Below are 66,063 nucleotides of genomic sequence, written 5' to 3' on the forward strand. Positions count from 1 at the left end.
AGGTGTACGCAGAGCCAAAGGTCCTCACGGCTGTGAATCAAAGGAGGACAAAGAGACCAGAGCTCCACCCACAGTCCCTTTCAAAGAGTCATCCTAAATCACCTCCAAGCCTCCTAGCAGGCTTCACCTCATAGAAGTCCACCCCCTCTCAATAGTAACACAGACTGGTCACAAAACCTGTAATTCATAGGTCCTTCGTCGGCAGGGGTGGGGTGGGGGATGGGGGGATGGGAGGGATGGGGGTGGCAGGGGTGGGGATGGGGGATGGGAAGGATGGGGGTGGGGAGGGACGGAGGGGATTCCAGATCCAAAGATAGCACTGACCAAGGAGTCTTGCATGGTGAATTGGAGGGATTACTCCATAGAATGATCAAATTGGGATATGGAGGGTGGGGAACCTAAAAAATAGAGTGGGCCACACAGGAGTTAACTGCAGCAACAGTCAACAGTGCTCTGTACATGCTCGCTGGAGCGATGAAGAGCAAAGGAAAGAAAAACTGATTCACTGTGATGACTCAGGTGTCCAAGCCAGGCATGACTCAGCCGGATACTATGTCCTACGCTGATTTTTCTCACTCCGATTTGACAGCTTTCTCCCTAATTCCCCTGACACTTGGTTATAGGCTCAATTTTCTTAAATATATTTTATTATAAACTTATTAACCGAGAGTACTTCGCTTATAACCTGACTAACCTAAACAATAGGAAAAGGAGATTAAAGAATACAGTAACAAGGGCTAGAGAAATGGCTCAGAGGCTAAGAGCACTGACTGTTCTGCTGCTCTTCCAAAGGTCCTGAGTTCAATTCCCAGCAACCACATGGTGGCTCACAACCATCTATAATGTGATATGGTGCCCTCTTCTGACATGCAGGCAAAGCACAGTATATATAATAAATAAATACATCTTTAAAAAAAAAAATACAGTAACAAAACGGTCAGGATATCAGTTCCGAGGAAAGATTCTCCTAGCATAATCAGCAGGATTTCTTCTGCTGGAATCTGGAGTAACCAGAACCTGGAACCTCAGCCAGAGCCCGGAGGGGGAGCTTTCCCTCGAGTGGTTCTCTCTAGGAGCATATCAAAGTGGAACAATGAACAGCCAAAACTATCCCAAGTCTCCAAAGGCCTTGTCTCTTGTTTTTGGCTCATTTTTATACCTCCTCTCAGAATTTGTTCAAGCATGTTTTTCAGCTGCTTAATAACCAATCTCCCCCACATGGTGGCTCGACTTCTAAGGGGATAAACATCACCTTCTCTCTCACAGGTCTTTTTTTTTTTTTTTTCTCACAGGTCTTTTTCTCATCCTCCACTTGTGATCTAAACAAAAAACATGCTTATCTCTCCTTCACTTGGTTGGCAGCAAGTACCATGGGTGCCCCCTCCTTTGCTAGCTGAAACATTTGCCCTTCAAATTAGCTGCTGTTCTCATTTGGAAGAAAATGCAGGACTAGAAATTCCTCTGTATTTGTGCGTAGTTGGTGCCTGGTTTGAGGCCTCACCTGTTAAGTTGGCTTTTTAGTTTAATCTCAATTGAGTATCTCAAAGATGCCTCCTTTGGAATCTCACATTTCTTATTCTGATCTGTGAGACAGAAGAAAGGAATGAAAGGATAAGTACTCCTCAACAATCTCCCCAACCCTCGCTTCCTTTCCCTGCCTTCCCTTGTTCCCTTGTAGCCTTCCTATACATTATTCTTCCTTCCTCCTCTTCCTCCCTCCTTCTTCTTTTTTTTTTTTTTTTTTTTTTTTTTGAGACAGGGTCTCTATGTAGCTGCCCTGACTGTCCTGGACTGACTTTGCAGACCAGGCTGGTCTCGAACCCACAGCGATCCGCCTGCCTTTGCCTCCGAGTGCTGGGATTAAAGGCGTGCGCCACCATGCCCAGCCTCCTTATGCCTTCTTTATTTCTGCCATTTCTTCTTCCATCCCTCCCTTCCCTTTTTCTTTTCTTTCTCCCTCTCCTTCCTTCCTTTCTATTAAAGTTTTTTGAGCACCTGTGTGTTTTCTGTCACTATGACAAACTATCTGAGAACATCGGCTTATCAGAGGGCAGACCACCATCATTTGGCTCCTAGAACTGGCACCCAAGAACTGAGATTGTAAGTAGATATCACTACAGATGCCTTCTACTTCTTAAATTTTTATAGTCAAGGAAACAATATACATAACAGTCATAGTTAGCCAGGTGTGGTGGCACATGTCTTTAATCCCAGCACTGGGGAAGCAGAGGCAGGCGGATCTCTGTGAGTTTCAGGCCAGTCTGGTCTACAAAGTAAGTCTAAAAAAAAAAGAAAGAAAGAAAAAAAAGAAAAGAAAAAGAAATTCATAGTCTAGTACTTGGGCTAAAACACAGGTATAACCAATAAGTTAATTATAACACAATTACCTCTGCTACATTCTCAGGCCCAGGGTAGATGGGTAATTTCTCCTTGGCAGACCAGCTCTAAGATGATTCTTTCTGGTACCCATATCCTGGTGTTCATGCCCTCAGGCAGGAGTTGTGACTTGCTTCTAAGCAATAGAACACAGCAAAAGAGAAATCACTTCTGTGATATGTAGACTCAGTTTTCTTAACCAAAATATTTTATTAACTTATTGACTGAGCCTACGTCAATTATAACCTGATTAAACAAAACAGTAGGAAATGAAGATTAATTGAAACAACAACAAAACCTTAAGGATATCAGTCCCGAGGAACAATTCTCTGATTGGGAGCTGCAGGATTTCTTCTACTGGAACCGGGGTAATAAGACCTCAGAGCCTCAGCAGGAGCCGGAGCTCTGAAGCCTTCCCTCAAGCGGATTTTTCTAGGAGCATCTTGAAGGGCAGCGATGAACAGCCAAATCTATCCCAAGTCTTCAATCCACCCAGCCGCCAGTTCTGGGCTCATTTCTATAGCTCCTCCCAGAGTCTGTTCACAGGATCTTTTTCATCTGGTAGCAATTAAGCTCCTGCACGAGGTGGTTGCCCTGCTAGTGAATTAACATCACCTGTTCTCTTACTAGACCGCTCGATCCCACACTTGGGCTCCTAAAGAACAGGTTTCTCTCCTTCAGTGATATGGTGAGATTACCTCTGTCCTCACAGAAGCTCCCTACTGTCTTCCCGTTTACCTTCTTTGAATCAAGCTACTAAGAGAACTTTAGATGAATGGGGGGCCCTTAGGCTAATTCCCTACAAGAAATGGAATTTGGCATATAGACATGTGAACTTGGAATTTGGAGTGAGTGTGTGTGTGTGTGTGTGTGTGTGTGTGTGTGTGTGTGTGTGTGTGTTGTGTGGGAAGAACCCAGCGCCTTACATGTGTTAAACAGGCTTCATCACTGAACTGTAACAGGCCTCCAGACCTTAGCACAACTGACTCCATGATAGAAGTGCCATTCAGTACATAAAACTCAGCATGTAGACAGCACCACCTGCCAACACAAAAACAAAGACCTTATCCATCAAACTTTATGGTTCTGGGAGCGTCTCTAAAATGCACTAGCTTTGCCTTTTGGCTTCTATCGTTTTGCCTCTGGCTAACTGTTCTTGTTAACTGAAGTATGCCAACCCAGGACATTGCTCTTTGTGCTTAAAAGCTAACCTGAGAAAGACTCAGTGCTACACTGGGATCCAAACATCCAGTGGAGTCGCTGACCAGCTAATGGAAGTGTTCTTTTTGTTGTTGTTGTTTTGGTTTTGGTTTTTCAAGTCAGGGTTTCTCTGTGTAGCCCTGGCTGTCCTGGGCTCACTTGGTAGAACAGGCTGGCCTTGAACTCACAGCAATCCACCTGCCTCTGCCTCCCAAGTGCTGGGATTAAAGGTGTGCACCACCACACCGGCTTTTTTGTTTGTTTGTTTGTTTTGTTTTTCAAGACATGGTTTTTCTGTATAGCCTTGGCTGTCCTGGACTTGCTTTGTAGACCAGGCTGGCCTCGAACTCATATTGATCCACCTGCGTCTGCCTCTCCATTTCTGGTTTAGAGCCCATTTCATGTCTCCAGTCACGTAACATTTATCATTTTACTTCACAGCTAGGAATTTTCTTGTTTGCTCTACAGTGTGAGCTCTTCCATTGCACAGCTCTGGCTGGCTTGGAATTCTCCATTGTTCCTCTGCCTCCCAAGGGCAGGTATCACAGGCTGCACCAGCAGCAGCAGCAGCAGCAGCAGCAGCAGCAGATGACTGTTATTGACTAGTTTTCTGTGATGATTTTTCTCCAGCCTTGGGAGCCAGTAGCTCTGCATCATCTGAGACATTTCCATGGAAAACTTGCATCCTGCTCTTAAACTATCCTCGGCCTTTCTGATTTAATACGTGTTGCTTGAGGTGGACGTTTTTTATTCCCAGCACCTGGGAGGCTGAGGCAGGACAATCACCAGTTCCAAGCTGCACTGAGTTACATAGTGAATTTGTGTCAGCCTCCCTACAGTGTACTTGTCTAAATAATTTTGTATTGCATACATATAGTAAAGTGTTCACTTCTGCTTTGTTTGTTTTTGTTTTTTTTTTTTTTTTTGAGACAGGGTTTCTTTTGTGGTCCTAGCTGTCCTGGCCTCGCTTTGGAGACCAGGCTGGCCTCTACCTCCAGAGTGCTCGGATTAGAGGCGTGCACCACCATGCCTGGCAAAGTGGACACATGTTGGGTGTACAATTTGCTAAGTCCTCCTAAGTAAATCCATCTGTGTTTGTAGCTACCACCAAGATGAATGCCTTCATTTTTATTTGTGGAAATTTCCTCTCCACCAACCCGATAACTAACCATCATAAAAATCAATTACCACTCATTTTATTGTTTTAGAACGTAACCCCCATCTGATATGAGCTCATCGCTTCTTCCGCTCTCTCAATGTCATGCTTGTGATTTTTTTTGGGGGGTCGGGGGTTTTGAGACAGGGTCTCTCTGTGTTAGCCATGGCTGTCCTGGACTCACTTTGTAGACCAGTAGGCCAGCTTACTCTACAAAGTGAGCCCAGGACAGCCAGGGCTGTTAACACAGAGAAACCCTTTCTCGAAAAAACAAAAACAAAAAAACCCAAAAAATTCTCTGGATTAAATTTGTAAAACGATAACTGAGGAAGTGGAAGCCTTGACTTTTGAGAGCTTCCCAACCTGGATTGTCTTGACTCTAGGGTGGACACCAAGAGGAAAGTGGGCGTGACCACACGTTCCCTTGGGGGGGGCGGGGCAATCTCTTGGAGGCAGGGGCCCGGCCAAGGCCTTTCCTCTGCGGGGTGGGTCGGGGTGGGGGGGGGGAGGAGCCGGGGCCGGGCAAGGCGGGGCTTCCTCTCTGCGCCCGCGGAATCGCCGTTTGACCCCGGAAGTGCTGTCTCTGTGGAAGCTGTCACAGTGTCCAGCGGCTCAACTTCGCGGGTGTGGAGCTGGGAAGGTGAGTACGTGCCGGGCCTCCACCGGTGGAGCTCCGGAGTAGCCAGGGCCGTGCTTCGGGCGCCCTCGGCATCCCTATCCCACGGGCTTCACGGCGGAGCTGAGCGTACACCGCCCAAAGGGCCATGAGTTGCCCTGAGAAGCCAGGAGAACCAGAACCTAGAGTTCCGGTTCTTCTTTTAAGGCTTGACCCCAGAGTGACCTGGGACGAACCCAGGTTCCCCCCCGACCCAAGCATCCGTTTCCTTGGCGTTCATTCATTAGTTCAGCGCACGTTTGTTGACCGACTCCCACGTGCCCGGTACAGACCTAGGCGCCGAGGGTACAAACAGCAAGACAGACAAGGCTCTTGCCTTGGTAGAGCTTACCGTCTCGAGGAAGGACACAGTAAATGCATAAAGCAAGTAAAAATGCATAAAGCAATTAAACATATGACAGTGAGTAACAAGGAGAGAGATTACTTCCGGGAGAGGCTCTGGGAAGGTTTCTAAGTAGAGTGATGTTGACCCAGGACCAGCAAAGTGATGGGTGACAGTCAGAGAAACTGAGGCCACAGTAGCCCTGGGTATGCTCTCTGGCCGTATTAAGGTTGTTGATTGCATCAAAGCCCCTCGGCTCCTCCCCTCGAAAACACTTAGTTGTTGGCCTCTGCTACCCAGCCCAGCAGAGGCGATCCAGTGGTGCACACCTGCCCCGGTCCTTTCTCAACTCAAAGCCTAGTTCAGTGAAAACCCAGATCCTCTTTGACGCCTCCCTCCTGTAAGTCTTTGTTAAATGCTTCACGAGAGCCTTGCGTATTTGGCAGACATCATGGCATTGATTATTATTTGCGTGGCGATTGGATTTGTACCCTCTCATTCTCTGGCGATTGAGCTTTGTGAATGGCACCATCAGGTCAGTCGGTTCCTTGGCCATGTTGATGTGTTTTGAGTATCCTTGCCATTTGGAGCCAGGTGTGGTGGCGCGTACCTGTAATCCCAGTCCCCGTTTTTATGTTTTATGCCATAATGGCCTGCTACTGGTGAGCCTTTCTTAACTGACCTCCATTCCACGACTCATTTAATACATGTGGATGGGAGCGCCGAAGTTTGGCTTTGTATCCTGTGTTCACATATACGTGGGTACCAATGCATATGCGTGGAGGTCAAAGGTGAAACTCAGGTATTGGAGCTGTTCCTCAGAAGTCTCCAGGTTTTGTTTTTGTTTTTTTTGTTTTTGGTTTGTTTTTGGTTTTTCAAGACAGCGTCTCTCTGTTTAGCCTTGGCTTTCCTGGATTCACAGCAATTCACCCTATTGAGTGCTGGGATTAAAGGTGTGCGCCACCACCTCTGGCTTTTTCCTTTTCTTTTGAGATAGGGTCTCTCAGTGGCCTGGGGCTATGATGACTGGCCAAGGAAGCTTTTTCTTTTTCTTTTCGTTTTTTTTTAAGACTTATTTATTATGTATACAGTGTATACCTCCAGGTCAGAAGAGGGCACCAAATCATATTACAGATGGTTATGAGCCACCATGTGGTTGCTGGGAATTGAACTCAGGACCTCTGGAAGAGCAGTCAGCTCTCTTAACCTCTGAGCCATCTCTCCAGCCTGCCAAGGAAGCTTGTGCCTTCCTCTTTTCCAGTGCTGAGATGACAAGCCTATACCACCACACCCGACTTCTTATGTGGTTTTGGGAGTTGAACTCAGATTTTCATGCTTGTGCAGCCTGGGCCATGCTGACTGAGTTGTCTCCCAGGCCACTCTGTGACTATGTCATTTTTCTTTGAGCTTGAATGTGGTAGGCATAAATTCTATCACGGAGCTATACCCAGCCACTATATACCAACTCCTAGCTTTGAAACCAGTTTGGCCCCTCTGTGGAAGGGATCTTGTGTTGGCAGGTTTATAAGGATTCTCTCTTCCTTTTGTTAGCTTGTCATGCCCTCCTTTGAAGCCTGAGGAGTTTGTAAAGTCCTAACACACTCTACATACGAGGAAAAGTCCATTGTTCCAACCCTGAAAAGACCTCAGTCTCTTGTTCTGAGGAACATAGCTCAGAGGAGGGGCTAGCCTAGCATTTGTGATGAATTTAGTCTTCCTCATCATTATTCATCAAACATACAGCACGGCTGCATTGCTAGGCCCATGCTGGTTATAGGAGAGTCAGCAAGGAAAAGAAGTGAGCCCGCGTGGTGGCGCACGCCTTTAATCCCAGCACTCGGGAGGCAGAGGCAGGTGGATCGCTGTGAGTTCGAGGCCAGCCTGGTCTACAAAGCGAGCCCAGGACAACCAGGGTTACACAGAGAAACCCTGTCTTGAGAAACCAAAACCAACCAAACAAAAAAAAAAAAAAGAAAGAAAGAAAAGAAAAAACTATGGGCAGTTGTCTTCACAGTGCCCACAGGCAGCTTGGGTGTAGCTTGATATCCTAGAACTCTCTCCATAGACTGTGATAGGCTTGAACTCTGTAGAGATAGATCTATCTGCCTCTGCCCGCTCCTTGTGCCTGGATTAAAGGAGTGTGCGACCATGCCTAGCAGGAATCCTTTTCTATAGTGGGTAGGAGTTATCTGGAAGGCATTTTCTTTCAGAGCTGAGAACTGTTCTAGGCAAAAGTCATCACTTTAGGTCAGCAAATGCATACCGGGACTTGAAAGCCCACATTAGCCTGCTGCAGCCAGGGGTGCTGGTGCCCGGCTCAGTCCCAGCGGAGGCCCTGGCCCAGGAGTCTGTGTGTCTACTCTCTTCCCATCCATCTTCCTTTCAGGAGGGTCACGCAGCACAATGCCAGCTCTGCCCCTGGACCAGCTCCAGATCACCCACAAAGACCCGAAGACAGGAAAGCTGAGGACTTCAGCAGCGCTGGTGAGCCGATCGATGCCGTGACGCTGCTCGGCCTGACAGGGCCAGCCCTAGCAGTTTCAGAAACAGAAGGGAAATCCTTCCCTTTTCTCTTCCAAAAATGACCCAAGCTGTGGCTACTGCTCAGTGGTTGAGACACTGCTGGGCCTTTGCTAGCCTAGTGTACAACTTTGTTTCTGAGCAGCAGTTACATTTGAGTAGGGTTTTTCCATGTCAGGTCACCTCCCGACAGCACTTCATTTTCAATCAGTCTGAGGGCAGTTCTGACTTAGCCTGAACTGGGCTGGTTTGGTGATTTACCTTTGTGGGGAACTTAAGGTTTCATGTAGGAATATGTATATATATATATATATTTAAATCTAAGCTGCTCCTCAGACTTGTTTAGGATCACCAGTTTCAGAGGCTGGGCTAGTCTTCTCTCATATCTGGGACAAGAAGTGAGACATGCAGAGACTCTTGACAGGGCCCGTGAGACCGAAAACTAAGGAGGCTGTGAACCTGTCCGTTCCCAGCATCAGAGAGATTAGAGCTATGGAGCTATGGAGAAGTGCCAGGCTGCTAAAGAAAGCGGCAGAAGTGGGGATTTGAGACCTTGTAACCACTCATAGATTTCCCAAGAGTATGAGCTTACTTGCACAAGGTGGGAAGAAGTATTTTCTAGAGGCTTGAGCATTTTATTTCCTGCATTTGAGTTGGCTTTTATTATTTCCTCTTCAGTTTCTAACAATAGAACTTAACATATACAGGGTCTCCCATGTGGGCCAACCCGTTCTCAGCAAGTCCCCCAGATTAACTCTTCTTCTTCCTCTCCTTTCCCTCATCTTTAGTTCTTTGGGAATTTTGTGCAGATCCACCCCCTTTCCTCACTCACCTACTTTGTGTCCTTTTTAAAAGCCCATCAAGTCCAGTTGGTGCTGCCCACATGCTCTTGGAGGTCTGGCCTTACTTGGAAGGTGGTCTTCTCCCAGCACTGTACCCTTAGAGAAAACTCACCCTTCCCTGTCCATCAGCTATCAATCATCAATTAGCTCAGGGTGGGACTTCCTGCCTGCCTCCCCAGGCTACTTTATTTAAGTTGCATCATAGCTCTTGAGTGGATTTTTTTGTTTTTTTCCGAGACAGGGTTTCTCTGTGTTATCTAGGCTGCCCTGAACTCAATTTGTAGACCAGGCTGGCCTTGAATTTACAGAGATCTGCCTGTCTCTGCCTCAGAAGTGCTGGGGTTAAAGGCGTGCGTCACTATGCCCAGCAGTAGATGTTTTGATTGTTACTATTTTATAGAGTTCAAGATCACAAAACCAAAAATTAGGAGAGTTAAGATTGTAGCCAGTCCAGTCCCAGGATGTTCCATACTTTTAGACTTTCTGCTATAAAGCTGTTTGCTTTCTTGTGATAATTTGACATGTGGGGGATATTTGTCAGAAAAGCTAGAACTGGCTGGGCAGTGGTAGCACACGCCTTTAATCCCAGCACTTGGGAGGCAGAGGCAGGTAGGTCTCTGTAAGTGAGTTCGAGGCCAGCCTGGTCTACAGAGTGAGTTCCAGGACAGCCAAGACTACACAGAGAAACCCTGTTTCAAAAAGAAGAAGAAGGAGGAGGAGGAGGAGGAGGAGGAAGAGGAGGAAAGCTAGCACTGTACTGCTCAGTTCAGTAGCTATCTATTAGGTAGCATGTACCATGTGTAATAACTGTAGTGTGTCTAGTGCTTGAAATGTGGACTGTGGAACAGGAGTTGGGTTTTTGTTTGTTTGTTTGTTTGTTTCCAAGACAGGGTTTCTCTGTGTAGCCTTGGCTGGAACAGGATTTTTGTTTTTTGTTTTGTTTGTTTGTTTTCTTTTGAGACAGGGTTTCTTTGTGTAGCCTTGGCTGTCCCCTAACTCACAGTGTGTTCCCAGAGTACTGGGATTACAAGCATGTCCCACTGTGCCTGTTTTTGTTTTTCTTTTGGTTTCTCAATACAGGGTTCTCTATGTCGCCTGGGCTGTCCTGGAACTTGAACTCACAGAGATCCACCTGCCTCTGCCTCCCAAGTGTTGGGATTAAAGGCGTGCTGAAAGAGGATTTTTTTTTTTTTTTTGGTTTTTTGAGACAGGGTCTCTCTGTGTAGCCTTGGCTGTCCTGGACACGCTTTGTAGACCAGTCTGGCCTTGAACTCACAGTGATCCACCTGCCTCTGCCTCCCAAGTGCTGGGATTAAAGGCGTGCACCACCACCAGCCTTGGAACAGGATTTTTAATCAGTGTAAATGAAATCTCTCCAAGTGTTGAGTGTCTACTCTGTTGTCAGGCAGATGATGTAGTTCCGCTGTCACAGAATGTTCTGTTGGAAAGTGATGGTGAAGATTTGACTGGCTGAGTCTGGTTTTTAACCTCAGTCCTTCCCGGTGCTGAATGGACACCTGGGTTGGTAGTGTAGGGACCAGGAGGGCAGAGGTCTGGTCCCTTTCCTTCATGGCTGGCTTCTTAGTGGCAAGCATAGCAAGCCCTCTGGAAACAGTCTTTACGTCAGAAAGCACAGTCAGACTTAATGCCTGAGGCTGGAGCTACAAAGAGAACATATGTAGCCCTGTCCTAGTGTGGTCGGCAGGCGGAGACCAGTGCCTTTTAGTATGATGGCAGTATGATAGGAGGCAGGCTGGGTTCTGACACAAAGGCAGATTCTCACTCACATCAGAGCTTGGAGTACAGATAAGGAAGGTCTTGGGCTGGTAGGAGGGCCATGCAGCCGGGGATGGCTTCCTGGAGGACAGAGATGCTGAGCTGGGTGTTGAAAGGTGAATGAGCCGGAGGAGAAGCAAGGCCCTGGATGGAGAACTCAGGGATGCTTGAGGGAGCTTGACTTTTAGGTCAAGCACAGATCCCTGGGGGTGGCACTACAGCAGAACTAACATAAGCTTTGTACATATTTGACAAGTTATTTAACCTCACTAGGCCTCAGGATCCAAAAAAGATAATAATGGACCAGGCATGTTGGGGTGGCTGTGCAGGTAAATGAAGCCTCTGTGGATTGGCGCCTGCAGCAGAGCGGCTCTCAGTCATTGCAGGCACAACAGCGAGAGCGAACAACAACGTGCCATTGAGTAGTGGTTAGGTTGGGAAGAGGGAGCAGCCGGAAGACAATCACCTGGCTGGGGACAGGTCTTTTTGGTCATACTGAAGAGCATTAGCCTATAGGTTGCAGGAAGCTCCTGAGCATTGTCCTGAGCGACGTGTAGTGTTTTATCCTTTGAGTCTCGGCTTGGGGAAAGATCTCTGCCCAAGGAGCGGTCATTGCAGTCCCTCCGCAGAGTGATGGATAGCTGGGGCCTGTTGATGTTTGTTGAGCAGTTGCTGTTCAAGGCGCATGCTCTGTTAGGACCTGTAAGAGACAGCGGTGGACCCTTAGGCCGTTCCCGGAAGGACACTTAGAAAATGAGCTCCTGTCAAGATACATGAAGGCTTGATGGGCAGTAAGTATTTTCCTAGTTTGCCAGAGCAGATAAGCCCTAAGCCAGACTTTCTGAAAGGTGGGATTAAACTTGGGTAGGAGAGACATAATTGGAGTTGCTACTGTCTTGGTCTGAAATAATCTATGGCTACTCAGAGTCCCTCAGAGGACTTTGACCATTCATTCTTTTGTCCAGCTAATGAGTATGTGGCATGTCGCTCAATGCCAAGCACTGTTGCAGTATCATTGAAAAACATGCTGGGCTGGAGAGATGGCTCAGAGGTTAAGTGCACTGACTGCTCTTCCTGGGGTCCTGAGTTCAATTCCCAGCAACCACATGGTGGCTCACAACCATCTATAATGTGATCTGATGCCCTCTTCTGGCCTGCAGGTGTACATGCAGACAGAGCACTGTATACATAATAAACAAACAAACCAACAAACAAACAACTATTTTAAAAAGAAAGAAAGAAAGACATAATAACATATGTCCAATATAAACCGTAACCTATGGTCAAGACAGTGAACAATTTCACCTTCCCTCAAAGTCCCCAGTATCCTTCTGTAATCCATTTCCTCCTTCTCTCCCTGTACCCAATAGCAACTGATCAAAAAGTGACTTTAGCGAGTGCCGTAGTTAGAGGAGGGCAACGCAGGTGTTGGGCAGAGCCGTGGGACACCCCTAGTCCAGCCCAAGGGGGTATTGGGGGATTCTAGGAGTCAGTATGGTCAGAAGGACAAGCGGCAAGATCGTGGCAGTGCATGTGTGCCGCAGGCCATAGCTGCTCTGCACCGGAAGCTCTGCTTCACGTTCTGCCTCAGGGTAACCTCGAGGCCTTTAAAAATGTTCCTGAGCCAGGAGGTGGTGGCGCACGCCTGTAATCCCAGCATGTTGGGAGGCAGAGGCAGGTGGATTGCTATGAGTTCGAGGCCAGCCTGGTCTACAAAGTGAGTCTAGGATAGCCAGGGCTACACAGAGAGACTCTGTCTCGGAAAAAAACAAAAAAATGTTCCTGGACCTTACTGAGTCTTTGTTTTCTCCTCTGCCAGGCAGGCTGTCTCCCTTTTAGGTAATTGTGAATGAGAAAAAGAAATAGGGAGTCTGACATGCTTGCTCCACAGCTGGTCCTCAGTAAGTGGAGAGCTGCTGTCTTCATTCTGCCACTCTTAAACCCATTTACCAGTGCCCAGCTCTGCCTGTGCACTTTGTATGACTCTTTCTATGTCTCTATAAGAATACTTTCTTTACTGTGTGTTGGAGGTGAATGCCTCTAATCCAGCACTGGGGAGACCTAGCCAGATGGATCTCTGTAAGTTCGAGGCTAGCCTAGTCTACAGAGGGAGTTCCAGGACAGCCAGGGCTACACAGAGAAATCCTCTCTTGGGGGTTGGGGAATGATTTCTTCCATCAGTTGTGCCACCACCTTCAATCCCAGAGGCAGACAGTTTCTATTAAGGCTGAGCTAGCCTAGTCTAAAGGAGAGAGAAACCTGTTTTGTAGGATTCCAAGTGCGGGATTGGAACGGTCTTGTGAGAGAACAGGTGAGGTTAATCCACTAGAAGACCGACCACCTTGTGTGGGAGCTTGATTGTTGCCAACTGAAAAGATCCCGTGAACAGACTCTGGGAGGAGATATATAAATGAGCCCAGAACTGGAGGCGGGGCTTTTTGGAGACTTGGGGTAGTTTTGGCTGTTCATCGCTGCACTTGGAGACGCTCCTAGAGAGAACTGCTCGAGGGAAGGCTTCAGGGCTCCGGCTGCTGCTGAGGTTCTGGGTTCTGGTTACTCTAGGTTCCAGCAGAAGAAATCCTGCTGATTATGCCAGGAGAATCGTTCCTCAGAACTGATAGCCTTATGGTTTTGTTATTGTGTCTATTAATCCTCATTTCCTATTGTTTTTGTTAGTCGGGTTATAAGTGACATATGCTTGGTCACTAAGTTGTTAATAAAATATATTTGTTAGCTGGGCGTGGTGGTGCACACCTATAATCCTAGCACTTGGGAGGCAGAGGCAGGTGGATCGCTGTGAGTTCGAGGCCAGCCTGGTCTACAAAGTGAGTCCAGGACATCCAAGGCTACACAGAGAAACCCTGTCTCGAAAAACCATAAATAAATAAATAAATAAATAAATAAATAAAATATATTGGTTAAGAAAATTGAGCATACACTAGTCTATATAGCAAGTCCCAGGCCAGCCAGGACTATGCAGTAAGAACATGTGAGAAAGAAAGATAGATGGAAGCCGGGCGGGCCGGGCGTGGTGGGGCACGCCTTTAATCCCAGCACTTGGGACGTAGAGGCAGGTGGATTGTTGTGAGTTCGAGGTCAGTCTGGTCTACACAGTGAGTCCAGGACAGCCAAGGCTACACAGAGAGACCCTGTCTTGGGGGGGGGAGAACATAGGAGGAGGGAAGGCGGGCCTTTTCCTCTTCCTAGGCTCAGTTTAGTACTGCCTCGCCTGAGAACATCCTTTCGCTAAGGACTGCTAATTCCCACCTTCAGGCCTGAGGTGTCGCTTCATCTGCTTAGGGCTCCCTAGTGCCTTAGATGTGCACCTTCCCCATGGAACGTGAACCCAGAGAGAGCTTGAGACTCTAAGCTGAGTCTTGCAGCACTAGAAGCTTTTATTCCCGTGCCCCCACACCTGGCATACTAGGGGCCCTGTAAAGAGTGTCAGCAGGTCGGGGGAAGGGAGCTTGGAAGGCAAGGGGATGAGCTCTCCTTTTCAACAGATTAGTGCCCAGAATGCTGCCACCCTATACATGGGATTTAAATGGGAAAGGGCCCCGCAGACCCACATGCTAAGTGACTGCAGTGGATTCTTAGGGAACCTGCATACAGGAGTGTGCAGGCCTACACGGTTCTTAAGGAGGCTGATCCGTCGGCCTTGGTTGCTCTAGAGCCGGCTCTGGAAGTGGAAGGCTGTGGTTGATAACAGCTGAGGCCGTGCCTGGCCCTTCTCCTGTTACAGCTTCCCCCTGAGAAAGCCACTCATGTAGACTGGGGCGAAAACTGAGCCCATCATCTCCTCATTCTGGTGAACAAAGTGGGGTTTGTTCATGGCACGGTTAGGGCTGGGAAAGAGACCTTGTGACTCTAAGCTGAGAGCTGCAACTACTTGATTAGAATCTTAAAAAAAATAGTTGAAGGTTTTTTCCCTGGTTATAAAAAGGAAAATAATGATATATAGAATATGATGTTGTTTGTATCAAAAAGGAAAAACAGACTTAAACAAACATTTGCTGTGCTTATGACTATATTCTAATGGAATACCTAGAAAGGTCACTGGGATGCATTGATAGTGCTTCCCCTGGGAGGTCATGGAGACTGGGAATGCGCTTCCCCTCCCAGCCCTCTCTCCTTTCCCTTCCTTCTCGTTTTTCTTTTTCTCCTCTCCTTCTCCCCCCCCCCCTCACAGCCACCCCCCCTACCCCTGCCTACTTTGCCATGCTGAGGTTTGAACTCAGGGCCTCACATACACTGAGTGCACATTCTGCCACTGAGCTATACCCCATCCACATAGTATTTGAAAAGATGCTTATGTGTTACTTGGATAATTAAATATTAATTTAAAAAGTAAATATTCATTGTTTAAAGATGAGAAAATAAGGTGGTTGCGCCTTGAATCTCAGTACTTGGGAGGTAGAGGCAGAGAGAGTTCTGAGTTGGATGTCAGTGAATGAGCCCTTGTCTCAAGAAAAAAATACTGACAACTATAATGAAGCTATAATTCCCTAGCCCCGAGATAACCAGCATAAGTTTTGGAAATTGTTCTTCTTTTCAAAAATCAGTACTAATATGTGACTACATAGTTTTTTGTTTTGTTTTTTTGCTTTAATTACAAATCTGGCTGGGTGCGGTGGCACACACCTTTAATCCCAGCCCTGAGGAGGCAGAGACAGGTGGATAGCTGTGAGTTGAAGGCCAGCCTGGTCTACAAAGAGAGTCCAGGACAGCCAGGACTGTTACACAGAGTAACCCTGTTTCAAAAAAAGAAAAAACAAAACAAGACAACAACAAAAACCAACAAAACAAAACAAAAACTTTGGGGAAAAAAAAAGAAAAATTTAAAAAGTACAAATCTGGCTTTATTAGAGTTTTATATCCTTTCTCTTCCCTTAACCTGTCCCCTCTCCACTAAAAATGCTCTGAAAACATGGTTTTTAACAACCATCTTGTATTCCCTGGTGCAACCATGGTTCCTTTGTTAGACACACTGGGTTCTTTATATTTACAAGCTCCTTGGAGGGGCTCTGGTTGGAACAGCCAAGTACTGTCATTGCTGTGGGTTGGCAAATGGGCCCTCGCTGACTAACCTCTGCCACGTTAACACGTGGTTTTTGGATCCGTAGCACCCTGAGCAGAAGGCAGACCGGTATTTTGTGTTATACAAAGCGCCCCCTAAAGACAACATTCCCGCCCTAGTGGAGGAGTACCTGGAACGCGCCACCTTCGTAGCCAATGACCTCGACTGGCTCCTGGCCTTGCCTCACGATAAATTCTGGTGCCAGGTAACATTCTATAAAAATTAACACTAAGACAACGCACATGACATGTCCTTGGTTGGTTGCTGTTGCTTTTCTCTTCCCTAGGAATTGCTTTGTTATCTACTTTCCTTGGATCCTTAACAGCACACTGTGGTTTGGGTTGCTATCTCATGTTGCAGCCTTCCTGATCTTTACACACTGTCTGCGTGTCATTTTAAGAACCTAGTATTTAGCCCTGGGCTCATTCCTAGCTCCTTGGTCGTTTGGGGTTGGAGTGTTTGCAGTCAGGGCTGATGGGCCGTGAGCACATGTGCAGTCTACGCACAAACACTTGAGCCTTGGGGATAAGCCCTGCTCTCCTCTCTCGCCTGGCTTAGGTTATTTTTGATGAGACCCTGCAGAAGTGCCTGGACTCCTACCTGCGCTATGTACCCCGAAAGTTTGATGAGTGGGTGGCCCCGACCCCTGAGGTTGCTGACATGCAGAAGCACCTACACAGAAGTGTTTTCCTCACCTTCCTTCGAATGGCCACTCACAAGGAATCCAAAGTAAGTCTCTGACCCTGTGACAAGTCTCCGCTTGACACCCAGCACCTCTGTGCCAGACTCTACCCCTGGGAAAGAAGGCTCTGAAAATGTTACGTTTCCTCTTTCTCTCCCTTCTTCACTCCTGTCTTTTGGGGAGAAACCCTGTGCCACTGATTTGCCTTGTCCTCTAATCCACCAGCCTGTCCACAGTGTACCCAGTGTTCTCATCAGCAGGAACCCCAGGGTCCTTGTCACAGTGGACATGTGACTGTGGCTTTACTCATGTGACAGAGGGTAATGACATTGATTCTGACTTTTTTGAAGAACTCATATGTGTACTTTTAAAAATATTTATTTTAAGGGGCTAGGCGTGGTGGCTTACGCCTTTAATCTCAGCACTCAATGAGGCAGAGGCAGGCAGATCGCTGTGAACGCCAGCCTGGTCTACAGAGCGAGTCCAGGACAGCCAAGGCTAACACAGATAGACCCTGTCTCAAAAAACCAGCAACAACAAAAATTAATTAATTCATACATGTGTATATGTCTCCATGTATGTATGTGTACATATGTGTGGGTGCCAAAGAAGCCAGAAGAGGGTGTCAGATCTCAGGAGCTATAGTTTAGGTAGCTGTGAACCACCCATGTAGGAACAAGGAACTCAGTCTTAGCCACTGAGCCACCTTGTCAGCACTGCTGTTATCACTACTTGATGTCACTAATATCCATGTTCCTTCAAGGACTTTTTGTTCTTTGAGTGTGTGTATAATGTGTGCCACTGCACATGTGGAGGTCAGAGGACAACTTGGTCAGTGGCTTCTGCTCTGTAGGTCCTGGGATTGAACTCAGGCTATCAGACTTATTGGCAAGCTCCTTTACATACCGAGCCATCTCACCAGCCTTCAAAGTCACTACCGTTAACATGCATGGTCCTTGTTGGAATCTAAAAAACGTTTTAAAAGACTTGCTTTGTGAGGCATAGTGACACACACCTTTAGTCCTAATAATTCAGGAAGCAAAAGCAGATGAATTTCTGGGAGTTCAAGTCCTGTCTGGTCTATTCAGTGAGACCCAGTCTCAAAAGACATTATTTGAGCTGGCTGTGGTGGCGCACACCTTTAATCCCAGGACTCTGGAGGCCGAGGCAGGTGGATTGCTGTGAGTTCGAGGCCAGCCTGGTCTACAGAGGAAGTCCAGCACAGTCAAGACTACACAGAGAAACCCTGTCTCAAACAAACACACTTTTGTATTATTTTTAATTGGATGTGTGTGTCTGTGTTGGTGTGTCCGGTGCCTGTGGAGCCTAGAGATAGCAGATTCCTCTGGAGCTGGAGTTGTAGGTGTGTGTAAGACGCCCTTTGTGGTGCTGGGAACTGAACTCAGGGCTCTCTGGAAAAGCAGTGTGTGCTCTTAACCACTGGGCCATCTCTCCAGTCTGAGGATTTTCTTTCTTTAAAGATTTGATTAATTTTTACTGATATATGTGTATATGCTCATGTGTGCCAATACTCAGAGGCCGGAAGAGGATATTGATCCCTTGGAGCTGCCCAGTGTGGGTGCTGGGAACCAGATTCCAGTCCTCTGCAAGAACAGCAAGTACTCCTAACCACTCTGCCATTTCACTGGCCCTTCCTTTAGGGAAGTTTTGTACATCAGGGAACAGAGAACTTTAAAGACTGGATCTTGGATGCAGGCCGTGGTGGCGCACGCCTTTAATCCTTGCACTTGGGAGGCAGAGGCAGGTGGGTCTTTGTGAGTTCGAGGCCAGCCTGGTGTACAAAGCGAGTCCGGGACAGCCAAGGCTACACAGAGAAACCCTGTCTCGGAAAACCAAAAAAAAAAAAAAAAATTGGATCTTGGGTTGAGGTGTACTTTGGTCATACAGTGCTTGCCTACTCTGCACAAGGTCCTGCTTGGGTTTGGTCCCTGACACTACAGTGAAAAAGGATCTTGTTTTATTTGCTTCTTTGTTTGGAGACAGGATCTCCACGTGTAGGCCAGACTGACCAATTCACCAGCATCCTGTCTCAGCATCCGAGTATTTTCATATATGTATGTGTGTATGTGTGTGTGTGCGTGCACAGGGTGCGGACATGTGTTTATTGGGGTTTTTCTTTCTTTCTTTCTTTCTTTCTTTTTTTTTTAAGGCGTGCGCCACCCCCGCCCAGCTGTGCACATGTTTTTTAACGTATATGTATGCCATACATATCTGTATAAGCCCTTGGATGTCAAAAGAGGGCATCAGATCTCTTGGAACTGGAGTTACAGGAAGTTGTGAGCTACCATCTCAGTACTGAAAACCGAACCAAGGCCTCTGTAAGAGCAACAAGTGCTTCTGCTGTGCCACCCCTCATTACTCATTTTTACAGGCATTCACCAACTCAGTGGGTCTTTTTTTTTTTTTTAAGATTTATTTATCTAATACGTAAACAGTGTTCTGCCTGCATATGTGTCTGCCCACCAGAAGAGGGCATCAGATCTCATTATAGATGATTATGAGCCACCATATGGTTGCTGGGAATTGAACTCAGGACCTCTGGAAAAGCAGACAGTACTCTTAATCTCTGAGCCATCTCTCCAGCCTGGGTCTTATTTTTTTTTTTCTGTGTATGTGTTTTTGTTTTTGTTGTTGTTGTTTTGGTGTTTTTCAAGATAGGATTTCTCTGTGTAGCTTTTGCTGTCCTAGACTCCCTCTTTAGACCAGGCTGGCCTCGAACTCAGATCCACCTGCCTCTCCTTCCCTGAGTGCTGGGATTACAGGCGTGCTTATTTTTTGTTTTGTTTTGTTTTTTGAGACAAAGTTTCTCTGTGTAGCCTTGGTTGTCCTGGACTCACTTTGTAGACCAGGCTTGGCCTCAAACTCACAGAGATCTGCCTGCCTCTGCCTCCCGAGTGCTGAGATTAAAGGCGTGCACCACCACCGCCTGGCTGCGTGCTTAATTTTTAAGCTACATTTTCCTTATAATTAAGTTTCAAATATATGCATGTACTTGAGTGAAAGTTTCATGTACACAGAACACTGACTCCACGTCCCCCTCACAGCACTTGTCTACTTACCAGTGTTGTGTCAATCTAGTTTAACCTGAGTTTCCTTATCTTCCTGAAGTGATTTTATGTAATCCCAGACACTGTGCTGATTTACCCCTAACTGCTTAAAAACAGCCCCTCAGCCGACTCTTTCAAGGTGTGTTTCTGTTTACATGAAAATGCAGAGTCACCATAATTCTAGGTCCTCTCATGAAAGCTCAGGCGTGTATACAGCAGGGGCATGCTGCCATTAGCTGTCCCTGGCGGATGAGCAGCAGGGTGGCCTCTCAGGAGTTTGCTGTTGCAGTGTCTGCGTGCTCAGCCTCCGTCCTCTCTCTGTGCTTTCCCTTTAGGATCACTTCATTTCCCCATCTGCGTTTGGAGAAATCCTCTACAATAATTTCCTCTTTGACATCCCAAAGATCCTGGACCTCTGTGTGCTCTTCGGCAAAGGCAACGCACCATTGCTCCAGAAAATGATAGGTAAGTAGGGTGTGGGACCCTGGGTGCGAGGGATGGCCCCATGCCAAGCCAGAGGCCACAAATGTCTGTGCTTAGGCAGCACAGGAGGGTTAGGGGCAAGTGGTCCTGGGAAATAACTTCACAGATGTAGTACACACACACACACACACACACACACACACACACAGATGTAAATACATAGTATACACATAGATGCCTCAACTCTGAAATAAACAATTGAGGACTCAAGGCAAAAGCAAAATAGTATCCAGGCGTGGTGGCCCACGCCTTTAATCCCAGCACTCGGGAGGCAGAGGCAGGCGGATCTCTGTGAGTTTGAGGCCAAGCCTGGTCTACAAAGCAGGTCCAGGACAGCCAAGGCTACACAGAGAAACCTTGTCTTGAAAAACCAAAAAAAGGAAAAAAGAAAAACAGTGTGCCAGATAGTGTCTCAAGAATCTGCAAGTCTTGCTGGGTGGTGCATAGCTACAACCCCAGCACTCAGGAGGTTGAGGTAAGAGGGTTGTGCCTTTGAGGCCAGCTTGGTAGCACACACCTTTAATCCTAGCACTCGGGAGGCAGAGGCAGGTGTATCGCTGTGAGTTCGAGGCCAGCCTGGTCTACAGAGTGAGTCCAGGACAGCCAAGGCTACACAGAGAAACCCTGTCTTGAAAAACAAAAACAAAAACAAAACAAAACAAAAAAACCAAAACAAACCCAAAACCGAAACAGGCAACTATCCTTTGGGATAGTCCTCTCTCTCCCTCCCTTCTTTTCTCTCCTAACAGAATTTATATACATATGTGTATATACTAAACTTTGTAAGTACTTTGTAAGTACATAAAATAAATATCAATAGTGTGTGTGTGTGTGTGTGTGTGTGTGTGTGTGTGTGTGTGTGTGTGTGTGTGTATGAAGCTGCATATGAAATTCTAAATTTTACATATAACTATATAAATATGTAACTGGGTTTTGGGAGTTTGTGTTTGTTTTTGAAACAGTTTCTCTTAGTAGCTCTGTCTTTCCTGGAACTTACTCTGTAGGCCAGGCTGGCCTCAGCTAGGCAAGTAAACAACTTTTTTTTTTTTTTTAGACAGGGTTTCTCTGTGTAGCCTTGCCTGTCCTGGAACTCACTCTGTAGATGAGGCTGGCCTTGAACTAGCAGCAATACACATGCTTCTGCCTCCCTGAATACAGGTGTGTGCTATCCTGCCTGGCATACAGGCAAGTACTATTAACAGAGCTGCACATGCGGCCTACAGATAGAGTGAAGAGACAGGAAAACTATTAGTAGATACTTACAAGTGTCTATATTTATTGTTTACTTCAGGTCATTTCTCTCTATATTTTTAATACATTAAATCATAATATGTATGATTTTTTTTTTGAGATAGGGTTTCTCTGTGTAGCCTTGGCTGTCCTGGACTCGCTTTGTAGACCAGACTGACCTTGAATTCACAGAGATCAGCCTGTCTCTGCTTCCCAAGTGCTGGGATTACAGGCACACCCAACTCTCTGGCTTCTTGTTTGAGTCTAATTATTGCCTGAGTATGGGTTAATCTTGTTTATTTTACAATTCACTATAGAGGGTGGGGTGAGTGAGCCACAGAACATATAGTAAGTTAGGGAAACAGTTACCAGGCCAGTCTGGTTACAGCGGAAAGTTTCAAGAGCAGCAGCAGGAGCCAGGGAAAGACTCCATTCTGCTTTCTAAGGAGGGGTACTGCCCAGTGGTGAAAATGACAGGCTGTCCATTCAACTCCCATCTTCTATCCAACTCCCTTTTTGGGTCTATCAGCTTCACCAAGTCTCTCTAAGCCTCAATTTTAGAGAAAGGAAAGGCTGGGGTCTGCCTCCTCTGCACGAGTGTGGGCTTCAGTAGGAAAAAGGGAACAGCACACGTCACTGCGGGCCTGGCAGGACACAGGCACTTGGTGAGTCTGAGCTCTTACTGTGATGAGGCTGGGGAGCCTCTAGGAGGTTGGAGCAGGGTGGTGAGCCATCTGGTGACAAGGTTAATCTATTAAGGCAGCATGCATGTAGGGAAGGTGGAAGCGGAGGCACTTGGAAAGCAGGCACATCTCTTATCTGTTCTGGAGAAAACAGGGACAGAGAATAGTGCAGAAAAAATGGGCTTCAGGACTTTGTGGTGTGCACTGTGAGTTAGATGCACGGGCACCCTTGAGTGTGTTGGTACAGATTGCTGCAAGGAGCTGCAGGGAGATGAAGTATCAAAGACAGACCAAGAATGTTCTGTCTTTAAAAAAAAAAAAAAAACTATATAAAAAAAGAAAAAGAATGTTCTGTCTGCTGCCCACTGGCTCCTATAAGAATCAGATGAAGGGTGGATTTCATAGATTTTGAGAGTTGTTTCCTTTTTGTTTGAATTTTTAAAGTACATTTCAAAATTTTATTTTGTGTGAGAGTAGGATCTATCCTTCCACTAAGTGGATCCTGGAGATTAAAGTTTTGGTTGTGAGCCTAGCCTTTAACAGCTGAGCCATCTCTCCAGCCCTGGAGATTAAATTTAAATTAAGGTCAGTAAGCATGGTGAAAGGTCCATTTACCTGCTGAGCCATTTTGCTGACTGTCTTAGTTAGATTTCCATTGTTTGATACACACCCTGACCAAAAGTAACTTGGGGAGGCAAGAATTTACTCAGCTTACAGTTCCATACCACAAACTGGAGCCGTCAAGGCAGAGACTGACACAGAAGCCACAGAGGAGTGCTGCTCACTGGCTTGCTCTCCATTTTGCATTCAGCTGCCTCCTTACACCATCCAGGACCGCCTGCCAGGGCATGTCCCATGGGGTTGCCTACATACAGGCCAGTGTGCTGGTGGCATTTTCTCAGTTTTGTGTCTAGTTGACGTAAAACTAGCCCGTACACTATGCTTTTTTGATGTGTGTTTGGTCTTTCGAGACAGGGATTCTCTGTAGCCTTGGCTGTCCTGGAACTCTCTTTGTAGACCTGGCTGGCCTCAAACTCACAGAGATTAAAGGTTTATGTACCACCACACCCAGCCAGCCTTTTTTTTTTTAAAAAAAACTAATGATATGAAGCCCAAGCTGAAACTTCTAACCTGCTCTGTCTTACACGTGTGCATAGACTATAGATGTGAGCCACCATGCCTGGCTTTTCTTTTGTTTTTTTTTTTTTTTTTTTTTTGGGGGGGGGGTGTTGTTTTGTTCTGGAACAGGGTCTTATTATGTAGCTCAGAGTAGCCTCAAAGTTGCTACCATAGCCCAAGCTGGCCTTGGAGACTGACTCCTCTTGCCTCCGCCTCCCAAATGCTTGGCTATTAGGTGTACACAACAGGTTCCACGTACTTTTTTTTTTTTTTAAGATTTATTTATTTATTACATACACAGTGTTCTGCCTGCATGCACACCAGAAGAGGGCACCAGATCTCATGATAGATGGTTGTGAGCCACCATGCGGTTGATGGGAATTGAACTCAGGACCTCTGGAAGAGCAGACGGTGCTCCTAACCGCTAAGCCATCTCTCCAGCCCCAGCTCCACCTACTTTTAAACTATTCTCAGACCACCAGGTTGAGGGTTCTAAACTCACTTATTAGGGAGAAAAGAATCTTAGTTTTGTCTCCTAGAAGGTGGTTGATACAAAAAAGGTACAGACCTGGAACGTGGGGGGCGGGGGCCAAATGGAGAGGATCCTACAGAGACTCCTTGTTTCTAACAGAGACTTTCTTTCTCTCAGAGCAGCTATCTTTTCAGACCTTAAGTAGAAGGCACAATGCAGCCTCCCACTTTGAATACCAGAAAGCCTCCTGGGCAAAGTGATTGCTTATAAGTAGACTGCCCTGTGGACACAAGCACAATCCTTACTCTCTCCTTTTTAATAAACTGGAGGGGTACCATTGGGTATCAGCAATCAGCTTCTGAAAGCAGAGCTCATCAGTCAGTCTCTCTCAAGCTTTTTGCACATCAGGAGAAAATGAGGTCAAGAGTCCTTCATAGGTTGGTGATTTGTGTGTGGGTGTCTCATGCTCACCCTGGCTTGTGAGGAAGAGGGCGCTCAGAAGACGCCACTGCTTGTTCCTTACCTCTGTACTATTTCTTAAGATAAATTGATTTACCATAAGATAACAATCATTTTTCAACTTTTTTTTGTTTTTCCGAGACAGGGTCTCTCTGTGTTAGCCTTGGCTATCCTGGACTTGCTTTGTAGACCAGGCTGGCCTTGAACTCACAGCAATCTGCCTGCCTCTGCTTTCCGAGTGCTGGGATTAAAGGTGTGCACCACCATGCCTGGCTTATTTTTCAACTTTTATTTATATTTTACATGTGTTTGGGTGTGTGCCTTGTCTGCATGTATGTGTGCACATGTGCATGCAGTGCCTGCAGAGGCCAGAAGAGGCCATCAGGTCCCTCGCACTAGAGTTACATACAAGTGGTAGTTAGACACCACAAGGGTCCTAAGACTCCAACCTAGAGCCTCCAGAAGAGCAGTCAGTGCTCTTAACCACTGAGCCATCTCTCCAGCCCCAAGATGTATTTTGCCACACATATAACTATTCACCACGTGTGCATGATGCCCATGGAGGCCAGAGAGGGTAGCAGGTCCCCTGGAACTGAAGTTACAGATGAGTATGAGCCACCATGTAAGTCCTGGAACTGAGCCTCACCTCCAAGAACAGCAAGTGCTCTTAACTGCTGAGCCATCTCTCTGGCCGTGTGTGTGTGTGTGTGTGTGTGTGTGTGTGTGTGTGTGTGTGTGTGTGTGTGTGTGTGTGTGTGTGTGTGATGTGTGTGTGTGGTGTGTGTGTGTGTGGGGTGTGTGTGTGTGTGTGTGTGTGTGTGGTGTGTGTGTGTGTGTTTTGGGTTTATGTTGTAACTGTTTTGGTTTTTTTTTTTTTTTTTTTTTTTTTAAATCAAAAGCCAGAGTGATCTTCATTGTTATTGGAATCAGATAAAGTAGAAGAAAAGAGACTCTGAAGACCCCAAGCATAGATTGTGAAATTTGAGTTTTCTTGCTGGGTGTGGTGGCAACACCTTTAATCCCAGCATTCCGTAGGCAGAGGTAGGCAGATCTCTGTGAGTTCCAGGCCAGCCTGGTCTACAAAGTGAGTACAAGACAGCCAGGGCTGCTACACAGAGAAACCTTGTCTTGGAAAAAAAAAGAGAGAGAAAGAAGTTGGAGTTATTTTGATGCTTGAAAAAAAAAAATCTTGGGGGCTAGAGAGATGGCTTATAGGTTCAGAGCTCTGGCTACTCTTCCAAAGGCCCCGAGTTCAATTCCCAGAGACTACCTGGTGGCTCACAACCACCTATAATGAGATCTGGTTTCCTTTTCTGGCATGCAGGTGTACATGCAGATAGATCACTCATATGTCTTAAACAAATAAATAAATACATCTCTTTTTGGTTTTTCAAGACAGGGCTTCTCTGTGGAGCCTTGGCTGCCCTAGACTCGCTTTGTAGACCAGGCTGGCCTCGAACTCACAGCTATCCGCCTGCCTCTGCCACCATGGCCCGGGGAGTGCCTATGTCAGAAGTACTGCCTAGAGAAAGTGACACATGTCTTATGGTGGGGTGAGCTCTGGGAGATCGTTTCAGGCAGAAGAAAGGGACAGGCTTGTTGTCTGAGGTTAAGGATGACTCTAATTAGACCTCTAAGGGAGGACTCTAGTGCAGGGAGTGGAAGCAGGCTGCTCTAGGGTGCCAGCAGCGGCTAGATTTCTCAGGGCTTTTTGTATCACAGTCAGGAGTTGAGTCTTGCCCTGGAAGATCAGGACGAGAGGAGCCGCGGAAGAGACAAACTGAGGCGTTGCAGACTCTAAAGGCGTTGGCGCCTTTCGTTATCATGTTCCCTGTTCTTCCTCCCTCACCATTTAGACAGAGAAACCCTGGTTCCATCCAACTACCATACGCTCTAAGCAGGCACATGCAGCAGCAGTAGAGAGTGGTAAACATCAGACAGAGATGGACCTCATCGGAACTCAGCAAGCACAGCCGTGAGCCAAGTCCATCTTGGGGCATCGCTCCTGCCTCCTGTTTGCAGGACCATGCACAGAGATGGTAGCCTGTTCAAAAGCAAAGATTTCCTCCTTGTGTCTCCTCACACTTTTTTGAGGTGTGGCCTGGCAAGAGTCATGAGTTATTGTAGGGCTATTGAATAAAGGAGTCATAGTTCCTAATTTTCCGGCACAGTGCAACTCCCATTTCCACAGTTAGTGCTGTCGTAGGAGTCCGGGGCCCAAGTTTGCTCACTCTCTGAGAACATCAGGACTAGCTGGTTTGACCGGCTGCTCTGTTTTACATAGTTCAGAGGAACTTAAAAAGTTAAATTGTACTGAGTGACTTCCTTTCCCAGCCCGGGGAAGTTTCTCTATGAGGACAAACCTCAGTAGCAGCTGGGTCTGAGACAAGACTCATTTGATCCACCCACGGGCAGGTTAGGAAAGGCAGAAAGGTCACAGAGCTGACAACCTGTTTGAATATGTCCTCTCCACCCCTGCTGACCTCTCCCCACTTCTTCCCTTTCTCTTCTCTTTTTAGGAAACATATTTACCCAGCAGCCAAGTTACTATAATGATCTGGACGAAACCATCCCCACCATACTTCAGGTACCATCTCTTACCCCTGCCTGGGGCAGCGCAGGCTGGGTAGTGGGAGACAAGGCTTTGGCCTTTTCTTGAGGAACCTGGGAGAAGTGTTTGTTTTCCATGCCGCTTCCAGACTCATTTTGAAGTGTGGCACAGTGGTGGAGCATTTAACTAACACCTGCAAAGCCCTGGATCCCATCCTCAGCAGGAGGCGCGGGGTGGGGTGGGGGGGTGCGGAGAGGGAACAGGAGGAGGAGGGAGGAGAAAGAGGACTCACCTCCCAGACTGTGTCTTTGTCCTATCCTTGGCTATATGCCTTTTAATTTACCTTTTGCCCTTTTTGAACAAGACTGAAGTCTAAAGACTATCTGATGCTCACATGAAGGGGTTTGGTTTTCATTTTGTGTCATTTTCCAACGGCTGTATGCCTCCAAAATTACTCCTATCAGAGACCTACACTTCTCAGACAGGAACTGTGAAGGCTTATAAAACCATTTCATGAAAGAATAATGTGTATTGTAGAAAATATGAGGAAGTTAAAAAACTGAAAGGAGCTGGACCTGGTGGCTCATTCTTGTAATCCCAGCTCTTGGGGTCTAAGGCAGGTGATTGTCTTGAGTTCCAGGCCAGCCAAGGCTACATAGTGAAACCTTGTCTCAAAAATTATTTATTTATTTTTGGTTTCGTTTGAGTTTTTTGTTTTGTTTGTTTTGCGGGGTGTGTGTGTGTGTGTGTGTGTGTGTGTTGTTTTTGAATTTTTTGGTTTTGGTTTTTTGGGTTTTTTGGACATAGGGTTTCTCAGTGTAGCTCTAGCTATCCTGGAACCTGGAACTCACTCTGTAGACCAGACTGGCCTTGAACTCAGAGAGATCCACCTGCCTCTGCCTCTTGAATGCTGAGATTAAAGGTGTATGCCAACATGCCTGGCTTCAAAAATAAAATTTTAATTACAAAAATCAAGGTAATATATGCCTTGGGTAGATGGCTTAGTAGGTAAAGGTGCCTGCCACCTAGCCTGAGGACCTGATTTTGACCCCTAGGGCCCACTTAGTAGAAGGAGATAATGGGCTCCCACAAGTTGTCCCCTGACTTTTGCACACATGCCTCTACACACACACACACACACACACACACACACACACACACACACACACACACACACACACCCCACTACCAATTCTGTCTTGCTGGGTTTTATGGCAGGTTCTGTATTCAACTCTGTTCATTTGTCTTTGCTTTAACAAAGCTCAACAATGACTGAAAGAGATGGTGCACGTCTGTACTTTCTGCCCTTGGGAAGTAGAGACATGAGGATAATGATTCAAGGTTGTCATCCTGTCTACACAGTGAGAGCAAAGGCATCCTGACCAACATGCGACCCTGTTCAAAACAAAACAATAAACAAACTACATATGTTTATATACACACATATGTAAAAATGATCCTATACATGGTCATCTACAAAGGGATCTGAACATCTTTTAAATATTGCTGAAGGTGTTTCTCAGATATTTGCTGAATCTATCCAGTCAAATTATAGATGCAGGATTCTTGGGGGTTTTATTTTATATGCATGCTGTATGTGTGGTTACTAAAGATGGAACTCAGGGTCTTGTTGAGACAGAGTTTCACTATGGCCTAGAACAGGCTATCTAGACCAGGCTGCTTTTGAACTCATAGAGATTCACCCACCTCTGCCTTCTGAGTGCTGGGATTAAAGTACTACACTCGGCCTGGAATTTACATGTACTTACATGTACTTGGCCTGAGCTGCACCGTCAGCCCTATACAGTTTACATTTAATTCTGTCCACCAACTCATTGGATGCTCTGTCCCTAGGTTCCAAGGCAGTTCCTGGGTCACCTGTCCTAGTTGTGGGGTGGGAGTCTCAGGTGCTTCCTCAACAGGATGTGGAAGAGAGCCCTTTTTGCTTTTCTTAGGTCTTCAACAATATCCTCCAGCACTGTGGCTTGCAAGGGGATGGGACCAGCACCACACCCCAGAAACTCGGGGAAAAGAGTCGATTGACCCCCAGTGACATGCCTCTCCTGGTAAGTTTGCCCCTCAGCCCAGCTTCTTTTGGCTGGGAACCTTCAGTCAAACCCTGCTTGCTGTGGGGCTGAGAAGATAGCCAGTACTACGGGGCACAGCAGTCTCTTCCCCTCCTCTGACTTTGTCCTTTGATTTAACCTGTGTTTCCACCTGTCCTGTGGGTTAAGAGGCTTTTCAGCACATTTTGTTCCTCCCTGGGCAACCTTTATAGAGCACAGGAAGAGAAATGGGGTCTGGTCTTTAGTTAGTTCTGCTCAGCAGGCTCACTCCTTTAGCCAGCCATTAATTCCATGAGTGTATTCTGAGGGATCCCTAGCATATGCGGGGTCCAGTGCTGAGCCTGGGGGTAAAGCAGCAAGCAGGAGCAGACATGGCGCATCTCCTAGCACTTAGAACTTTAGTGAAGATGACATACAGAAAGCAAACATTTTTGTTTGTTTGTTTTTTCAAGACAGGGTTTCTCTGTGTCACCCTGGCTGTCCTGAACTCTCTTTGTAGACCAGGCTGGCCTGGAACTCACAGAGATCTGCCTGCCTCTGCCTCCCTAGTGCTGGCATTAAAGGCAACAAGCAAACATTTTTGTTTGTTTGTTTTTTTCAAGACAGGGTTTCTCTGTGTCACCCTAGCTGTCCTGAACTCTCTTTGTAGACTAGGCTGGCCTGGAACTCACAGAGATCTGCCTGCCTCTGCCTCCCTAATGCTGGCATTAAAGGCATGTGCCACCACACCCAGCCCTCAGAAAGTGAACATTTAAGAAGCTTGGGTCCTGTGCTGATCACTACAAACAGCTGGGATGAGGCAATTGTGAGCCACCATCTTTGCATTTGCCATCTGCTGAGAACATATCCATTAAGCAAGTGTTCCAGAGGCATATAGGCCAGGAGCTATGGGAGCAAGTCCTCTTAGCTCTCTGAGCCCGTTTCCTTATCTGTAGCATGGAGACCCCAGGAGCCACCCATCCTGCTCCTTCAAGTTGTCGTGAAAGCAAAGGGTAGACTTGCTGCTCCTATCTGCACCAGGCTGGGTGATCTCTCTCTGCGCCCAGTGTTCAGATTCAGAGTTCATTTTCCTACCGAGTAGAAGAGAGACTATCTGAGTTACAGGTGACCTCACCCATCACTGACATGGGCCTCTAAGCTGCAATGGCAAGCTCTAAGACTTAGGATGATTAGGTGGTGGCAGGTTACCCTCTCAGAGATGGACCGCCCTGTAGCTCTCAATCATCTTCCAGCCTGCTGGGGACTCTGACTTTGCCAGTTATGATCCAGGCTCTCTGCGGGGCTAGAGAGAATAACACTGTCTTTTCTTGACAACAGGAATTAAAGGACATTGTTCTCTACCTGTGTGATACCTCTACCACACTCTGGGCCTTTCTGGACATCTTCCCTTTGGCTTGCCAAACCTTGCAGAAACATGACTTTTGTTACAGGTACAGTGGCATTTCTGGTTAAAGTAAGGGCTCTGATCCATGTATCACTCCAATACATATTGATTTGGTCCTTAGAATATACCAGACTGGGGCTGGAGAAATGGCCCAGTGGTTAAGAGTACTGGCCAGTCTTTCAGAGGACCTGGGTTCAATTCACATGACAGACAGCTCATGGTTGTCTGTAACCTCAGCTCCAGGGGACCTGACACTCTCACTCAGACATACATGCAGGCAAAACACCAGTGCATGTACAATTAAAATAAGTAAATCATTTAAAAAAATAATATACCAGTCCATCTTCCAGCCTGGGGAAACACAATGAAGAACGTAGATCAAATGTCTGCTGAGAGGAGCCCTCCCACTTTTCGCTAAGAATAGGATTAGGGATGAGGGAAAAAACAAAAAACAAACAAATAATGCTGGGCTGTGGTAGCACATGCCTTTAATCCCAGCACTTGGGAGGCAGAGGCAGGTGGATTGCTGTGAGTTAGAGGTCAGCGTGATCTACAGAGTGAGTCCAGGACAGCCAAGGCTTCACAGAGAGACACTGTCTGGAAAAACCAATCAATCAGACAAACAAACAAAAACCAACCCCACAGCTTCAAATCTACCTTGTTTGTTTTGTGTACCTTATAGTGGGACTGTAAGAGCTTATTGTAAGATCAGTGAGAGCTGGTGTAATGAGGAGACAGCAGAGATGTTCCTTCTTTGTGGCAGGGGTGTGTAGAAAGAGAGTGACTCCTAAAAACAGCTTAGAGTGATGAGCAGGAAGCCTGACACGCTGGCTGCTCCTGCCATCCCAGCTCCACAGAAGGCTTAGGCAAGAGGGTCACCCGAGTCTAGTCAACATCACTAGACCTGCCCTCAGAATGTAAGACCAAGAAGGATCAGAATGTTCAAGACAGAAAGGTAGGGAGGGTGTTAAAGCAGATGAGATGTCCAAAAAGGCCAGACTAACTGCCAGGTGTGGTGGCGTGCTCCGTTAGTCCCAGCGCGGGGGAGGCAAAGGAGGGCAGAGCTGTTGAGTTTGAACCATGGTCTACGTAGAGAGTTGCAGGGCTACATAAAGAGACCCTGTCTCAAAGCACAAACCAGACTGTTCCACAGAGAACCAGGGATACAGTGGTTGAGGACCCCAGGACAACAGGAAAAGGAGTTGATAATGAAAACGTGGGCTCCACTGTTTGATGCCAGATGGAGGCTTTAATCCAGAAAATCCTAACGAAGATTGTGCTAAGATGGAGAAGAGCTCAGAGGACCCGATAGCAAGAAGGGAGCCTTTGCCCGGTTAGCATCATGAGATCTTCCTGTACAGTGAGAAGGTGGGGAACATGGGCTTGGGCATTCCCAGGCTGGTGTGAAAGGACCGTCAGCCTGCTAATTGCCTGGCAACAAAAAGTACTGGCCCGTTCCCAGTGGCCCATAACTGTTACTCTGCCTAGGCATCTCTCCCAACATTTGCAGCAGCTTCTGGGCACCGCTCAACTCCATTTCCCCACCCATCTACCCATCCATTCTGTCATTTCCCCACCCATTCAACAAAACATTTATCTAGCTCTGACATGTGCCCGAGATGGCAGCTGGTCCTCTGCCTCCTCTGAGGTCTCCTGTGCCTGTGAGAGTCCGGCGTTAGGGTTGACCAGCTTCCCAGGTAGCATCAGAATAAAGTGCTGACCAGCATTGTCTGTGGAGGAGCGGGCTTGGAGTAGCACTGTAGCTGACCACTCTGGGGAGAAAAGGTATTTTTGTATATTAAAAGCCCATGTGGAAATATAGAAAAGATACAAAGCCAGAAACTGGAATCACCTTAGGAATTACACTGCTCTCGGCATTTTATCCTCTGCCTGTTCTCATTTACTTTAAGCATTTTTCTCGTTTTTGTCCAAGCATCTCCCCAAACAAGCACAGATGGTGTCTGAGGGAGGAGGCTTTAGAAGAGCAGACTTTTCCTGCACGAGTCCCCAGCCATCTTGGAGTATGGGGAAGAAAGGGATGCACTTTAGAAGTGCCTGCCTTTGACTCACATATAGCCTGCAGCTGGCCCAACCTGTTCCAGCCTGTGCTGCAGGCTATAAAACCCTTTGCTAGCTACACCCACACATATGCACAACCCCAGTTCCCACAGCTCTGGGTTAGGGCTCACACTTAGCCAAAGAGCTCTTTCACTTGGCCCTCTCAGAACAGCTTGCTTCCCTTTCCTCTCCCATCCCCTCATGCCAGTGTGCAGTCTCTGCTCTTGAGTCATAAGTCAATAGTACTTTCACTTTGACAGAACTCAAAAGGTGTAAAATAGGGGGTGGAGAGATGGCTCAGCAGTTAAGAGCAGGTTCTGTCTTCCAAAGGACAAAGTTCACCTCCAAGCACCCAAGTCTGAGGCTCACACCAGCTCCAGGTCTTGTGGCCTTTGTGGGCACCCTTACACACACACACACACACAGACACACACACACACAGACACACACACACACAGACACACACACACACACACACACACACACACACGCTTTTAAAAAAAACTTTAAAAATGTAAAATATATGGTGAAGTGTCTCCCTCCCCCTTTCTAGTTCTTTCCTCACATGTCAATCTGTCATTGGTTTGGGTGGGGTTTTCAGAGAAGTGCAGACTAGGAAAATGTACTCCCCTCCCTTTGATTTTGCTGTGACGGGAATGAAACCCAGCGCTTTACAAATTCTCAGTAGGACCTCTATTACGGAGCCACACTCTCCACCCCCTTTTTATTGTTGTTGTTTTTTGTTTTGTTTTTTGTTTTTTGTTTTGGTTTTTTGAGACAAGGTCTCTCTGTGTTAGCCTTGGCTGTCCTGGACTCACTTTATAGACCAGGCTGGCCTCGAACTGACAGTGATCCGCCTGCCTCTGCCTCCCAAGTGCTGGGATTACAGGCGTGCGCCACCACGCCCGGCTCCCACCCCCTTTTTAAAATTGAAAGCTGGAACTGGGGAAGATGGCTCAGTGTCTTCAGAGTGACTCACAGCACTGTGCACCTGGCATACCAGACACCAGGGACAGATTTTTTATTTTTTGGTGTGGCTTTTTTCAGTTGTTTGCTATTTTAAAATAAATAACGTACACTTATCACTTGATACCTTTGCAAGCATATTTGAGGATTAATTCCTAGAAGTGGAAATGCAGGGACAGATGGTGTGTGCATCTTTAATTCTCACACATCTTGCCAACTCACCCTCCATAGGGGTTGTTTTAGTTTACCCTCCCACCAACAACACTGCTGGCAAGAGTTGAGCCAGCTTAGGCCAAACTGCCCTCTCTGGCCTCTGCTGATGCTGAATCTAGTGGGGCCCCTGCTCCTTTTGGCTTAATTATTCTCTGCCACATGCAATGCTACAGTAGGGTTGACATTGCAGAAAGCTGTCAGAGGGCGAGCACACACTTGCAGAGCACCTGCATCAATTCAGCCCTATACTAGGCACGAAAGTACATCTCTGACTCTGTGAAACCTAAAACATTTGGAGGAAGAATTAGATTGCAGAAAAGAAAGCCGGGTGTGGTGGCACATGCCTGTGATCCTAGCACTCGGGAGGCAGTGGCAGGCGGATCGCTGTGAGTTCAAGGCCAGCCTGGTCTACAGAGTGAGTCCAGGACAGCCAAGGCTACACAGAGAAACCCTGTCTCGAAAAACCAAAACAAAAAGATTATAGAAAAGAAGCAGCTGCTCTGTCTGTTATGAGGACTGCACATCCTGTGTGCAGCAAATCTGGCCCCTGGAAGGAAGACTCCTGTGGTGAGTAGCCAGGAAGTACACAGTGAGGAGGGAGGCCTGGACCGCCGCAGGGCTTGAGGACAGGGACGGGGAGGACATGCAGGAGGAGAGGACAGCTGCTCCCTGTGGTGCCCACCCACGCTAGTCTCAATCCATCCTCCTGCCTCAGCCTCCCAAGTAGCTGAAAGTGTAGTCATACGTAACTGTGCTGAACTCATAATGGAGGTGACTATGCGTATATTTTTTTAAGAACGTTTTAGATTTATTTTATTTATGTGTGTGTTACCTGTATGCATGTGCAGACCTGGTGTCTGGAGTTCAGAAGAAGACACCAGCTCTCCTGGAATTAGAGCTACAGATGATTGTGATCACCATGTGAGTGCTAGGAACCAAACCCAGGTCCTCTGGAGGAGCAACAAGTACTCTTAACTACGGGGCCACCTCTCCAGCCCTGTATGTGTATATACTTTTTAATTGTTTTGCTGTTGAGACAGGGTCTTGCTGTATAGTCCAAGCTGGCTTCTTGTGATCCTCCTGCCTCAGCTTCCCAAGTGCTAGAATTAATAAGCATGAACCACTACTTCTAGCATATAACTTTTAAAAAAATATTTACTTATTATTATGTGCACTGGTGTTTTGCCAGCATGTATATCTGTGCCAGGGTGCCAGACCACCGAGAACTGCAGTTACAAACTGTTGTGAGCTGTCATGTGGGTTCTGGGACTTGAACCTGAGTCCTCTGGAAGAGCGGCCAGTGCTCTTAACTCCTGAGCCACCTCTCCAGCCCCTCATATAATTTTTTGTTAAGAGTTGTAATGCCAGGCTGGAGAGATGGCTCAGAGGTTAAGAGCACTGACTGCTTTTCCAAAGGTCTTGAGTTCAATTCTCAGCAACCACATGGTGGCTCACAACCATCTACAATGTGATCTGATACCCTCTTCTGGCCTGCAGGCAGAATACTGTATACATAATAATAAATAACTTTTTTTTTTAAACTTATAATGCCATGAGTAATAGCTCAAGCCTTTAATCCCAGCACTCAGGGAGGCAGGGGCAGGCAGATCACTGTGAGTTCGAGGACAGCCTGGTCTACAAAGTGAGTCTAGGACAGCCAGGGCTACACAAAGATACCCTGTCTCGAAAAACAAAACAAAAGAAGCATGTGTACTGCCCCTCAGAGGTCCTAAATTCAATTCTCAGCACTCGTATCAGATGGCTCACAACTGTCTGTAGTTCAGCTGCAAGGAAAGGCATCCTCTGGCGTCAGTGGACATCTGTGCTCATGCCCACATACCAACCAACAGGCACACACATATAACTCAAATCTTTGTTGTTTATTTGTTTGATCTTGGCTGCCCTGAACTCACTTTGTAAACCAGGCTGGCCTCAAACTCACAGTGATCCATTCAAATCTTTCTTTTTAAAGATTCATAGTTAAGTTGGGTGTGGTGGTACACGCCTGTAATTCCAGCACTCAGGGAGACAAAGGCAGACAGATCTCTTGTGAGTTTGAGGCCAGCCTAGTCTACAAAGCAAGTCCAATATAGCCAGGAAGGACTACACATAGGAATCCTATCTTGAAAAGCCAAAATAAATAAATAAATAAAGTTAAGCTAACTGGTTTAGATCATAAAACAAATATAGAGTGTGGTGCATGGAAGTCCTGAGCACATTTAGCCTGTTCTGTTCTGAGTAAATATATCGTGTTGACATTGTCACGTGTAAACAATTTGTAGAGATTTCAAACCATAAAACTACTTAATATCTCATAACCAAGGTGAGAAAGATCTTTGGTAACTGACTGTGCCATTGCAGGGCTCATAGAGCTGGCGCATTCTGAGCAAAAAGAAAGGTAACGTTATGCCTGTTTCACAAGTCCAGGGAGGCCCGTGTAGCCCTCTGCTCATTTTGTTAGCATAGGCACAGTTATGGTTATCCCCTAAGGCTGTTGATTGGCTGGCACAGTCATCATTCTGGGGTAGGCTCAGGGAAGCTACTGGGTAGCCCCTGAAAGTGGTTATGGGGTGGCTGTGGGGACGTGGATTGACTCAGTCAAACAGTGTGAGGACCTGCATTGGACCCCTTCAGAAGCCATGTGAAACCGTAGAGTGCAGTGTTGCTCTGTGTGGTACCAGGCCTGGAGGAAGGCCCTGGAGCTCCCTGACCAGGCAGCCTAACGCAGCTGGTCAGCATCAGGCCGAGAGCAGCCTGTCTCTGGGGAGGTGGACTGCTTTCCTGAGACAACACCTGAAGTTCTCCTGTGTACACATACACCGTGGGTTTGTGGGAGAGAGAAATGAACCTTTCTGCTCTGTCGGACTGTGGTGCTTGTGAATTAATCCGGCCTTTACCATGCTTGCTTCCGCAGACTAGCGTCCTTTTATGAGATGGCTGTTCCTGAAATGGAGTCTGCAATTAAGAAGAGGAGGCTTGAAGACAGCAAGTGAGGCAGGGGCAAAACTAAGAATGCTGTGAGGGAGGTTTGGCTCCTAGTCCTGGACTTAGTGGTCTGCTAGCCATGCTCTTTGTGTTGTTGTTTTTGTGTTTGTTTGTTTGTTTGAACAGCTCCTGAGGTTTTAATTTTGTTTTTACTTTGTGTGCTAAGAATTGCACCCTGGCCTTGTGCATGCGAAGCACATGCTCTACCACTGAGCTGCACCCTCAGCCTCTAAAGGTTTTTGGTTTTGTTTTTTTAAATACCTGCTCTGTGAGAACCTAGAGAGAAACACTTTGGCAAGTAGAGATTTATTTTTTAAAGTTTTTATTTAGTTCTTTGAGAATTTCATACAAAGTATTTTGACTGTACTCACCCCTCCCCAACTCGCCTCTGATTCACTCCCTTTCCTACTTACCCAGCTTCATGTCCTTTTTTTTTTTTTTTTTTCTTCACTTTTTAACATACGAAGGCAACTCTGTTCTGCCCGTATACTTGTAGCTATATGGCCTTCCACTGGAGTGTGGTCAGCCTTCCAGGGGCCATTCCTTTAATGAAAACTGACTCCTTTTCCCTATAGCTATCCATTGCCAAGCAGCCCCTCAGCTAGGGATAGGCCTTTGTGCCCACCTCCCTCCATACTAGGGTCTTGTCTGGTTTGCACATGTCTTGTACATTTTGTCACAACTGCTGTGAGTTTATGTGTGCAACTGCCCTGCTGTGTCCAGAAAACACTGTCTCGTTGTGTCACCCACTGCCTCTGGCTCTTACAGTCTTTCTGTCTTTGCTTCTGCAATGATCCCTGAGCCTTGGTAGGGGACATTTGATATAGATGAACCATTCAGTGTCCCCTAAATCCTGGCAGGTAACGGCTGGTCCTTGCATGTCATCTCAGCTGTGGCTTCAAGCTCTTGGTAACTGGACCTTGTGTTCCTGTTGTTCTCTGTTTGACTGAGAAGTGGTCTGGAGCCAGCTGGCTGCCCAGTGCTTATAGCCTTTTGTCAGCTGCTCCCGCCGGTCACCTTTAGGACCACCTCAGCTGTGGGGTGTCACCTGCAGCTGCTGAGAAGAAGTCCCCATGGTACCTTTCATCACTTAGTCTATTTCCCTTCTCTCTGCCCATTAAAGGCTGCTGGGTGACATGTGGCAGAGGCTCTCCCATTCCAAGAAGAAGCTAATGGAGGTGTTTCACATCATCCTGAACCAGATCTGCCTCCTTCCCATCCTAGAGAGCAGGTAAGCTCCAAGAGGAGCCTCTACCCAGAAAATGCCTTTCTCCACCAGCAAGAGACTGCAGAGGGGTAGGGTGAACATCCAGGGAACCTGCAGGCATTCTTCCTCCCTCGTGTCCTTTCTAGCTATGACAGCATTCAAGGTTTCATTGAAGAATTCCTTCAGATCTTCAGTTCCTTGCTGCAGGAAAAGAGGTGAGTGGGGCTGAGCTGGGACCAGCTATGGGACAAGCACATGTCCTTCCCTCTAGTCCCATGAGGCCTTGCACTGTGAAGCCACTGATATATACTTACCATGGCACAGTGGTTCTGTAGCAGAAATGGGGTGACCTCCCAGAGGGTCCCTGTGGTCCTAACCCTGACCCTTCTTTCTGTGCTCTGTCCCACAGATTCCTCCGGGACTATGACACATTCTTCCCTGTAGCTGAGGACATCAGCTTGTTGCAGCAGGCTTCATCAGCCTTGTATCCTACTATGGCCCACTAGGCCAAGGGCTGACTAGGTCAGATAAGGCATGCTGGCACCCAGAGGGCCAGAAGGTAACCCCAGCAAAAAGTCCAACAAGGCCCCAGTTCCTCTCTCTAGGTGTGCTCTGAGGGTCTGGGCCCACGTGTCCAGACTGTACTTGAACCACATGGAAGGAAATAAGGACACGCAAACAGGCGTTAGGAGGTGTCCCATGAGGAGAAGTAGGACTACACTTTACATGGCAAAGTTGTTCCCTGGGGTTAGAGGACAAAGACACGCTGAAGAGCCAGCCCTCCACTGTCGTGTGTAGCTGTGTGTGGCAGTGGGTGGGAGTGTCTGGTAGGGGATACAGCAAGAGATATGAGGTTGACCAACATTCAAGGCCCTTATGTGACACCTAGAAGTCTGGGCTCCATGGCACAGGTGCTGGGGAGCATGAGAGGCTGGGAAGCAGTGACATGGGCCGCTTAGACTACGAAAAGGCTCCATTTAGCTCTGGGAGGAGAATGACTGGAACCAGAGACTGAGATGGCTGCCGCAGGCCTCCTGCATGGATCATGTGGGTTTGAAAGAAAAGCAGCGTGAAGGTGTGGGGGCAACTTAGATTACTGGCCCAGTGTCCAGAGTGGCAGAGAGAGAGGAGCACAGGGGAGGAACTGGCCTTTGGTCCATTTCTCTTGCTGGATCAGGTCCAGTCCTGCCTCAGGGACCCCAGTGGGCCCTCAGCCTTTTCAGAATAGCCTCAGCGTGGTGGATAGGAAGTCCAGTGACAGTACCGTTGGCCCTCTTCCTGAGTATCAGAGCAAGAATGGCTGTTGGATCATCTAAAAGTCTGTGGTGCTGTTGGTAATCCCCAGCCCTGCCTGCTCAGAGCTGCTCTCCTGAGCAGCAGGTGCTGGGGCTCCGGTCCTGTGCAGCAGTGTTCTGGTATGCTGTTCCAAATGACACACTGAACAACCCATACTTGGGAAAGGCCACATGGTCAGTTGCTGGACAGGGATTGAGAAGTCAAGCTATCCCAGAGCTGGGAAGTGAGTCCTAAGCACGAGAGCCCTTAACCCTGCCTCTTAGGGATGAGACCCGGACTGCCTACATCCTGCAGGCTGTGGAGAGTGCCTGGGAAGGGGTAGACAGACAGAAAATCAAGGACAGTAAAGACCCATCGAGAGCCAAGGATCCTAGTAATGAAGTCACAGTGGCATCAGAGCCAGTCAGTGAAATGCCGTCACAGCTGGAGAACTCAGAGGATGAGGAGGTGTGTATCCAGGAGACCCTGCCCCTAGTTTCTTAGTGCTCCTGGCCACCTCTTGAGAAAAAGGCAAGTGGCCAGGCTCCCTTCCTTGTTCCTGCCTTTAGGGAAAAGAGTCCATCCCCTGGGGCTGCTTGCACTACCTAGGTACGGAAGAGAGCCCAGCCCTTAAGCCCTTGATCTCAGCCTGTCTCTCTGTTCCCCTCCCCCCTTACTTATTTTGAAACAAGGTATCCTACTCAGGAGTCCAGACTAGCCTTGAACTCACAGCAGTCCTCCTATCTTCCAACTGCTAGAATTACAGGATGTACTCTGATGGCCCGCCCTGTTCCCTCTATAGGATGAAAAGATGAAGGTTTTGTTTGTGGACTGCCTCTCTAGCTCCTCCCCACTCTGGCTAAGGTAGAGCTGCTGGCAGAGAGTGTGGTGCCTGGCCCACTTCCCGGGAATCTCAGGGCTCTACTGAGCAAGGTGGGAAGCCTTGGAACTAGTGCTTCCGTCCTCTCCTGGCTTTCCCAAGGTCAGACAAGTCTGTGTGAAAGGGCCGTGCAACCCAGGACTTCTCCCCGTGTGGTGCAGGCTGCACAGTAGTAAGCTGACCTACTGTTTGCCAACTGTGCATGGCATATCTCTTGTGTTCAGAGTAGTTGCTCCCCTGTATATAGAGATGGGGCAGTGCCTGCTTCCATAAGGTTGCTGGGGTTCCTGGTGCTGCTGTGCAGAATACTCGTGAATCTAGCTGGTCCTCAAAAGCAAAACTATTAATAATAATAAGGTAGCAAATGCTACTGTTCTTCCTATTAGACCCCAGCTCTTTTCTTCCCCGTTGGGTGGCTTCTCTGAACCATGGAGGCCTTTATCATCATCACCATGACCACCACCACCACTTTCATCATCATCATGATTTTCTAGTGCTGAGATTGAACCCAGGGCCTTGTTGACGCTATGCTGGCATTCTGTCACTAGCTATATCTCCAGCCTTTTATTGTTTTGTATTTTCCCATCTCCTTAAAAATAACATTATAAAATGACGCCACATTGGTCATTATGCGAAATGAAGTCTCCTTACTGAAAAGAATGTAACTTACTTAAGGGGACCGTCTCCACACAGCTCACTAGTAGTTGCTGTCGTCCTTCAGAGTCAGTCACCTTGGTAGAGTTGGCAGGGAACTTGATCACTGACACATGACTGACTGTGGAGACCCTCCTGCATACCAGGCACTCTTCTCTCTGTGGGCAATGCACATCTCTTCACTGAACCATTTGACGGAGCCCTATGAGACCATGGCACTTTGTTTAGGGAGAGAACCTACAGTGCCCCAGATCACACAGGCAAGGGTAGCTCAGCTAGGAGTCCTAGAGCCCCTCTTTTCACAAGTGAAAACAGGGGCTCAATTTAAGTCACTTGGCAGAAGTCCTACACATAGGAGAGGCAAGGCGAGGGCCCCGATGCCAAATTCAGTGCCAATTGGAGACTCTTACCCTTTCTCTTGCCCAGTCTTTCCCTCCATCACTCTGGCTCTCATTGCAGTGCATGGGTGCAGCAGCTGCCCTGGGCCCTGCCGTATGTGGTGTGGAACTTGACTCACTCATCTCCCAAGTGAAGGACCTGCTGCCAGACCTTGGGGAGGGCTTTATCCTGGCCTGCCTGGAGCACTACAGCTATGATTCAGAGCAGGTCATCAACAACATCCTGGAGGACCGGCTGGCCCCTGAGCTCAGCCAACTGCACCGCAGCCTAGAAAGGTGGGAGAGAGAGAGATGAGGAGAGGTCCTCACAGCAGGGGCCCCCTTACCCTGCCTCTCACTGCTCCCCGAGACCAGGGACTCAAGTTGCTTTTTCACAGCAGTGTTTCCATCAACTTGAACTAGTCCCCTCTTCAAAGAAAGCAACCTTTGGGGCCCTCAAGGTTCTCAGCACACAGCTGGCTGTCCCTGCAGGCCCTTATAGGGAAACTTACTAGAGACTAGCGGTGTAGCAAATGGTGATGACATACCCCAGCTCCAGATGTTCCCCATCCTTAGCGCATTACCAGTTTCCCAGCTAGGATGCCAAAGCCACTCACTGTCTCTGCACTGAACCTCTTGGTTTTGGCCCACTGCTATTCCGAAAGCCTCAGGAGAAAACAAGAACAAGGACACGGGTGGTTGCCTCTTCCATGAACAAATGATGTTTGCCAAGTGAATGAATGAATTTAGCTTTTGTGCCTTTGGACACATTCCTCAGCCTGTTTGTGCTGCATTTCACAGATGACGTTGTTGAGACACAAGGGGGGAGATTAGGAGCTGAGGGTAGAGCTCAGCGGTAGAGCGTGGGCTTAGCTTGTATGCGGTTGCATGTTGCATCCCTAGTGCCAAAAGCAAGTGCCACTGTCCCACCCCCAAACTATAACTCCCTGTCTCACAGGGCCATTGTGGGCATTTGAATGAGGGCAGAGCTTTCATGAAATAGGAAACTGGTGTGCGTGGCGCACAGGGAATGAGGGCACGGTGTGGCCCTGGGTTCTTGACAGGAGCCCGGTGAGAAGAGCGCACTGAAGAGCTCCTCACTAAAGGGAAATGCTTTTGAAATGTGGTGAGCAGTGTGATGTGAAAAGCGCAGTGGGGCATGGGGCACGGGTAGACGTCAGCCGGCTGGGCTCCTTCCGTTGATTTCTGTGCTGTGACCCCTAGACCAGTGAAGCGGGACCCTACACCCCTACTGACATCTCGTCACAACGTCTTCCAGAACGATGAGTTTGATGTGTTCAGCAGGGACTCAGTGGACCTGAGCCGAGTGCACAAGGGCAGGAGGTGAGTGTGCAGGTCACGGGGCTCTGCACTCCAGTTCATATTATATGTATGAATGCTTTCCTTACATGTATGTGGCTATAGAAGCACCCAGATAAGTGCCTGCGGCTGCAATTACAGGCAAATTTGAGCTGCCAATTGGGTGCTGGGAACCAAATCTGGGTCCTTTGCAAGATTAGCAAGTGCTCTTAACTCCAGAGCCATCTCTTCAGCCCTCAGGGGTTGCTCTTAGGCCTGGCCTTGTGCCCTGCCAGCCCACAAGAACAGGTTCTTTAACAATGTACCTTAGGTCCGGCTGTGTGGAGGCGACTGTTCGTGGTACTTCCTGGTTAGTGGTAAAGGCCTGAGGGCCAGACCTGTCCCCTCGTCCCTCCTAGCTTTTGATGTGTGGATGTTGGCTCTGTGGGTGTAGAGCTAGACAGTTCTTAGAAGCCACTTTTTGACCTGATTTGTCTCCGGGCTGTGATAAAAAAAGAAAATTAAGTCATGTGAGTAAAATTTTTCCAAAGAGTCCTGTTTCAAGGCTTTCTTTTGTTTAGTTTGTCTTTCTCTCTCTCAGCATTGAAAACTCCACTCATGACCTATTCATTCTTTCAACAAATATTTGCCTGGTGCTTATCACCCTGGGCTATTTGGTGCTGGAGCTGTAGTGGGAGTGCACTGCAGTGGCACTGCCTATGGCCCTGTGAAATTTGCATTATTCAGCTTATCCAACAAGCCTGAATGTGGGCAGCCTCCTGGGCTCCTGCTAGGGCTGTCAGCCGAGACAGGAAGCTCTTCTGAGAGAGTTACAGAATGCTGAAGGATGTGTCGGGCGGCTCTGCAAAGGAGAGAGGAAACTTCTGAGTGAGCGTCAGGAACAGGGTCTCTAGGGCCAGTGTGAGTGTAGTAAAGGTCCCGTGAGCTCACGAGTTACCTTTATATAAAGGTTGCCCAAGCTGAGTGTGGAAGCTCTTGCCTCTAACTCTAGCACACAGGGACCTGCGGAGGTTTTCATAACTGCATAGTGAGTTCCATCCCAATCTAAGTGAGACCCTGTCTCAGAAATAAACACAAAGTACCGGGCTTTGGAATGGTTTCCCCAGGAAGAAGCTGAAATCACAGGTGATGGCAGAAAGAATGACAGCCACGTCAAGAGTGGGGTGGGGAGAGTCGGCCTGCTTCAAGTTCTGTAGTCACATTGATTCATGGAACCCAGAAACCGGGAGCTCTGTTCAAGTGCAGCCAGTACTGCCCCCATCATAATGGTGTAGTCCAGAGGACCTAGAAAGGGAGGAGATTGCCAGTCTTGTGGCCTTGTTCTGGTAAGAGCCCAGAGCAGAAATGTCAGCTGATGCTTCAGTTAGGATCCAGGGCTGTTCCCTTCCCTGTCGGTCTTGTGGCCTGGGGCAGTGTGCTGCCTGATGCTTATAGGTGAGCAGACACAGGGCAACTCTGAAGCCATCCAGCTGGCTGGACAGGAAGCCCTGGCACACAGCTTAGTCAGTCAAATTGTGACATACCCGGATCCTAGGCAGAGCTGGGATCCTATTGGTGGCTGCTGTGGGGGAGGGTCAAACAGGGTCCCCCCAGGCCAGCAAAAGGCACAGGGAGCCTGACTGGTGGGGTCCTCCACAGAGCTTAGCTTCTCTGGATATAGGTTTTCCTCCTGACATGCATCTGTAGATTCACCCAGGTCACTCCTCATGGCCACCCTGTTGTCAGTCACCTATGAGCATTTGCCAGTGGGCTGTCCTCAGCTGCCAGCATCACCAGAGCTGAAGCAGCCAGGTGTCCTGAAGGCTGTGTCCTAACTCTGTGACACTCTGGCTGCCAGCAGAGACTGCATGACCAATGTTTACCAATCCCACTCTGCTGGGCAGCCCAGGGGCAAGGATTGTGAAGAGGCAAAACCTTCATTCGTGTGTTCAGTATTTATCCACTCAGCAAATATTTAGTAAGTGCCTTACTAGTACAAGATCCTGTGTGAGGCACCAGGAAAACAAGGTGAGCAAGGTACCCTGGCTTTGCCCACAAAGGGCAGAGACCGTGGGAAAGACAGATCATCAAATAAGCAGGTGCCTTGGAGTTCAGCAGGGACAGGTGGAAGGGCGGGCGAGGAGTGCCTTCAGGTGGCAGGTGGAGTAGCACAGAGCAGTCCCACCTGTGTACATGTGCATCAACTCCGATGAACACGCCTGGCAGCTTTGGTAACACACACAGAGCTATAGGAGGCAGAGGTGGGGCTTAGCTCCCCTGTGGTTTTTATTTGATAACAAGCACAGGATGGATCTTTTCTGTCTTCTGGGACCCTGGCTTCGGGGTTCTTAGGGGACTGTGGGGGCACTCTGGCTACTAGAAGCCATAATGCTAAGAGGGGGGCCAGACAAGGCATACTTGTCTCTCTTTTATCTTTGATTTATTTTTGTTTGTTTTTGAGTTTTGGTGATGCTAGGGATCAAACCCAGAGCCTTGAACATGGGAGGGAAGTGCTCTAGCAGTGCACCACATCCTCAGCCCTCCTCTCTCTCTCTGTCTCTCTCTCTGTCTCTGTCTCTGTGTTTCTCTCTCTCTCTCTCTGTCTCTTTCTCTAAGAATAGCAAAGCTAGCTGGGCGTGGTGGCGCACACCTTTAATCTCAGCACTTGGGAGGCAGAGGCAGGTGGATTGCTGTGAGTTCGAGGTCAACCTGGTCTACACAGCGAATCCAGGCTACACAGAGAAACCCTGTCTCCGGGGGGGAAAAAAAAGAACAGCAAAGCTTGTCCAGAAGCTTCCATCGTTTTCTCCTGTATGATCAACAGGCCTGGGCCAGCATTTGGGCCTCTAATATGGAGCACAGAGGTGGACCGATCTGAACCTGTGAGTCTGAGCTGGGCCTGGCTCACAGAATCCTAGCACACGGGAGACTTTAGAGCTTGAGGCCAGCCTGACTACATGATGAGATCTTGTTTCAAAATAAGAAAAGAAGGATGTTGTCCTCTTCACCTGTTAGGAGAATATGCAGTCTGGAGGGAAGCTTTGGTTGGACACCACGCCCCTTGTCACCAGTGTATCGCAGCGAGTGGTACTGTGTATACAGTATGCATACAAGGAAAACTGTGTATACAAAACAAAACGTTGTCCTCCAGTTCCTTTGAACTGTTCTGTAGAGCCCTGGCAGATAACAAGAGTTCCCCTTCAACAAAGGGTCTGTGGCCAGATAATGCCCGCCTCTTGGAGAATCAGAGAGTGCTATCACATGAGACTGAAACAGAAGAACCAAAGTTCATTTTGCTGAGCCTAGCAAATGGTGGTCCATATCTGCATCTTTTATGTCTTCTTTGTTGGTTGTTGTTTCTCTGTTTGAGACAGTCTAGTATAGCTCCAGGTAGCCCTCAACTCACCAGGTAGCCACAGATGACCTTGAGCTCACTTCTTCCTGCCTCTTGCCCCGCCCTGAGCTGGCAGCTGTGCACTGTGCAGCACTTTGCCCTACACATTCACCTCATTTCACTCTCAGCTCACTGCCCAGATGAGGGCTGTGAGCAGGGCCTAAGGCATTGTGTGTCTGTTCTGAGACGGGGTCTCGGGCTGGAGAGATGGCTCAAAGGTTAAGAACACTGGCGGCTCTTCCAAAGGTCCTGAGTTCAATTCCCAGCAACCACATGGTGGCTTACAACCATCTAGAATGAGATTCAGTGCCCTCTTCCGGCCTGTGGGCAGAATACTGTATAAATAATAAATAAATAAATCTTAAAAAAAAAAAAAAGGCAGGCGTGGTGGCACACGCCTTTAATCCCAGCACTTGGGAGGCAGAGGCAGGCGGATCACTGTGAGTTCAAGGCCAGCCTGGTCTACAAAGTGAGTCCAGGACAGCCAAGGCTACACAGAGAGACCCTGTGGGGGATGGGGTGGGGGCCAGGGAAGAGTGGGGTGTGGTGGTGCACACCTTTAATCCCAGCACTCAGGAGACAGAGGCACTGTGACTTCAAGGCCAGCCTGGTTTACCAAGCAAGTCCAGGACAACCAAGGCTACACAGAGAAACCCTGTCTCAAAAAAAGAAAAAGAAAGAAAGAAAAAGAAAAGAGATAAAGTCTCACTGTATAGCCTTGGCTGGCCTGGAACTCACAGAGATCCTCCTATCTCTGCTGCCTTAATGCTGGGATTACTCACTCCTACACACTCCTTTTTTTTTTTTTTTTTTTTTTTTTTTTTTTTTTTTTTTTTAGTTTCAGATGGTTGTAAGCCACCATGGGAATGTTGGGACTTGAACCTGAGTCCTTTACAAGAGCAGCCAGTGCTTTTAACCACTGAGGCATCTCTCTAGTCCTCAAGGTGCTAACAGGCATGCAGCGCCACACCATGCATGGAACCATGAATTAGTGAGGCTGGAGACTTGCTGTGACCAACCACACAGCGTAGCAAATGTAGAGCCAAGTCAGGAAGCCGTGTGACTCTGGAAGGTTCTCTGCTCTTCTGAATCCCATCACTTCCTCACCTAGAAAATGGGGTGGTGGTGTCTCTGTGGGCCACTAAGGGCCTGTTTGAATTGGGCCATCTAGAACAGGGTTGAGTGGATGAGGTGGGGAAAGGTGACTAGTTTCAGAGCGACGTGTTCCTGGGCTGACTGCTACTTTGTAGGAAGATTCCAGAGACAGTCTGTGAAGCCCCTGCTGTCTACTTCTAGAGTCAAGGCCTGGCTTATGAATGGATCGTTCCCAGCTGCTTGTGCTGGGATCTTTGGTCTTCTCGGCTCCAAATCCAATCAAGGAAGCAAAGTGTAGTGCCCTAGACAGGCCTTGGCTCTGCTGCCAGCCCTGTCCCAGGGCCAGATTGAGTCCGTAGAGGGTGCCTCCTCCCTCCATCTGGCCCTGCAAAGAGCCACGTAACTAGAGACTGCCCAGCATACAAGATCTGCCTCACTGCCCACGCCAGGCAATGCCAGGCCCCTGGCCCAGCACAGAACCTGGCGTCTCAGGAAGCATAGCTAGGTGCGTGAATGTCTTCTCACTACCCACCTGGGTAAGCTCGGACCCGTTTCATCTTACCAACCTGGCAAAGAGCCAGGTGTACAGCCAAAGCCACACACAGGTCCACAGCCCCAGTTCTGTGGCGGGGAAAGATTCCTGGGTTAGTCTATTTGTTTGTTTGTTTGTTTGTTTTATTTCAGACAGGGGCTCCTGTGGCCTAAGCTGCCCTCCAGCTCGCCTCCTCTCACGTGCTACCGTCAGAGGCATGCACTACCATGCTCAGCTATGGTTTTGGAGTGTTTATTGTTTGGTTTGGTTTGGAGGGGTTGTTTGTTTGTCTTTTGTTTTTGTTTTTATTTATTTATTTGGTTTTTCGAGACAGGGTTTCTCTGTGTAGCCTTGGCTGTACTGAACTCGCTGTGGAGACCAGGCTGGCCTCGAACTCAGATCTGCCTGCCTCTGCCTCCCAAGTGCTGGGACTAAAGGCATGCTTAGTTTTGTTTGAGCTAGGGATCTCTGTAGCTCAGGCTGACATTGAACTCTTTGGCAGTTCTACTGCCTCAGACTCTATAATACTAGGATTATAGGTGTGAGCCACTACTGCCAGCTAAGATTCCTGTCTACCTAGGGTTTCTCTCAGATCTAAATCAAATACAACATTCTTTCTCTCTCACTGTGGGGCACTTAGTACAAATACCCTCCTGTCATGGGGTTTCCCCACCGCTTCCTCCAGACAATGCCGGGCACCAGAGAGTCAGGTCTCATTTCTGTCTCTCTGTCGGCCGCAGGCCCACCTCCATTCTGCATATTGTGTGCCTCTCACCCCCGACTCCACCATGAGTACAGATGTGTATCCGACCTGTTTCTGAATATCCTCCCTGCTCAGATTTGGAATGCTGACTAGCATATAGCAGGCCCCTAATAAAGAGTGTCACAGGGCAGCAAAGCCTTACCAACCACACCGAGGCTACAGTCCCATCCTGTCCCAGGCTCCCAGGCATCCCTACAGACTCAGATGCCTGCCACCCACTGAGAGCCAGTTATTAGGTCTGTGCAGAATCTACACGACTCTGTGTTACTTTCTTTTCTTTCTTTCTTTCTTTCTTTTTTTTTTTTTTTTTTTTTTTTTTTCCTTTAGTCAGACCTCCTCCTCTTGATGTATTCCAGAGACCAGATCTCATTGCTAAGCTGGGTTTCTTGCCTGGCATCTCTAATTGATTTTCCCCCACAGGGCCAAAAACCACATTCCACAGGCCTGTGTATCTGGCTGACAAGCCAAGTTTCTCCACAGGTTTGCAAAGCCTTGGTCAAGAGACCTGAGGCCCAGCTGAAACTGTGAAACTGTGATGTACAGCTCAGTGTGAGCCAGGTGTGTCCCTCACCCCTTCACTGCACCCATCTGTCCTCACTTATGGCACAACTGATGGCATTGGGCTACCAGACCTTCCTCCTCCCACAGTTCCCTTACATGAAACTGGCACTGTAGAACAGAGATAGATAGGAGCTGTGTAGTGAAGGGGGTGACAGGAAAAGTCAGACGCCCTCTTGCCCCGCCCAAGAGTCCTTGGAGCTTTCCTGGGCTTACTACAAAAGCTGCAAGTGGCCTCAGCATGGCCTGAGGTGTAAAGACGTGACTTCGACATCTCTCTGGGCCTTTTGCCCTGTACAGTCTTCCAGATCTGATGGTGTCCTCCCCCTCTCTCTCCCTCTGTCCCTGGCTCCAGGAAGGAGGAGAACGTGAGGAGCCTGGTAAATGACAAACGGGCTGTGGTGGATCAGTGGCAGCGCTATCAGAAGTACAGTGTGGTAGTGGAGGAGGTAGGCTGCCTAGCCTGGGCCTCAGTGGGTGTGGGGAATCCCGCAGTTCCCCAGCCTCTCGGACCCACAGGCCTGCTGTTGCAGGTCCCGGTGCAGCCAGGGGAACACCAGGCCGGTGACTATGAGGACGAGTATGATGACACATATGACGGCCACCAGGTGGGCGCCAACGACGCAGACTCTGATGACGAGCTCATCAGCCGCAGGTGAGCTGTGACACAGCAGCGTAGAGCACAGAGGACCAGGCTTCTCCACCCCGACCTCCATCCCCACCCCCTTGCTCCTTCACCTCAGCCCACACCACACCAGGAAGCATTTAGTTGGTCTTAGCTAGTCAACTTGCATGTTTTTTCCTACACACAGAACATGTTTCTCAGCAGAATCTTGTAGAGATCCCCTATTGCAGATCAAAGCAGGGCTTCCCTGACGAACTACAAGACAGGAGATCCCTAGGGCCCCGTGCTCTCTCCACATCAGACCACAGGGCCTTTCTTTAAAGAATTTGGGCACTAAAGCAAAGCCTGTGGGCGTCCTGGCTTCCTGAGCAGCGCTACCCCGGCCTTCTCCCTGTGGTAGGAGGCCACTCTCCATGTGGAGTCAGTCTTTGATCTCACTCTTCTCCAACCCTCAGGCCCTTCACCATCCCTCAGGTGCTGAGAACCAAAACGCCAGGAGAAGGGCAGGAGGAGGACTATGAGGAGGAGGAGGAGGTTGAAGAGGAGGCCCCCAAGGTATGTCCTAGGCAGGTGGCCGATAAAGAAATGTACTCTGAAGAGCAAATCGGGAGCTCTGTGCCTCCCATCTCTCCCTGCCTCTGACCCTGGAGCTCAGACACAGGGAGTCAGCACAGCTGCTGGTTTGGGGAGGGTCCTTTCAAGTACAGACTGTTTGCAGAGCTGCTGGCTTTCCTCTCACCTCCAGTGCCCAGGGGGTTCTCCTGGGACAGATTAGAAGCTGGGTCTGTGAACAGCTGAGTTCATTAGGTGTCATGGTCTAGGAGAAGGAAGGGTGGCCTGGATGGCAGCTCTTAAAAATCAGAGAAGACTTAGCCCCGAGGCTATGGAGTCAGCTAGACCCAGTAGGTCTAAAGGTTCAGTTTTAGCAGCTAACCTTTTTTATTAGATTAAATCTTACCTTGAAACTCAACATAGAAAACGGATGAGGTAACCTTGCTCCAGTTGAGGGCAGTAACCAGGCACTCTGTAGTTCCTAGCAGCCCCAACAGAGGACAAAGTCAGATGTTTCTAGAGCTCTGTGGAAGGCCTGGCAGGAACTAGCCTGGTGGGAAAGCACATGCCCTGCCCCAGGGCTCTCAGCCCTTCTGCGCCAACCTCCTTTTTGCCCAGCCTGGGGTAAATTCAATTTGCATATGAATCTACCATCTTTCCATGTCACTGATTCTATTCCTTTGGATTATTTTGTTTTGTTTTGTTTTTGGTAAAATACGCTCTGTCAGAGCCTGCCTGTCTGCTGAGGTCCTGGCTTTCCCCTGCACAGGTCTACCATGTGCTCTGAGCATAGAAAGCTGTCCTCAAAGGGAGCTCTGACACAGCCCTCTGCTGTGGCCAGAGCGAGGTGTGGCCTCCAAGTCTCAGGACAAGCCTGCTTCTAGAGGCCTTACTCAGCTTTCATGGCCCTTTGTGTCCTTTCCTGTTGGCCATCCTGGTAACCCCACACACTCCCAGTGATGTGCCTGCTGTGGTCCCTTCACCCCAGCAGCCTGCCCCACACCCCTCCAGTTCCTTTCCTAAAGGAAGCGTCAGGTGGCAACCAGCTAGCTCCACTCTGCATGCCGATGCTGCCTGCTATTCCTTATCCCACGTGGACGCATCAGGGGTCCTTCCAGCATGGCCCCACACAGCCTAGGGAAGTGAATTGCAGAGCTTGTCTTCTCTTCACTCCACAGCCGGACCATTTCATTCAGGATCCTGCAGTGCTGAGGGAAAGGGCTGAAGCCAGGCGCATGGCCTTCCTTGCCAGGAAGGGGTGAGCATTGGAGGGGTAATTCATCCGGAGGAGACCCATCATGGGAGCCCAGCTGGCCATGGAGGAAACCCTGGGGGCTTTTGGGGGTAGTAAGTTAGCTAACATCTAACTCTAGGAAGTAACTACTGATATCGGAATCATTCTCAGCATGGGCGCAGAGACATTGTATAACCTAGTAAAGGTCAAAGTGTGTGCCTGTAGTCTCAGCTACGTGGGCTAAAGCAAGAGTATCATTGAAGCCAGGCATGGTGGCGCACGCCTTTAATCCCAGCACTCGGGAGGCAGAGGCAGGCGGATCCCTGTGAGTTCGAGGCCAGCCTGGTCTACAATGTGAGTCTAGGACAGCCAAAGCTACACAGAGAAACCCTGTCTCGAAAAACAAAACAAAAACAAAAAGCAAGCAAACAAAAAAGAGTATCATTTGAAGCCAGGATTTTAAAAGCAATCTGGGCAACATAGCAAAACCCTCTCACACATTAATAAAGCTAAGATTACAGTGTAAGCCTGTGATCCCAGTATGCAGGCAACAAAGGCAAGAAGGTCTCTGGTTCAGAGTTCAGAGGGCACATAGTAAGAGCCTGTCTCAAAAACAAGTAAATAAAGCTGGGTGGTGGTGGAGCATACCTTTAGTCCCAGAACTTAGGAGGCAGAGGCAGGTGGATCTCTATGAGGTCAAGGCCAACCTTGTCTACAAAGTACATCTAGGACAGCCAGGGCTACACACAGAGAAACCCTGTCTCAAAAAACCAAAACCCAACAAACAAGAAACCCAAGTAAATAAAAAGGGTTGAGCCCAGATGGCTCAGCTCTGTGTTGCACACTCATAATCAGTACTTACAGACAGTGTGTGTTGCTCAGCATGGGAGTGTGTGCAAGGCAGCTGGTATCAACAGAATAAAAAGAGCCTAGGCAGAAGACACCTTGGTGGCTTTGAGTCATTGTAGGGACACAGGACACTGAGCTAAGCCCCAGGAAACAAGTCTGACAGAGATCTGGTCTTCAGCAGGGAGCCTTGACACGACTCCCAGGTTCCCTCTTTTTCTTAGGAAACTGGCCAAATGGGCCAAGAGTAGAAATCCCGTCCCAGCCTAGGCTCTGGCTGTGGTAGCCTCCCCAAGACATCTGATTTCATTCTGAAGGCAACAAGAGTCACAGGTTGTTGATAGCAAAGATACGGACTTGTTCCATCCAGCCTGATGTAAGGCTGAGTGGACCCCAGAGGCTGATGGCTCAGGAGACAGACCCTCAGTCAGATCTATGAGCATATTTGGCCTGTGGGGACCACCAAGTTAGGGCCTGGTGTGTAAAATAAGAGCGTTGTCTAATTGGGTTAGAGGTGCTGTGTGGCAGAGGGAAGGGACCACTAACAGTTCATGCACACAGATGCTGATAGGTTCTGCAGGAAATCAGGCCTGAGGCTAGGAGTCCATTTCCCTTCTCACCTGGACCTCCCCAGGGTGTGTCCTCACTGGTGGCCACAGGGTGGGCTGTGGGGGTCTTCTGAGCAAAGTCTTCCAGCTGATGTCCCTTCACCTTGGGGTGGGTGCTGCTCCCTTAGGTACCGGCCTGAGAACTCCAGTGCAGTGACGGGCAGCCCCCGGGGCCACGGGCAAAGCCGAGAAACAACCCAGGAACGAAGGAAGAAAGAGGCCAACAAGGCAGCCAGAGCCAACCACAGCCGCAGGACCATGGCAGACCGCAAAAGAAGCAAAGGCATGATCCCGTCCTGAGGCCACCAGCTGGCGGGCGAGGGCAGCCCCTCAAGGCAGCTCTGCCCTCAGGAGCCCTTCAAGGCCACCCACCACACCTCACCTACCAGCCTGCCATGAGCGCCTTCCTGTTGAACACACAGTGCCTTATCCCATGGTGCAGGAACCCAGTGCCATCAAGTCGGCTGTCTCCCAGCTGTGCTGGCAGGAAAGGATGGGGCTGCAGAACCAAGGTGTCCCTCATGTTATGCAGCAAGACAGCGCCTCCTGGAAGTCCTGGATGACAGGAGACCTGTATGTTCAGAAGCAACAAAAGGCCCATGAATAAAGTTTCTGACCTTCCAACAGTGCTCCATGACATGCTCCAGCCTTTTCCCTCTGTCCTTCCTCAGTGACACCAACACCTGAAAGATGAGAAGGCACAGTGGTCCCCATACTCTGTTGACTTTCCATGCGTGCCCCGTCAATGTCCCCTCTAATGTTCTCTTCCTTGCTGTGTGGCCCAGAGTACACCGCCCCTTTCTCTGTGCCTGTGGAAGGAAGTGGCCTGTGAGAAGCCTACAGTCCCTCGTGTCGTTACCTCATGCACCTCCTCCTCAGGAGGTAGGTGCTGTTTTCAGTTCACAGAACAGACGTGGGGAGTGGGAACATGGAAGGCTGAGGGTGTGTCCCTAGGCCACAGGCAGGAAGTGGCAAAGCAGGTCTTGGAAGCTCGCTCTGGTCCCTAGCAGTACAGGTTCTGGATCCATGTAGGTGAAGTCAGCCCCTGTGTCACAGCTGGCACAAGGACACTTGGCCAGTTCAGAGCCTCATAGTTGTAAATACACTATTAGGTCCCCACCCTCCCAATGTAGAAATTGGAAGCTTCTAGAAAGAAGTGAAAGTATCCTGCCAAGCCCTGTGGAAGCGAGTGGGACTGGGCTGGTATCCAGAGCCCTTTCCAGATGTGGTCCACCCTGCAGGAGGGATCAGCTAACAGGTCTCCTGGGCTTAACTAGTGTGCAGGGGATCTACAGTGGGGTCTTTTCTGGGCTGGTCCTGACCCAGCGGGGCCTGCAATCTTAGTAGGAGACCTTTTGTATACTGGGGACATTGATTTGCTTGCAGTTAGGACAACCAGGCAGGCAGATGCGTGATGGATTGTTTTGTTAGGCCAGCCTGCATGAGCAGAAATCAATGGCAATCCCTCTGCACCTTGCTGGCCTCTGGGAGCATTTGAGATGCAGAGCAAGTGCGGAGTGGTGTTCTCCCCAAGGGCTGCCGAATTAGCTGAGATCTGGCAGAGCTAGCCATACTGACAGGCAGCAGGAAAACTGTTTCCTCCTGGAATCACTTAGCAATGGCCCAGCTCAGTGACAGTGTCATATCTGTTCTCCCTGACTGAACTCAAGCAAGGCACATGGGCTTGGGAGCGCCTGCTTTTCTCTTCTTTGCTCAGTGCTGTTCCCTGCAGCAGCTTAGGTCGGCTCTCGCTATCTAGGCCTGCAGTCACCAAGAGGACCACCCAGCTTTCCTGGGAGCAGGCTGAGCCAGATAAAACATACTCCACCCCCCCCCCCCCCCCAACCACCACCACCCCACAAGGAGCGGTTGCTTGCCCCTTTCAGCTCTCCAGGACAGCCTTTCATGGTGCTTTGAAACCAGCTAGGAGCTTTCCTGTCATCCCATCCCTTCATCCTAAATGAGAGCATTGGACCAGATGAAAGGCACTACATGGTGTTGGTGGAGTCCCTAAAGATGGAGACTGAGGATGTTGCTCCTGGGAGACCGCTTACCTAACATAACATGCACAAGGCTTTATCCCCAGTACAACCTACACAGAGGAAGGCCCCAAGGGACTCCAAGTTTAAGATTAGCAGCCCAAGAGTGTTGGGTGGATGGACCGTTTGGGCACACCTCACCCCACCCCACTGTTCTCCCATGCGGGTATTTTTCTAAGTGCCTTTTCTGTGCCCTACAGAGAGTGTGACCATGGTAGATGTTTCAGGAGAGACTTAAAACCTTGTGCCTCTGAAAGGACACAAGACTCAAGCATCTTTATTCCTTGTCTATGACTGGCCAGCTGCAAGAGCTTCTGTGCCCTTGTGAGGCAAAACCAGATGGATTATGAGAGGCCTAGAGGCCGTGGAGAGGAGGGCTCTGCCATAGTAACCTAGTAGTAGAGGCATGTCACTGCTCCCACCAGGAGCTCAGAGTTAGTAATAGTGCCGAAAAATCAAATCAGAGTCAACCAGTTAGACGTGGTGGTGGCACACACTTATTTCTTGGGAGGTAGACACAGAGTTCAGGGCAAGACCCTGTCTATAAATAAGTAAAAACTAAATCTTTCTGAAGAAGAAACTTAAAAGCAGGAAACATGAACATAGTATAAGGCATTGTTTGTGAGGATGCTAAAACTCCTTTTGCACACAGACAAGTGTGGAAGAAAATGCATGGGGGATGATGGTAGCGGGACTGTGATTACCTCTTGTGGGAATAAACAGGTGTCCCGAGCCTCCTTCATGCCAGAGTGTCTCCTGCGTGTTTTCTTGGAGTTTGTTCTCTTGCTTAATCTTGCAACATTGGGTCAGGTGAGAAGTTGAGGTACAGAGAGGCTCAAGGTGACACGGCAAGGGGTCGGCCCCAGGGACGTCTCCTGAAGCCTTACTCTTAGCTTCAAACCATGCTGTTTCCTCTCACCGCAATCATAGGACGCTTGGGCACACCGGGCTGCCCCAGCACATGGGACACTGTCCCAGAGATGGGTTTCTTTCTTTTTTTCTGTTTCCGCCTTCCAGAGGCCCATCTGGTCTACTGTTCAAGCCTACTGAATAACACTTCATGTGTATGTTTTAAAAGAAAGAACCGTTAGAAAGCTTTGGTTATTTTGTATTTATCTGAACGTGTGCATGCATGAGTTTCTATGTAGCACATGTGTTCAGGTGCCGACACAGACCAGAGAAGTTTGATTGCCCTGGACTGGAATTAAATGCAATTATGAGCCACCTGACGTGGTGCTGGCAGCTGCACCTGGCTATCTGCGAGAGCAGTGTACACTCATGACCTCTGACTGTCTCCCCGGATCCTTATATTGTCTTCTAAGTCAGGATCTTGATATGTAGCCCAGGCTGGCTTCAAATTTGATCCTCCTGCCTCTGGTGTACTAGGAGAATGAATAGGCATGAAACCTCTCCGCAGGGGAGAAGAGGAAAGGTCGTAATATCCTCTCAGAGTCTGGATGAGTTCTGACCACAAGCCCAGCCTGCCTGTCCCAGGAACCAGCCCCAAACAGCAAACGTCTACTACTGGGAAGTCAAGTGTGGAGGACTAGCTAGGCGTGGTGTCACACGCCTTTAATCCCAGCACTGGGGAGGGAGAGGCAGGAGGATCTGTGAGTTTGAGGTCAGCCTGGTCTACAGGTCTACAGAGTGAGTTCCAGGACAGCCAGGGCTACACAGAGAAACCCTGTCTCAAAAAACAAGTTGATTCTGGGGCCGGAGGAGTGGCTCTCGGGAGTCAAAAGTACTGGCTGTTCTGAAAAAGTCTGATTCAATCCCGAATACCCGAGTACCCACGCGGTGGGCTCTGTAACTCCAGTCTTGGGGATCAGAGGCCCTCTCTGGCTACCAGGGACACTGCATGCAGAGTGCACATATTCAGACAGACATACAGGCAAAACACCCACCTATACACACACAATTATTAAAAAGGTCGATGTTGATGACAGTATCATCTGCAGACCTCAATTATGAACAGGATGTGAGTGAGGGACGAGTCCTTAAAACAGCCATGAGAGTTTGGTAGAGAAAAATCCCTACCACCAGCCAGGTGTCAACTGGCACTTAGCGTTCTCAGCTCACTGACTCCCAGCAGGCCCTGCATCTTCCCCTGCACCCCTAGCACATTGTCGTGAGGATTTGTGACTTTCTGTGGGGCTCTCCCAGACACAGAATTTTCACCGGCTTTCTAGCTGTGGTCTGAATGACTGAAGTGACAGGCACTAAGTTCTAGTTTTCCAAAAGTGACATTATGACACCAGCTATTTTTCCAGTTGCAAGACACTTCACTTATCACTGTGACATGTCTCTTTATGTGTCTTGCCATCTCAAGGAGGTAATTATTGCCCCCCCAGCCCTCCCAACCCCACACCCCCACACACCCCCTGCCTCCACCTCCCCACCCCCACCCCCGACACACACACAAGTGGTTTTCACACAAGAGCCAAACAGAAGCTCCAGCGGGCCAGACCCTGATTCCTGTGAGCCCCAACGTGGTCTTTGCTCCGGGCCTGGTTCTCCTCTCACGTTCTCTGCTTGCTCAGCATTCTTTCACCCAGATTCGCAGGCAGGGTTAGGCCTGTGATTTTTTTACTGCTAATCCACCTATAAGGAAGATTGGGGGAATCAAAAGGGCAGTGGACAGAGGGTCGGGAGCCAAGAGGTGGGGAGAGCTTCAGCTGGCAAAGCGCATGCTGCCTAATCACCCACGGAAAAGCAATAGCCCAGGAGTGGTGGCGCACTCCTTTAATCCCTGTACTCGGGAGGCAGAGGCAGGTGGATCGCTGTGAGTTTGAGGCCAGCCTCGTTGACACAGCAAATTTAGCAGCAACAGCAACAGCTCAGTCCTTACATGCTAAGTGGCCAAGGCAGAATTCAGCCGGCTTCCAAAGCCCTGTCTCTCAACCTCAGCTTCCTGTGTCTCTCTAGTTTTGGTGCTTCTGCTGATGCAGTTTATGACTCAAGTCATTCTGTAAACGGAGGGCCTGAGGAAGGGGGAGGGGAAGGGGGGAGCAGAGCACACTTTTATAATTTCCACTTTCCCACAGCATCTATCTATGGAGGGAGGGGCTCCCCTAGGAGGGCTCGGCCGGAAAGGCTTCATTAGGCAATCAGACATGACAAGGACTCGCCGCCAGAGGCTGGTGGTGGCGGCCCTCACTGCTGGAGGCCTGCACAAGAGGGAGCCAGATCTGCGCAGACATCAAGGACAAGGGAGTGAAGAAAGAGGATCCAGTTGCACAGGGTAAGGTGTGTGCGGGACGAGATAAGGGGGTGTACGAGGCTGCTGCCTTAACTAGTGTTGGAGATGTGAGATTGCCAGGGACACAGGTGACAATCAGGAGAACATGATCAGGCCTCAGGGAACGGCAAGCAAGAGACATTCAGATGATTCAGCCGCACAGTCATCCCCAAAGCTCTCAGCCCACACCAAGTGAATCAAATATGCTAATTTATGCTGCTCCCTGGAGACTGGACAAGGAGCCCCCATTGAATTTTTTTTTTTTTTTTAATTTTAAGATTTTTTAAAAAAAGATTTATTTAAGTATATGAATGCATGCACACCTGCAGGCCAGAAGAGGGCACCAAATCTCATTACACAGCTCTTATTACAGATGAGCCACCATGTGGTTGCTGGGAATTGAACTCAGAACCTCTAGAAAAGCAGACAGTGTGCTTAACCACTGAGCCATCTCTCCAGCCACCCCCCCCCCCATTTAATATTTATAATGTTTAGATTTATTTTATGTTTTGCCTGCATGCATGTCTTGTGCATTTTATGTATACCTGGTGCCCACAGAGGCCAAAAGAGGATGTCAGATCCCTTGGAACTGGAGTTACAGATGTTTGTGAGCCACTGTGTGGGTGTTAGGAATCAAATCTGAGTCCTCTGCAGGAGCTGCCAGTGTTCTTAACGGCTGAGCCACCTCTCCATCCTGCACCTGTTAATTTCTTTGCTATTGAGGTATAGCAAAAACAAACCTGGCAGGCCTGGGCTAAACATAGGGTGAACACCGTGGCCCAGCTCCCTACCACAGTGGGAGGCACAGCAGCACTTATTGCTCTGTTTCCCAGACGAGAGGGAACAGGCAGCCTGCCAGCTCCCCCACGTAGAGACTGGGCATTCTCCAGGCTAGCTGGCTTCAGGCCACCTCTCCTGTCTCCTCCATTTTCCATCTCCGTGTAGGAGTGCTGGTATTATGGATGTGGCTCACCACATTTGTCTTTTTTCTTTTTTGAAAATTTTTTATTAATTTATTCATATTATATCTCAATGGTTATCCCATCCCTTGTATCCTCTCATTCTTCCCTCCCTCCCATTTTCCCCTTACTCCCCTCCTCTATGACTGTGCCTGAGGGGGACCTCCTCCTCCTGTATATGCTCATAGGGTATCAAGTCTCTTCTTGGTAGCCTGCTATCCTTCCTCTAAGTGCCACCAGGTCTCCCCCTCCAGGAGTCATGGTCAAATATGAGGCACCAGAGTTCGTGAGAAAGCCATACCCTACTCTCCACTCAACTGTGAAGAATGTCCTGTCCATTGGCTAGATCTGGATAGGGATTTGAAGTTTACAGCCTGTATTGTCCTTGGCTGGTGCCATAGTTTGAGCGGGACCCCTGGGCCCAAATCTGCCCATCATAATGTTCTTCTTGTAGATTTCTAGGACCCTCTGGATCCTTCTACTTTGCCATTCTCCCATGCTTTTTCTTTTGTTTTTATGTGGTTGACTGTTTTGTCCCTATGTCTGTGCACCACATCCATGCCTGGTTCCAATGAGACCAAAGAGGGTATTGGATCCCTTGGGATTGGAGTTATAGACAGTTATGAATTGCCATCTGGGTGCTGGGACTTGAACTTAGGTCTTCTGGAAGAACAGCCAATAGTTCTAACAGCTGAGCCGTCTCTCCAGTCCCCACATTTAGCTTTGAAAATGGCTTCTGGTATTGGATTTGAATCAGCAGGCTTGTGTGGCTAACGCTGTTACCTGCTGAGTCAATTCGCTGGTCTTAATTCAGCTATTCCCTGTTTCCATAACCTATGACCAGGCACAGACTGCATAACTCAGCAAGGGTACTAGTTTACAGGCTCACAAGAGACGTGTGCAAGGAAGCCAAACAGTACGACAGGTCTTTCAGGAGGTAGGGAGCCTTAAAAAGTATTTGAGCAGGAGAGTTGACCTGGGAGCTTCACAAGGGTGTAAGGGGGAGCTGGAGGCCAGCACAGACTGAGAGGGCTCTTTGCAAGAGTTTCGAAACAAAGCTTGGACAGGAAACAGCAGGAAGGCTGTCAGCACAGGCTACCAACTGAGCAGCTCCTAGCCAGCACTGTCTACTCTCTGTCATTGCTTTGTCCTTGGGGCCAGTTGGCATCTGCCTTTGGCATTCAGTCTGTATATAAATTCAATTGTATCAGGCCAAGGCCTTGATGAAAAGAGAAAAATGAGTTTTCCGTGGCTTAGAATAGTAGCTGTGAGGCTGGGCAGTGGTGGTGCATGCCTTTAGTCACAGCACTTGAGAGACAAAGGCCGGTGGATCTCTGAGGAGTTTGAGGCCAGCCTGGTCTATAGAGCAAGTTCTAGGACAGCCAGGGCTACCCTGAGAAACCCTGTCACAAAGGAAAAAAAGTAGAGACGAAGTCCTGCTCTGCAGCCAACTGCCCCGCCTTTCACTTTTACTAGCCATGTCATCCCCGCAAGACGACCTGTCTGAGCTTCATTTCCACTTACAGTAGAGTAGAGAGCAGTGCCTTCCATGTGCGAGCGCGTGCGTGCGATGCGTGCGTGCGAGCGCGTGCGTGCGATGCGTGCGTGCGAGCGCGTGCGTGCGATGCGTGCGTGCGAGCGCGTGCGTGCGATGCGTGCGTATGGCATCCTCCTCGCATGCTACTAGCCCATCCCATACAGCACGTGCATCCTTTGCTGTCACCCAGGAAGCTTCCTCTTCAGTTCACCCTTGGAACTTGTATTCCGCCCCAACTTTGCCCACCACCCAGACACTTACAACGCCTTGATTTCTGCCCATCCTCAGAAGGGCTCACTTGTAGGGCAACCCTGTTCCCTGTTTTGGGAAAGGCTGGCTGCGAGCAGGGGATGGACTCTATTTCTTGCACAGAACTTACATGGCTTTCCGCTCTTCCTACAAAGGCAATGACACGCTCAGCGTGGTTCCCACAACGCAGCCCAGACAAGACGAAAATCCCCCATGTGGAAAGAATTGCTCTTGGCTCTGGAGTTCTTGGAGCGGTTTTTAGGTTTAAAATGAGGAATATAGGCCTTGGTTTTGCACAAAAATAGGATTGCGCTGAACACACTGTGAAGGCTGGCTCTTCCGCGGTCTGTAAACAGTTTTTCTTCTCACTTCGAGTTCAGTGACCACTCACACTCGCCACAAGCCTCTCCAGTCTGGCTGCCCCTTACTGTGTACACATGGGTTATTTCTAATTATATCCTCTTAAAAGATGATGAAGGAAGCCAGGCGGTGGCGCACGCCTTTAATCCCAGCACTCGGGAGGCAGAAGCAGGCGGATCGCTGTGAGTTCGAGGCCAGCCTGGTCTACAAAGGGAGTCCAGGACAGCCAAGGCTACACAGAGAGACCCTGTCTCGAAAGATGATGAAGGCCTACAAGAAGAGCATCGTGACGGGTGGATCGGGGCCCAGGGGGTCTGCTCAAACTATTGCACTAACCAAGGACAATGCAATAGTAAACATCGAACCCCCACTCTGATCTTCCCAATGGACAGGGCATTCTCCACAGTTATGTGGAGAGCGGGGACTGACTCTGACATGAACTCTGGTGCTCCATATTTGACCACCTCCCCTTGGTGGGCAGGCCTGGTGGCACTCAAAGAAAGAATAAGCAAGCTGCCAAGATGAGACTTGATAGCTTATGACCATATAGTGGAGGAGGAGGTTCCCCTGGGTCATAGACCTAGGGGAGGGGAATAGGGTGAAAGCAGGAGGGAGGGAGGAATGGGAGGATACAAGTGATGGGATGGCAATTGAGTTGTAATCTGAATAAATTAATAAAAAAAATTTTAAATCTAAAAATAATAAAAAAAGATGATGAAGGGCCTCTTGCCTAAGTATCTGCCCTCATCCATGATAAGTTGCTCAGGATAAAGCCTTAGGAATAAAATTGTGGGGTTATATTTTTTGCCAAGCATGGCAGTACATGCCTGGAATTCCAGTACTCAGGAGGCTAAGCTAGGAGGATTGCCCTGAGTTCAAAATCAGCCTGACTGTATATGAAAACCTTACCTTCTTAACCTCCCAAATTACTTTTTTTTCTTTTCATTTTCCTAAGCAAGTGCCCTATCAGGGAACTATATCCTTGGCCCTGCCTTTTTGAAAACCTTTTTTGTTGTTGTTGTTTTATTCATTTCATTTTATGTGTGAGTATTTTGTCTGCATCTATGTACGTATACAACATGCAGGCTGGGGTCCATAAAGGTCAGGTGACTGCACAGGGTCTCCTGGAACTGGAGTTATGAATGGCTGTGAACCACTGTGTGGGTGCTGGAAATTGATCCCAGGACCTTTGGAAGAACAGTCAGTGCTCTGAACCATCTCTCCAATCCCCCATTCCCCAAGCTTTTTATTTTATTTTATTTTATTTTTTATTTATTTATTTTTTCCCCAAGCTTTTTAAAAAAAGACTTATATTTTTTAAGTCATGTGTATATTGAGGGTGTATGTGTGAGTGGGTGCAGGTGTCACAAAGGCCAAAAGTGGGTGTTGGATTCTTTGGAGCTGGAATTGGGCTGTGAGGCACCTAATGTGGGTGCTGGGAATCAAACTCAGGCCTCTGCAGGAGCAGCATGTGCTGTTTATTTTATTTATGTGTTTGTTTGTTTTTTGGTTTATTTTATTTTATTTTATTTTTTGGTTTTTCGAGACAGGGTTTCTCTGTGTAGCCTTGGCCATCCTGGACTCACTTTGTAGACCAGGCTGGCCTCAAACTCACAGCGATCCGCCTGCCTCTGCCTCCTGAGTGCTGGGATTAAAGGCGTGCACCACCAGGCCCGGCTATTTTATTTCATTTATTTGGCTTTTCGAGACAGTTTCTCTGTGTACCCTTGATTGACCTGGAACTCACAGGCTGGCCTCGAACGAACTCAGAGCTCTGTCTGCCTCTGCCTCCTTAGCACTGTGATTAAGGGTGTGTGCCACCACCACCACCCAGTGCAGCCTGTGCTCTTAACTGTTGAGCAATCTCTAGCATGCATTTGTTTGTTTGTTTGTCTTTTTTTTTTTTTTTTCCTTCTGGTTTTTCGAGGACAGAGTTTCTCTGTGTAGCCTTGGCTGTCCTGGACTCTCTTTGTAGACCAGGCTGAGCTCGAACTCACAGTGATCCACCTGCCTCTGCCTCCTGAGTGCTGGAATTACATGCGTGTGCCACCATGGCCGGGTTGTTTGGTTTTTGAGAAGGGGCTTCTCTTGTAGCCCTGACTGTCCTGGAACTCCCAGGTTGGCCTCAAACTCAAACATCTGCCTGCTTCTGCCTCCTGAGTGCTGGGCACTACATCCTGCTGGCCTTTACGCTTTTATTTTCCACGACAGGGTCATATGTCTTCAAGACAATCTTGAACTTTCCATGTTCTCAAAGATGTCCTTAAACTTATGACCTTCCTGCCTCTACCTCCCGCGTTCTGGGATTAAAAGCATGCACCCATCCCCTTTTTGTTTTGTTTTGTTTTTGAGACAGGGTTTCAGTTTGTCGCTCTGGTTGTCCTGTAACTCACTATGTAGACTAGCCTGGACTTGAACTCACAGAGATCCACCTGCCTCAGCCTCCCAGTGCAGAGATCAAAGGTGTGGCCCACCACAGCCTAGTTGCCTCCTACTTTCTTTGCTTGAGATAGTCTTGTTAAATTTCCTAGGCCACCTCTAAATTTACTTATAATGTAGCTTGCCTCTAATTTGAAATCTTTGCTTTAACTTCTAGAGTAGCTAAGATCAAGCACACACATCCCAGCTGGGTGCATTGGCAGCTCACACACTGGTAATCCCAGCACTCGGGAGGCAGAGGCAGGAGGATCACTGTGAGTTCGAGGCCAGCCTGGTCTACAAACCCTGTCTCAAAAACCAAGAGAGAGAGAGAGAGAGAGAGAGAGAGAGAGAGAGAGAGAGAGAGAGAGAGAGAGAGAGAGAGAGAGAGAGCATATGTCCCAGGCCCAGCTCTTGATCTACATTTTAGTCTGACTTCTTCTGCCTGCAGTCCTTCCCTTCCATTGCTGGCCTCTCATCCCAGGGATGCCGCCTAATTAAACACCTGCACCAAGCCTCACCCCACCCCACTCCGAATGGACCCTCCTGGGCCCAGACAGTGGGTAGGGCCTCCTTGAATCTGTAGCCCAGTAGTGAATTCAAGATGTATTCTCTCAGTGTGCAGGCCTAAGCAGACACAGCAGGGTGTGTATGTCTGGCTTTGTGTTTTGTTTTTGGGTTTTTGTTTTGTTTTGTTTTGTTTTTTCAAGACAGGGTTTCTCTGTGTAGCCTTGGCTGTCCTGGACACCCTTTGTAGACCAGGCTGGCCTCGAACTCAGAGATCCAGCTTCCTATTTCTGCCTGTGTGTGTGTGTGTGTGCTGGCTGTCTTATTTAATCATTCTTCATCTTGCTTTTTGAGACACTGGCTTGGTTGGCCTTGGTGACCAGCCAGCCCCAGGGATTGTCCAAGCCATCTTCTCAGAGCTGGGACCGCCGATGTGTGCTGCTGCACCAAGCATGTCTCCAGACAAGGCTAAGCAGAATCAGACCCAAAGATCAAGACAGCAAAGGGGACAACGAAATCTGAAGGCAAAGTTGCCAAGCCTCTTGTCCCATTTTAGTCACCCGTCAGGTGACCCGACAGTCAAGGCTCAGCATTTTAGCAAGGACAACCTGCAAGCTTCTCTGAAAGTCAACTGTACATAGGCAACTGTAGAGCCCAAATATCAGAGGTGTGATCTGCAGAGTTGCCACTGGGCAGCTAATAATGGCCTGTTCTCTGGGTGACCTCCAAAATGATTTTGATGTCACCATAGAACAAAGGCGGTGGCTTTGCTCTGGCAGGTCGCCTGGCATCTGGGGTTCTGTTGCATAAGGTTTTTCGTTGGCAATAGCTCCCCGTCGTGAGTGTGGTCATCTCAAACACTGCTAGTTTTATTTGGTGTGTTCCTAAGGGGGCTTCAGGTCTGAGAACATTCCAGCCTTGTGGTTCGTCTGATGCTTAATGACCATGCATGCTCTGAACAGGTAAAGAGCCCAGGGTTTGTCTTTTGTCCCCTTGTGGTGGTAAAGAAATCTGTGACATAACCCACAAGTCCCTTTCAGTCCCAGCACTCAGAACTAACCAATTGTGCGCATGCTCCACAGTACCGTATCTGCTTGCGTCGATGTGTATAGCCTCATAGATACAGGCGTCTACCTAAACTATTATTGAAGCGTATATCCCCTCCCCCCACTTAATCTTCCTTCATCATCACACACCCTTCATTGGTTAGTCTAGGAAGAGCTTTGCCTTACTGCACATGCATTTTGGTGGCCCATGGGAGGAATCTTTAATGTGCTGGAGGGCACAGTTTGCCTCACTGTACATGCATGTCAAAGCAGTGTAGGCCACCTCAGCCCATTTCCCTTGGTTTTAGAATGTATTCCAGGACATGTTTGAATAGAAACTGGGCATCATAAGGGTAGCTAAGGGGGCTGGGGAGGTGGCTCAGAGGCTAGGAATACTGGCTGTTCTTCCAAAGGTCCTGAGTTCAGTTTCCAGGTACCACCTGGTGCCTCACAACTATCTATAATGAGATCTGGTGCCCTCTTCTGATGTGCAGGTACACATGGGAGCAGAATACTATACAAATAAATCTTAAAACAAACAAAAAGGTAACTAAGGGGAGTAACGTTTCCAGTTTAAAGTAGGTATATATGCATCCTGATGCAGCTGGGGACCCCAGCATAGCAACATGTTACATGATTATGTATCTAGCCCCATCCACATGCAGTGCCACTTTCAAAGCCATTTCCTATATTATACTTGCCTGTCTCAGAGTTGCTCATCTTTTTCGCCCTTGTCAGCCCAGTAGGCAAGAAATAGGATTTCCACTGTGCATGGTGATACATGCCTGTAATCTAAGCCCTCAGAAGAAAGACACAGGACTACCACTCTGCATTGGAGGCTAGCCTGGACCACAATATTTCATAAGAACAAATACCCAGGTGCCGGGTGTGGTGGTGCACGCCTTTAATCCCAGCACTTGGGAGGCAGAGGCAGGTGGATCGCTGTGAGTTCGAGGCCAGCCTGGTCTACAAAGTGAGTCCAGGACAGCCAATTCTAACACAGAGAAACTGTCTTGAAAAAACAAAAACAAAAACAAAAAAAACAAACAAACAAAAAAAGCAAATACCTAGGTGTAGAGGCAAACGCTTGTAATCCCAGGGTGGCCTCAAACTTTTAATCCTCCTGCCTCAATTTCCACTTCAAAATTATTCCTATAGCAGGCTACCAAGAAGAGACTTGATACTCTATGACAAGGGGAGGAGGCTCCCTCAGTCAGTCATAGGGGAGGGGAGTAGGGGGAAAGTGGGAGGGAGGGAGGAATGGGAGGATACAAGGGATGGGATAACTATTGAGATGTAAAATGAATGAATTAATAAAATAAATAAATTATTCCTAAATCTAATTGACCTCTGTGAGTTTAAGGCCAGCCTGATTTACAAGGTGAGTCCATGAAAGCCAGGGCTCTTTTACACAGAGACACCCTGTCTCAACAAAAAAACAAAAATA

The 66,063-nt window shown here is 48.4% G+C and overlaps 1 protein-coding gene across 1 annotated transcript; it reads left to right on the top strand.

The window, feature by feature from the left end:
• Positions 1 to 5,255: 5,255 nt before the first annotated feature.
• Ascc2 (activating signal cointegrator 1 complex subunit 2) lies at positions 5,256 to 52,887 on the top strand. Its single transcript, XM_051165390.1, has 20 exons — positions 5,256 to 5,372; positions 8,117 to 8,214; positions 15,992 to 16,150; positions 16,504 to 16,674; positions 20,031 to 20,160; positions 26,661 to 26,728; positions 28,648 to 28,758; positions 30,076 to 30,188; positions 36,294 to 36,368; positions 37,488 to 37,595; positions 37,718 to 37,786; positions 37,981 to 38,055; positions 39,131 to 39,314; positions 40,840 to 41,054; positions 41,982 to 42,101; positions 48,754 to 48,847; positions 48,932 to 49,053; positions 49,479 to 49,578; positions 50,754 to 50,833; positions 52,392 to 52,887. Exons 2-20 carry the CDS (start codon positions 8,134 to 8,136, stop codon positions 52,561 to 52,563), a joined length of 2,247 nt encoding a protein of 748 aa, XP_051021347.1. The 5' UTR covers positions 5,256 to 5,372; positions 8,117 to 8,133; the 3' UTR covers positions 52,564 to 52,887.
• Positions 52,888 to 66,063: the final 13,176 nt, after the last annotated feature.

Source organism: Acomys russatus, chromosome 22 (assembly GCF_903995435.1).
Source record: "Acomys russatus chromosome 22, mAcoRus1.1, whole genome shotgun sequence".
Lineage (NCBI taxonomy): Eukaryota > Metazoa > Chordata > Mammalia > Rodentia > Muridae > Acomys > Acomys russatus.

Excerpts from the sequence above, each read along its gene's own strand:
- Ascc2 (XM_051165390.1), top strand. The coding sequence starts at position 8,134 with ATGCCAGCTCTGCCCCTGGACCAGCTCCAGATCACCCACAAAGACCCG. Across the intron at positions 8,215-15,991 it reads TGAGGACTTCAGCAGCGCTG|CACCCTGAGCAGAAGGCAGA; the intron begins GTGAGCCGATCG and ends TTGGATCCGTAG. Across the intron at positions 38,056-39,130 it reads CAGCAGGCTTCATCAGCCTT|GGATGAGACCCGGACTGCCT; the intron begins GTATCCTACTAT and ends CCTGCCTCTTAG.